At 39.5% G+C, this 72,089-nt stretch overlaps 2 protein-coding genes across 2 annotated transcripts; both read left to right on the forward strand.

Annotated features, from left to right (window-relative positions):
- The first annotated feature begins 30,735 nt into the window (after positions 1 to 30,735).
- LOC143628178 (zinc finger protein CONSTANS-LIKE 2-like) lies at positions 30,736 to 46,861 on the forward strand. The gene is made up of 3 exons (XM_077097827.1): positions 30,736 to 30,797; positions 33,020 to 33,980; positions 46,385 to 46,861. Exons 2-3 carry the CDS (start codon positions 33,252 to 33,254, stop codon positions 46,727 to 46,729), a joined length of 1,074 nt encoding a protein of 357 aa, XP_076953942.1. The 5' UTR covers positions 30,736 to 30,797; positions 33,020 to 33,251; the 3' UTR covers positions 46,730 to 46,861.
- Positions 31,514 to 32,129, forward strand: LOC143628156 (uncharacterized). The gene is made up of 2 exons (XM_077097813.1): positions 31,514 to 31,583; positions 31,663 to 32,129. The coding sequence occupies exons 1-2, from the start codon at positions 31,514 to 31,516 to the stop codon at positions 32,127 to 32,129; spliced, it is 537 nt and encodes a 178-aa protein (XP_076953928.1).
- Positions 46,862 to 72,089: the final 25,228 nt, after the last annotated feature.

Genomic DNA, 72,089 nt, shown 5'->3' on the forward strand with positions numbered 1-72,089 from the left:
CGTAATAAAGCTAAAGAAAGTGCGAAGGCAAACAAAAACGCGGCTCGTATAGGACGTACTGGTTATACAGGTTTGAAAAAGCTAATACTCTTTGGCAGCTACTTGTAGCAAAGTATCCTGATGATCTTAAAAATATACGAGTGAACACACTAAATCATATATAATGGCTAGAGCAAAAAAAATCAAAGGAACTGACTCATATGAACTTCCACCGTATGCTCATGAAACAATCAATGAAAGGGTAAATAAATATGCATATCTATTTAATTGAATAAATTTATATAATTATAGTTGATTGGTTTAACTCTTATTTTTGTATAGGCCTGTAATGAGAAGAAAATGATAGATAATGGCACTTATCATGAGGGAGAGGATTATCCTCTAGCTGAACACATGGGTCGAACAAGTACAGTTTCCAATGTCATGGGTAATGATATTAATATACATGAATTTTTTCAATATTTGTATTTATATTGATATAGTTTTGGATATTGAGTTTATAGGATCAACAAAAGTTCGTGGAGTGCTTGTTAACCAGGAGAGATTCTCGTTACCAAGGATGGACGCGAGCCCAGGTTTTTCTGGCTCTAGTTATTCGTCTGGTGGTTCATCTACCGACTATCCAGTTATCGAGGTAATTGACAAAATATATTTATTTTTATACGCGCACGTGCACACACACACACATATATATGCATAATTAAAAATGTTGTATGTTTTTGTAGGAATTGACAAGATGTAATCTGTTAATGCCATACGATGTTAGTTTGGATATGACAGTGGCTAAAGGGCAAGTATGGCCATCTTCAGCAACCTTATTGCACCTGTCACAATTAAACAAGGATTATGTCAAAGTCCAGGTAGATTGTCTGTGTGAAGAATTCGAAAAAATGTCAATCCTTCCTGTTTCACGAACTGTTAATATTGAAAAAGTTGGTGACATGTTTCATGAGTTCGTTATGTGGCCCAAATTTGCGTTAAAGGTATATATTTTTTAATATTATTATTATTTTTTTTTTATAACAACAGTTACTATACATTTTTTTTAAATGGTAGCTTGTTAGCAAAGAGCCACCTCGCAAGTCAGTGAGTGCGTCAGGAAAGACTCCGAGTTCTAATTCATCAAGTCACAGATGCATCTCGTGACAATTAAACACCAGTGATCTTGCAACGAGCTCAGTATATGTAGTGTAGTTTATATTTAGTTTAGTTTGATATGTTTATATTATAACAGATTATTTGTTATTGTAGTTTATTGAAGCCGATCCACGCAAAGATAGTGATCAGCCGAGTTTTACTAATACGGTAATTAATTAACACCTTGTTTTAATAATGATCCACGAGTGTGTTTGTTTATATATGTGTGTGTGTGTGTGTATGAGTACTAATGTGTTCATAATTGTTTGTTAGTTAATGAAGATGCAACAAGTAATGTCAACTACACATGCTCCTGAACCGAATCCAGATTGTTTTATTGATCCTGAAGTAGATAATTCTTGGAAAACAATAAAGATGATGAGTCCAGAAATTCAAGAATTGGCTGAAGCGTTACAAACGTGCATGGGTGAGCGTCATTTCATTGTGAGTTCTTTACCTGTTGGGATGTACCGCGAGACAATTGTTATGGCGATTCCATATGTGGAGATTTTACAAGTATTATGCAATGATTGGCTTGACATCACCATAGTAAATTGGTTTGTTATGTAAGTGTTGTTTTTTTTTGTTATGTAAGGCATTTTTATAAACCGGGCATGAATTCTAAGTGCGCTTTCTTTAATCCGGCCCGTATCAATGGTGAGGAGTGCATTACAAATCCTGATCGCGGTCAACAACACATCATAGACGTATACTTGCATCATTGTAGTTTTTTCTTGCACCATATGTAGCCAGGTAATTTATACTATTTCCGCATACATGCACCTATACACATACATGCTTAAATATTTTATATAATATTCTTTTTTTTTAGAAACCATTAGTCGCTATTTATCATTTGTCCTTTGAATAGAAAAGGATATATTCTTGATTCCATAAGTAGAGGATGGCATGAAGGTTCATACAAACTTTCATCTACAATTGAGAATGCTTTTGGGTTATCATTTGATTGGCAAATGGTAAAGGTATGTTTTCTACTTTTTATTAGTTTATTTTCTTGCATTTAAAATATATAGTTGTTATTTAAATGCAGTGCCAACGACAAAAAGAAGATTGGGAATGCGGGTTTATGGTGATAAAGCATATGCAAGAGTTTGTCAATTTTTATCAAACATATTTTTCCAGAGGCTGTAAGTGTTTAGTATATATATTTTATATACTAATAATGCACTAGCTATTATATGCATATATCAATTTTTTTATCTATTTGTTTTTAGATGTGGAATCGAAACGATTGGGTTTCAAAAGATGTAATGCTGCAATTTCTTAATAAGATGTTTCCTAACCGGATATGAACTAAGGTATGTGCAACAAATGTAAAATTGGTTACGGGTACAAGAGTAAACATATACATTGTGTTGAAAACAGTTTAAATGTGTTAGACCCTAAATGGGTCGGTCGGGTGAAACGCGTTCTTATTTTTTAATATGGGTTACAGCTTTTAAGAAAAATATAGGGTTGAGTTACGGGACAAATTGGGTTACAGGTTATGTTTAACGGGACAGAATGGGTTGCGTGCCCATGCTACAGGTTACGGGCTTCGAGTTTCATATTGTTTGCGCATGTGATACTTTTAAGTTCCATTCTATAATGTCAAACTATGTTACTTGTAGATGAATTCTCAATCAACGGCCGGGAGCAGGTGAATCAAGGCATTACTAGTTTAAAACAGTAGCTAGCTCGGTTTCGTTGATCAGTAGCTTTTGTAGTTTAGTATGTTTACTTCTCTTTCATGACATTTGATGTAAATTGTGAACGAGTAGTGTGACGTACTGGATATGGTTATTTGTTAAATTAAATTTGTTGGAAATTCCTGTTATTTATTAGTTATTATTTTTTTTAATGAAAAAGGTATTTATTAAATTAAATTTGTTGAAAATTGACGCTATTTATTATTATTTTTTAAATGAAAAAAGATTTAAGACGGTCTTTAAAAACGCCTCAAAGATGATGCGTTTTTATAAATAAAAGAGTCTGACTCCTTAATTAAATGAGAATAACGACCTTTCTTAATTAATAGAATTGAAAAGTTTCTAATATAAACTATAAGGCCGCGTGCTATGGTGGGGGGTTTCGAAGCCCTTTCACAGTGCCACGTCAGCGCCATGTGGGCACTGGGGGCATCGAAGCCTCTGGGCATAATGTCCTTCTATGGTGAGGGGGCTTCGAAGCCCAACCTTTTTTCTTTTTTTATCGATCATCAAAATAATAATAATAATAATAATAATATCTTCTGAAGCCGACAAACTCGCACCAACACCATTTTCACTTCCTCGCCTCCGTCAACAACATGGACAGCATCCAACACAGCAACATCCTGGTGAACGGAATAAGCATGCACGTAGCCCAAATCCCCAACCAAGGACCACCAGTCCTCTTCCTCCACGGCTTCCCTGAACTCTGGTACTCCTGGCGCCACCAGATGCTCCACCTCTCCGCCTTGGGCTACCGCACCATCGCCCCCGACCTCTGCGGCTACGGCGGCACCGACGCCCCTCCCTCCGCCGCCGAGTACACCATCTTCCACGTTGTCGGAGACCTCGTGTATCTCCTGGACGCCCTCGCTCTCACCCCTCTACGGCTAGAAATTTGACCGTTGGGGTGGGCCCCTCCCCTCACCTCCCTTCCGCGCCCATCGTCCCCTCCATCACTCTCCCCTCCGCACCCCATCTAACGGCGCCCTCCGACGGTGTTTGAAGCCCACGGCGCCCATCTTCCCCCTTTCCGCGCCCCATAGTGCATAGTGTAATAATAATAACAATAATAATAATATTTTGAGTAGGTGCTATTTAATTGCATTAGAAGTTATAAACTGCATATCCGATAATTAACGTTCAAATTTTAAACTTATAATCTGATCAAAGATCACCCTTTTAATACCCAAATTAAAATCTCACTTTCCTAAACCTTAAAATTGTCTTCCAAGTATCTTCAACCTTCGTCTTCAATTGCCTAACCAGGTTAGTTTACATCCATGAAATTTGTAAGTTACTTGATTGTTTGTGTGAGATGCCCAAAAAATCCAGTTCCTGGACATGACGACTCTAACCGAACTTTAGCGACAATTTGAATCATAAAATACGGTTTCGACCCGATTGAATGCGTAGATCTGGAACCGATTGCAGCCCGGTTAACTCGAACCGACCCGATAAAACAAACCCGACCTAAACCCGAATCAGTTTTGTCTTTCAGACCGGTTTTTCGTACGCGCGCGTGCATATAGTGTGTATATATATATATTGATGAATCTTAGATGAAAGCGAAAAGAAGTCGGACTCAATATATGTAAAAATTTTATAGACGGGGGAGCCCGGACCCGGGCTAAAGGAAGCATCGCCCATATACATACACACACCAAAAAAGTGGTTCCTGGACCCAACCCAACGACTCGACCCGAACTCGGTTCACAACTGGAAAAGCGGAGCCAACCTAATCAAACATATATATATAGGGAAGGTGAAGAAACACTAAGTGACCCGGTACAGATTATAGATAATCTGAGGGTTAAGTAATGTTTCCCACGAATGAGGTCTAGCTGAGAAGGCTGTTCTTCAGGAGACCTGCAAAACAAACACCGTAAGCTCGTCACTGAGAAGGGGGGGGTTCCTCCTTGTGACCACCCTCCGGCGTGAGAATCAGACTAGGTTGCTCTGAATATAAGTGTATATTAAGAGATTGCTAGATAACTGGATAGCAGATGATCTTACCATTCCAAGATGTTGGAGTATTTATAGCCGAAGGTAGGTTTTCTAGAAGGTACAGCCGGCTGAATAGTATTCCTGTTCAACCAACAGTAGATTACGTACAGGCCATACTGGTTGGTGGGTAGGTTACGGCCAACAGTAACAAAGTCGGCTGCACTATTCCACCAACTGTAGACTATGCACGTCCCACTTACGGTGGATTGTACGCAGGCCATGCTGGTTGGTGAATAGGTTACGGCCAACAGTAACACTATTCCACCAACTGTAGGCTGCGCATGCTCCATAGTAAGGGTTGGTGAGTAGGCAGCGGCTAATAGTGAAACAGTACTAGAGGGTGCTCCTCCTCGCACTGTTGTCTGTGAGCTGTCACCCTGTGATTGGCTCATGGGCTGTTCTGGTCAGATCGTCTGTCCTATCCATACCTTGGTAGGTATGGTACAAAAGATCTTTCAGACTCAGACTGGCTCATTTGGGCGGGATTGTTCCCGCCTTGCTCATTCCTTCACGTGACTGCTGAAGTAGCTAGTGTCTTGTGCGTGTAGCTCTGCTGTCTGCGGGTAGCCTTCCCTGATGGCTTGTATCCGCAACTGCGGGAACAGGCGGGGTACTTCACCATTGGGAGGCTTTCCCTGCGTGTACAGCTTGCGTACTGCGCGTAAGATTCTATGAGCATGGTGGGTCCTGCGGGAGCAGATGGCCTTTGCGCAGACGTACCTGTTCAAGGTGAGTCTTGCGGGACCAACTGGTCTGCTGGGACCTACCGCAAACCGGTAAACCGGAGATTGGACCCGGGATATCTTCGCGAACCATTCCGCCTCCTGGTAGCTGGAAGCGTGAAGGCTCGGAAGCGCTTGACCCTTCTTGAACTTCATAGCAATGGGGATGGCGCGGGCAGAGATGTAGAAGAACTCCCGCTTCCACGATCGGAGACTGCGCTCGGTCACGCAGATCTTTAAACCCTTAATACGGGTTGTCAGGGTGTACCACCCTTGGACGCACCTCCAAGTATAGAAGGTCATCAGGCGGTCCACGTACGGGTTTAAAGATCTGCGTGACCGAGCGCAGTCTCCGATCGTGGAAGCGGGAGTTCTTCTACATCTCTGCCCGCGCCATCCCCATTGCTATGAAGTTCAAGAAGGGTCAAGCGCTTCCGAGCCTTCACGCTTCCAGCTACCAGGAGGCGGAATGGTTCGCGAAGATATCCCGGGTCCAATCTCCGGTTTACCGGTTTGCGGTAGGTCCCAGCAGACCAGTTGGTCCCGCAAGACTCACCTTGAACAGGTACGTCTGCGCAAAGGCCATCTGCTCCCGCAGGACCCACCATGCTCATAGAATCTTACGCGCAGTACGCAAGCTGTACACGCAGGGAAAGCCTCCCAATGGTGAAGTACCCCGCCTGTTCCCGCAGTTGCGGATACAAGCCATCAGGGAAGGCTACCCGCAGACAGCAGAGCTACACGCACAAGACACTAGCTACTTCAGCAGTCACGTGAAGGAATGAGCAAGGCGGGAACAATCCCGCCCAAATGAGCCAGTCTGAGTCTGAAAGATCTTTTGTACCATACCTACCAAGGTATGGATAGGACAGACGATCTGACCAGAACAGCCCATGAGCCAATCACAGGGTGACAGCTCACAGACAACAGTGCGAGGAGGAGCACCCTCTAGTACTGTTTCACTATTAGCCGCTGCCTACTCACCAACCCTTACTATGGAGCATGCGCAGCCTACAGTTGGTGGAATAGTGTTACTGTTGGCCGTAACCTATTCACCAACCAGCATGGCCTGCGTACAATCCACCGTAAGTGGGACGTGCATAGTCTACAGTTGGTGGAATAGTGCAGCCGACTTTGTTACTGTTGGCCGTAACCTACCCACCAACCAGTATGGCCTGTACGTAATCTACTGTTGGTTGAACAGGAATACTATTCAGCCGGCTGTACCTTCTAGAAAACCTACCTTCGGCTATAAATACTCCAACATCTTGGAATGGTAAGATCATCTGCTATCCAGTTATCTAGCAATCTCTTAATATACACTTATATTCAGAGCAACCTAGTCTGATTCTCACGCCGGAGGGTGGTCACAAGGAGGAACCCCCCCTTCTCAGTGACGAGCTTACGGTGTTTGTTTTGCAGGTCTCCTGAAGAACAGCCTTCTCAGCTAGACCTCATTCGTGGGAAACATTACTTAACCCTCAGATTATCTATAATCTGTACCGGGTCACTTAGTGTTTCTTCATTGGCGCCATCCGGGGGTAAAAGCTAGAACTATTTTAGTTTTCACAATTTCTGAAGAAATGGTTAACGTTACTCCGGTCCAAAGGCCCGTAACTGATCAAGAAACCCCGGTAACCACCCCAGCAACTGGGGGGAACACCGGCGGTTATACAATCCTTACGAACACTACCCCGACTAACCAAGCCGGGGCAAGTGGAGTAAATATTCCATTGGGGTTCACCGATACCCAACTGGAAAAACGAACGAAGGTCCCTCGCCAAACACTAGATCAAGTGAAGGCGTGGGCCGAAGCACGGCAAAGAGAATTCCAAGCCGAATTGGATGAACGCTTGCGTTCAGCTCAACAGGCTGACGAATTCACCAGCACTCGCCAACACCTCAATATGAGCAGTGACTGCGAGTACTCAGAAGACGAGTTGGAGTCTGATACCGACGCGAACCCTCGCCATAAGGCGAAAGGGAAGCGTAAGGACACGGACGTCCAACTAAAAAGGAATTTTGGGGAAGCTTTTAAACCAATCGCGGAGAGAAACCCGCGTGACTTCTCCAAAACCTTTAGACCAACTGATACAAATGCAGGAAGGTCAAAATTCGCAAGAGACATTGCGGAGGCAATCGCCCCGAGAAGTGCCAAACAAATGTCAAACATTGGCACTTATGATGGTCTATCCGACCCAGACGACCATCTGAACAGGTTCATTGCGGGGGCTACCGTCAGCAACTGGACGGAACCCACGTGGTGCTACATGTTCCAGATGACTCTGGTCGGAGCAGCCAGGGCATGGTTCGATCGTTTACCGATCCACCACATATATGACTGGGCGGACTTTCAGAACAAGTTCAGCCAGCACTTCAGCCAACAGAGGAAGTACACTGAAGAGCAGTGGACGATCCTCAACTGCGTGAGAGAGGAAGATGAATCTTTACTAGACTTCATCACTCGCTTCAACTCCAAAAAGCTTAGTCTCGGCAACATAAGTGAGGATCTGGTTCGCGCCGCCTTCATCCAAGGCACCGAATACCCAGAACTTATCCGCACGTTGACGGGTAAGGATGGCATGCCATCCACATGGGATGCCATCATGACGGCAGCAAAGCGCTTTGCCGAGACGGAAAAGCAACTGGGAAGGGACCTTCCCCAGAGTACGCACCTCTACACGCAGAGGACAAGAGAGAACAATGTCCGGATCGCCCGGCAGAACAAAAAGAGGAGGCTAGGTATTTGGCAGTCAAGGGTAAACTTTGACACCTCATCCAGCTCTCGCCCTCTTGTTGGCGGAAGGGACAACACACACCCTTCAAATCGAAAACACCGGTGGACGCCACTCACAAAGAGCGTCACGGAGATATTTGCCACGGAAAAATTGCCATGGCCCAAAGCCCCATCGATCCGGCAGAAACCTAATGCGGATCAAAGCAAATCCTGTGATTTCCACGGGACAAAGGGTCATGGTACCGAAGAGTGCACATCCTTGAAGGATATTATTGAAACATTTGTTAAGGATGGAAGGCTTGCACATCTCGTGGCATCGATCAGGAAGGGAGGAAGGAATGACAACCGGTACAGAGGTAACGGACGAAAGCCCGTCGACATCAGCATCAACATGGTTCATGGCAAGGTCAGAAGAAAAAAAAGACGGGTGATAGAACCATGCGCGTGGAAGGAAGCTGAGGTGCGCTTCCCGCGAGTGCCAGGAGGCCCCAGCAAAGAAGGCCCCATCGTCATCAGAAGCCAGCTGGGGCACTACATCACCTCCCGCACTCTTGCTGACAACGGCGCTTCGTCGACAGTGATGTACAGGCAGTTCTTTGATAAGCTGGATGATGAAGACAAGGAACGCTTGGAAACGGTCTACGCTTCAATGGAAGGGTTTGATGGCAGTACAGAAACACCCCTGGGTATCCTATCTTTCCCCGTTACTCTTACTGATGGGAATCATTCACGCACAGAAGACGTGGATTTTGTCGTAATGAAAAAGCCACACCACACATACGACATCCTATTCGGAAGAGATGGGATGGCAAGATTCAACGCCGTGGTATCTTCAGTCCACGGCATGATGGGATGGCCAACAGCTGAGGGTGTAGCAATGATCTCTGGCATTCCCCAGGTATGCATTGCATCTGTCTCATCTAAACCCAAACCAAAGAAGGCTAAACCAACCGTCACTGAACCGGAAAAATGGGCCTTCAATGGCAAATACCCCGACCAGGCCGTTACCATTGGACCAACAATTGTTGATCCCACCCGCACCTTACTCAAGCGCTTACTGCAGAAAAACGCTGACATCTTTGCGTGGACACCAGCTGACATGACTGGTGTACCCCGAAGTAAGGCGGAGCATAAGCTCAAATGCGATCCGACTGTTACGCCAATCGTACAAAAGCGCAGGGTAATGGGGCCTGAACAAACTAACGCGTGTAGAACCCAAGTCAAGGAACTCCTTGACGCAGGCATCGTACGCGTTAGTAGATATCAAACATGGGTTGCAAATCCCGTAATGGTACCGAAGAATGACAAACAATGGCGCATGTGCATAGATTTCAAAGATTTGAACAAAGCATGCCCCAAAGATTGTTATCCGTTACCAGAAATTGATCTCAAAGTGGATTCGTTGGCGCCATTTCGCCTTAAATGCTTCTTGGATGCGTATAAGGGGTACCACCAAATCCACATGGCCATTGAAGACCAGGACAAAACCGCATTTCGGACGCCCGATGGTACATTTTGTTATAAAATGATGCCATTCGGACTTAAGAATGCAGGGTCCACGTACCAACGACTAATGGACAAAGAGTTTCATGCCCAAATCGGGAGAAACTTGGAAGTCTATATGGATGATTTGGTCATCAAAAGCCTCGAGCCTGAGGCGATGTTGAAAGACATTGAAGAAACTTTCAACACGCTCCGAAAGATAAACATGAAGCTCAACCCGAGCAAGTGTTCATTTGGGATGGAAGAAGGGAAGTTCTTGGGAGTCATTGTTACTAAATATGGCTTTAGAGCGAACCCTGAAAAGGTCGAAGCCATTGTTAAAATGGAATCACCTACCACCATCAAACAGGCTCAGACACTGAATGGGCGACTAGTCGCACTTAATCGCTTCTTGGCAAACCATGCGGATAAGTCGTTTCCTTTCGTGTCAACACTGAGAAACTGCTTGAAGAAAACGCACTTCCGCTGGACACCAGAAGCGGAAGCAGCTTTTCAGGAGATTCGGTCACGCCTGATCGAACTCCCAACGCTTACAGCACCACAAGCGGGAGAGGAGTTAATCCTATACCTTTCCGCAACAGATAGAGCAACCGGGGCAGTCTTACTAGTAGAACGAAAGGGCATCCAGATGCCAATCTATTATGTTAGCCGTATACTAACAGACGTAGAAACCCGGTACTCTACCCTCGAAAAATTGGTCTTAGCACTTATACACGCTTCACGCAGGTTAAGACGATATTTCCAGGGCCACCCGATCACCATTCTCACCAACTTCAAACTCTCAAATGTTCTAGGCAAACCCGAATTATCGGGACGTCTAGCCAAATGGGCAATTGAATTGGGAGAATATGCAATTAAGTACAAACCAAGACCAGCCATAAAAGGCCAGGTCTTGGCCGATTTTATTGCAGAAGTCCCCGTTTCGCGGGAAAAAGAGTGCCAGGAGGAGGCTCAACCCTCCACAGCACAGGACGTCAATGATGTCTGGCGACTCTACACTGATGGAGCAGCCAATAACGAGGGTTCAGGCGCAGGGTTAAAATTAACCAACCCAGCAGGCCAAGAATATACTTACGCTATTCGGCTGGACTTTCCAAGTACGAATAACGAAGCCGAATATGAAGCATTCTTGGCCGGTTTAAGAATTGCGCGTAAGATGGGAGTGAAAAACTTAGAAGCCCACGTGGATTCCATGTTGGTGGCCAACCAAATAAATGGAACATACACGGCTGTGAATGACACCATGGCCCTGTACCTCGCCCAGGCAAAAACCCTTATGCGTGATTTTAGTGATTGTAAAGTCATACACGTCAAGCGCAGCGAAAACAAATCTGCGGATGCGTTAAGCAAGCTTGCATCACTAGCCTTCACCCACTTGGGAAAGGACATCCGCATTGAACTCCTCGAAGCACCATCAGTCCCGCACAAGGAAATTTGTGTCATCCAAACCGGTACAGAAACGTGGATGACACCAATAATAAATTACCTTGCAGCAGGAACACTACCAGAGTCAAAAACACAGGCAAGAAAACTACGCTGTAAAGCACTGAATTATCAGCTCGTCAACGACATCCTTTACAGACGTAACTTTCTTGGCCCACTCTTGAGATGCGTGGACAACCAAGATGCCGACTACCTCCTAAGGGAAGTACACGAAGGCATCTGTGGGGTACACGCAGGCCCCCGCGCTGTTGTAGCCAAGCTAAACAACGCGGGATACTTTTGGCCGGGGATGCATACGGATGCACTGGCATACATCAGAAAATGCAGGTCTTGCCAGCTTTACGCACCTAACACGCATCGCCCAAAAAACGAACTGGTTCCAGTCACTTCTTCGTGGCCATTTCAGAAGTGGGCCATCGATGTGACAGGCCCATTTCCTACAGCAGCAGGAAATGTTCAGTTCCTAGTGGTAGCCATCGACTACTTCACCAAGTGGATAGAAGCAAAACCTTTAGCCCAAACAACCGCAACGCATATCAAAAAATTCATTTGGGAATTTATAATTTGTCGTTTTGGACTTCCACAGAATTTGGTGAGCGATAACGGCACCAACTTTGCTGACAAGAAGCTACAACAGTGGCTGAAAGAACTTCAAATCACCCACACCTTTACCTCAGTGGCACACCCGCAAGGTAATGGTGAGGTGGAGAGAGCAAACAAGAGCATCGTCGAAGGCATCAAGAAAAGACTTTTGAAACACAGATCCGGCTGGGTGGACGAGCTTCCGCACGTCCTTTGGGCAAACAGAACGCTGAAGAAGGCCAGTACGGGGGAAACCCCGTTCAGCCTCACTTATGGCACGGAAGCCATGGTCCCGGTCGAAATTGGTCTACCCTCACCAAGGGTCTTGAGTCAGCCAGAAGACAATGATGCGGAAAGACGGTTGGATCTTATGCTAACCGAGGAACGCAGAGACTTAGCCGCAGTGCGTGAAGAGAATTACAAACGACAAATGCAAAAGTACTACAACACGCGGGTAAAACTCTGCAACTTCAAGGAAGGAGACTACATACTGCGTAACAACGAGGCTTCGAACCAAGAGCGCCCAGGAAAGTTGGCCCCAGTCTGGGAAGGGCCATATGTTATCAAACAAGTTCTGGGAAAGGGCGCATACCGGCTCGAAAGGCTCGATGGCACTCCCATCCCAAGAACATGGAATGGAGCTCAATTACGCAAATGTTATATGTAGATCAATTCCAAAACTTGTAAAGAAAAGGCCAAGAGCCACTTCTAATGGAAATGATTCTCCTTTCATAATGTGTTTACCTTTATTCTTATGAACTCCCCACTGGTGCCGGTGTTTACCACATAAAGGGGGAGAAGTAAGTTGTTACGTGTGGAAGGCGGCAAAACCCGCATAAACACAACGTTAAAAATAAGGGAAACCTACACGCAGGTATGATGAAAGTAAAGTTTAGCCATCCTTATAAGTGCAAGTGACGGTCTTATCCGCACAATCACAAATAAGGAAGCAAAACTTTAAACTATCATTTACCACGTTCAAAGGTTATCCTAAAAAAAAAAAAAAAAAAAAAAAAAAAAAAAAAAAAAAAATCATCACAAGGAAAAAAGGAAACCCTACACGCAGGTCAGGTATGGGTAAAGTTTAGCCATCCTACCAAGTGCAAGTGACGGTTCTATCCGCACAATCACGAAGGAGGAAGCGAAACTTTAACCCACTATCAACCACGTTCAAAGGTTAACTTATCCTAAGTACTTAGAAATAAGTAAACCCGACACACAGGTCAGGTATGGGTAAAGTTTAGCCATCCTACCAAGTGCAAGTGACGGTTCTATCCGCACAATCACGAAGGAGGAAGCGAAACTTTAACCCACTATCAACCACGTTCAAAGGTTAACTTATTCTAGAACACTTGGAAAATTGCTAACTTAAACCAAGTATGCAAGTCATGAGTTTATAAAGCAAGGAATCCAAAGAAGGAAATAACAATCTTATACGCAAAAAAGATTTACATTTCAATAATATATTACAAGAATGATCGGGTTACTACCCGCCTAGAAGAGAATCTATACAAGTCTAAGCAATGGAAAGGGATCTTCGGGGTCAAGCTTCAGGGCCGCCTCCACTAGGACCCGCTCCGTCAGAAGAACGGGGTGGTTTGAGGAAAGCTTTGAGGACAGCTAACCCATCATCAGCAACAGCTACTTCATCCACCTTTTCCACCACTGGATGCGGGAAGGCGGCATATTGGTTCAATGCTTGGTCGTAAATGGCTTCGGTATCCACATCGAACAAAGGGAAGTTGGAAGGCGGGACGCCTTTCTCAACAAACCCTAGACCAAGCATGAAGCCGGCCTTTTCCCCATCATCATGAGAAGCGTTGAGGGCTGCGGTCATAGCATCATCGTAGGAGGTCTCTGAAAAGACCCGACGCACAACCTACAAAGAAAAAAAAATACATTAGAACCTTTTCTTACAAAAGAAATGCGTGAAGATAAATCTAAACATACCTGAGGCAACGCTTCTCGAAGAAGCCATTGGAGGGCAGCTTGAGCTTCGGTATGGGCGCGTTCGGCTTCGCTCTTGTTAAGGTTGGCAAGTAAAACTTCCTTAGCGGCAGCCTCTTCGACGCCCTTAAGCTTCCGCTCGGTTTGGTCAAGCACCCCCCTCTGGTCCAGGATTTCCTGGAGTTTCTTGGCATCTTCCATTGCCAAGGCATCATGAGCGCGTTGGAGAGCCTCTAATTTGCCTTTCAGCTCCTCATTCTCCAAACGCAGAGGCTCAACAACGGCTTCAGCCTGGGCAGCCCTCTCGGTTGCGTTTCGCGCAGTTTCTCTGGCCAGCCGAAGCTGTTCATTCACAGCTTGGGCAGCCTTGGAACGGGCCTCGAGTCGCGCCTGAACTTCAACCTCGAGGGCCTTGAAGGCCTTCTCCTTGGCGGCGGCAGCTGCCGCCAGCTGTTGGTTCTCCTCCCGAAGAGCACGCGCTTCAGATACGTCTTTGGCGCGAGCTGCTTTCAACTTGTCATTTTCACGACAAAGCAGCTCGATGCGCGGCTGCATCCGGGCCTGGAGAACCCGAAGCTCATTGGTTAGCCTACCCTCCTGGTAGCTAACCATGGCTTCCCCCAACGCACCATGAGGAGCAGCGTGGCGAGCCCAGTCCACGCACTCCACAGGGGTACGAAGGGTTGTTCCTCGGCGTATGTTCCATCGTGGAACATACACTTCATTGGAATCCGACACTGCAAAAGAAACAGACAGTAAGGAAAAGATGATAAAAAAGGGGAAAACCAAAGGAACCCTACGCACCTGTAGGGTCAATGACAGGCCGATATCCGCCAAACCCATCACCTGAACCTAAAGGAAATCCATCCAACAGGTCAGGCAGATGGGAAGGTGGCAAAGATCGGCGGGAAGCCCTGCGCATACCTGATGGTCCGGCTGTCGGTGCCGGTGGCGCGGGCATGGTGGCAGCCGCCGTGGTCTCCGCCGCGGTCGCCGCCTCCTTAAAAGCAGCAGTAACCGCCGGTTCCGTGAAGGATGCTGTAAAAATCGCACTCACGGCCGGCGGTGACGTCATCTCGGCCGGAACAGTTGGCTCGACGGAACGAGCAACTGGACCAGCGGATGAAGGCGCAGGCGACTGGGTCGACGCCTCAGGAAGGCTGACCGAGCCTACCGTCATTGGCAAGGAGGTACTCCCCTGCGTTTTACCCCGGATTGCGTCAACATCCACGCCTGCACAAAGAAAGTGTTAAAAGAAAATTATGAAGTGACAAATCTACAAAGGCATTATGATTGTACTTACGGGTTTTCTTGACCCTGAACGTACGGACGGGCGGGGAGGAACCCGATGGAGCCGGCCTCTTGGTACCGGTCACCGTCGTCTTCGTTGGTTCTCCGGAGGTAACGGTCGTAGCCTCCGGAGCAGCGGTCTTCTCACCAACGGGCTTCCCCGCCACCTCTTCACTATCTGACTCCGTGTCAGATAGAACCACTGGATCAGCTGTGGGGGCCTTCTCCTTCCCCTTCACGCCGGCAGCAGTCTTCTTCTTCCGCACAAGGGGAGGACCATCTGCGGATTCCTCAGAAGAAGATAGGATGTAAGGATTTCCAACAGCGGGTACAGCATTGAGGGGTTCGGGATAAAATATCTCCTTACCTGGCCGCCGGAGGCTCAGGATCTCTTGGCCCGGCGGATAGACCTCCACAAACCTATCTGCCGTTTGCTCCAGGATGGGCAACTCATTGTCGTCCAGAGCACGAGTGCCCACCCGCACGGGACTGTCAGCTTCCCGCGGGAACAGGAGCGACTCCAAATTATTCCCCTCTGAAAGAAAAGAGTTAGAAAATAAACTAATATCAGCAATAAAGACAAGACATACCATAAGGAATAGAGTTCAAACCGTATTCGAGAAGGACAGGAAACCGAGACGCATCCTTCCATACCCGGCTCATCCCCAGCAGCACCATCCCGGACTCCGCAAACCGGTAAACCGGAGATTGGACCCGGGATATCTTCGCGAACCATTCCGCCTCCTGGTAGCTGGAAGCGTGAAGGCTCGGAAGCGCTTGACCCTTCTTGAACTTCATAGCAATGGGGATGGCGCGGGCAGAGATGTAGAAGAACTCCCGCTTCCACGATCGGAGACTGCGCTCGGTCACGCAGATCTTTAAACCCTTAATACGGGTTGTCAGGGTGTACCACCCTTGGACGCACCTCCAAGTATAGAAGGTCATCAGGCGGTCCACGTAGGGTTCAATACCCAGAATCCGGCACACCCACTCGAAGTGCCGGACCTTGGCAATCGCCATCGGATGCACCTCGGTCAGGTGCACCCCGTGCCTCTCCAGGACACGGTACATAAACTTTGTCAATGGGAACCTAAGGTTTCCATACACAAAGAATGCAGCATATACCCCGATCTTGCCACTGGGGGCATCGTACACAGTCTGGTGAGATTCAGGAAACTCAGGCTCGAGGGACTCGAGCATGAACTTCCTGACGATGTACTGGTACTGATCGATAGGTAGAGCACACTGGAACTCGCCAGCAGTACTCCTATCGTCGGCTACAGCTTCAGCATCATGAGAAGACATTTTTGCAGAAAGAAGTGATTTCGGGAAAATGCTTGCCTGAAAAAGGGGAGTATTTGCCGGAAATCACTAAGAAGAAGAAGAGAGGTGAAAGTATGAATTGCAAATAACCCTCTTCCCCTTTATATAGTAATCGCAATTAATGCGGTGAATTTAATGCGGAGGAGAGAGAAATCGACAGTGCAATGAAACTATGACACGTGGCAAAAAGCAAGCTGGCAACAGCTGTTGAAAGGACGTGCCAGTAACTTCGCGGCCACGCGCCCGAAAAAACACGCCCACGCGCCTGAAAAAGCGACTGGAATGACCATGTTCTGTCACGTCACCATAACTTCCTGCACGTCCTGACACAGTCAGAAGAAACTGTCGCACGACGTTTCAAATGTGTGGATTGTTCTTATCCTTACCAACCTTTTGAATTTCAAAATTCAAAAAGATTCAAAAGTAAGCGGGAAAACACCCCTTACCTTGGCAACCAAGAAACCATAAGACGGACGCGGGTACAGTGTTAAGGCAAAACCCTTCACATACCTTGCACCCGCAGGGAATTGAAGCCAAGAATACCTCGGCAACAAAGTAACTATAAGACGGGTGCGGGTACAGTGTTAAGGCAAAACCCTTCACATACCTGACACCCGCAGGGAATTGATGCCAGAGGCACCTTGAAAGTAAAGTAACCGTAAGACAAGCGCGGGTACAGTGTTCAGTCAACCCTACACGTACCTAGCACTCCGCAGGGAATTGAAACCAAGAAGGATCTTCTGGGCAATGCTTGCGGAAACGGAAATAACATCCCCGCATAGCGGGAACGTCGAGAACTACATTGTTTGAGGCTCCAGGATGGAATTGGTGGTTTAACATAATTGATCACTATGTTCAAAACCACTAAAACCTCAAGGAGAATCCACACAAGTGAGACTCAACGCTCCTGACTTGCGAGAAGGTTACATACCTACCCGCATCATACCCAAAGATCAAGCAAAAAAATCGGGAATTTTTGCAAGTGACATTAGGAAACCCGCGGGAAGAATCCCCACGGAGAACCTTAAAAATAAACCCTTTTCAAAACCCCTTGCTTAAAGTCCAAAAGTTCACCTCACTTTATTAAACATTCGTGAGAAGAACATTGGACTGGGGGGACTTGAAGAGGTAGGTCCCAGCAGACCAGTTGGTCCCGCAAGACTCACCTTGAACAGGTACGTCTGCGCAAAGGCCATCTGCTCCCGCAGGACCCACCATGCTCATAGAATCTTACGCGCAGTACGCAAGCTGTACACGCAGGGAAAGCCTCCCAATGGTGAAGTACCCCGCCTGTTCCCGCAGTTGCGGATACAAGCCATCAGGGAAGGCTACCCGCAGACAGCAGAGCTACACGCACAAGACACTAGCTACTTCAGCAGTCACGTGAAGGAATGAGCAAGGCGGGAACAATCCCGCCCAAATGAGCCAGTCTGAGTCTGAAAGATCTTTTGTACCATACCTACCAAGGTATGGATAGGACAGACGATCTGACCAGAACAGCCCATGAGCCAATCACAGGGTGACAGCTCACAGACAACAGTGCGAGGAGGAGCACCCTCTAGTACTGTTTCACTATTAGCCGCTGCCTACTCACCAACCCTTACTATGGAGCATGCGCAGCCTACAGTTGGTGGAATAGTGTTACTGTTGGCCGTAACCTATTCACCAACCAGCATGGCCTGCGTACAATCCACCGTAAGTGGGACGTGCATAGTCTACAGTTGGTGGAATAGTGCAGCCGACTTTGTTACTGTTGGCCGTAACCTACCCACCAACCAGTATGGCCTGTACGTAATCTACTGTTGGTTGAACAGGAATACTATTCAGCCGGCTGTACCTTCTAGAAAACCTACCTTCGGCTATAAATACTCCAACATCTTGGAATGGTAAGATCATCTGCTATCCAGTTATCTAGCAATCTCTTAATATACACTTATATTCAGAGCAACCTAGTCTGATTCTCACGCCGGAGGGTGGTCACAAGGAGGAACCCCCCCCTTCTCAGTGACGAGCTTACGGTGTTTGTTTTGCAGGTCTCCTGAAGAACAGCCTTCTCAGCTAGACCTCATTCGTGGGAAACATTACTTAACCCTCAGATTATCTATAATCTGTACCGGGTCACTTAGTGTTTCTTCAGAAGGGATGTAATAAAAACTCTTCCCATTTATAAAAACTCTAGAAACTGTGTTTTGACCATTGATCATCTTCCATCAATGGTCAATAATTAAAGCCAATTAATTTATTTGAAACATATAATAAAATAATAAAGAAAGTACATGTGAGGGTAGTATGGTCATCTAGATATAGCCATCTTCTCTTTCTTATGTGCTTTGAATTTTGGTTCCTGATAAATACATCACTTCAACAAGTTCTTCCTTTTAATATTCAAAATAAATATTTTATTGTTATTCTTTTCTATATATTAACATATAATATATTTGTGACATATTAACTATCGTATAATATATTCCTAACATATGTTTTTTATTTTTTTATTTTTTTCTCTTATATCACAAGAAATGATGCTTTGAGACATTATGCAATATTGTTTTTATTTTTTTCTCTTTGTCACAGCAAACATCTTTTATAAATTTATAAAAATAAAATAAAACGTATAATAAGCTAACAAAAATCTAATTATGTTTCATTTCAAAGAAAACCATCTTTATATTAAACACAAAAATCCTTTCACCTAAAAAAATGTTACAAGTTTGTAACAACTCAAATTTATAACAAATTTTTTAATTTAGTTTATATTTAACATGTTTACATACTTATAAATAATTTAACATATTAAGAAATAAGTTAACATATTTTTCCAGTATGTTAAAATATTTAATTAAATCTTTACAAAATTTTCAATTAAGAGTACATATTTTTAATATGTTTATATATTTAAAAATAAATTAATATTTTTATTGTATGTAAATATATTTAAGGTTCATCTTTACAAATTTTTAAATTAAGATTACATATTTTTTTAATATGTTCACATAAATTATAAATAGTTTAACATTTTTATATATAATTAGAAATAATTTAACGTATTTAGCATTTCACCATGTTACATTATTTAACATAATTAACATATTTTATAATTGATATCTACATGTTTTAAAGTTAAAAAAACCGACAACTAGTCAATCATTAATTAAAAATAGCAAATTTGGAAGAACCAACAATAATAATAATCACAACTTAACTTATTGTTATCCCGCTATCACTTAAATATATATTTTATATGTTGGGAGAACACTCGAATTTGGATGGTTGATCCTGTCGTTGAAACAAAATTGTAGATATTACATAAATTAAAGAACAAAAACTAGAATATATTAACTGAAAAAAAATCAAAAAGAAAAAAAAATCAAGAGTTAAGACCTGTTAATATTTGCTTCAATACTACAAATAAGACAAAAAATACGCATCCTTCATTTCTTATATAATTACCAAAATAAACTCCACAAGCTTTGTTTAGTTCAATTTTCGTTATACATGAAAAAAGAATTGATAGTGACGATGAAATAAACTCTTCACCACCAGCATCGGAAGCCACCGGCGCCGGAGACCATCTTCTTCTCCACCATAGTTGGCTGCTACTACCATGAAAGCATGCGGGGGTTGGTTTTAGATTCCCACTTCCTCTTCTTTCTGAATCAAAAAATAATGAAGGTTGTAGATGAAGGAGTTGTTTGAAAACAATGAGAGAGAAGCTTGATTGATATTAGGATAAGACTTCTCACATAGAGTAAGAGAGATAATGGAAATTTTATGACTATTATAGCCTTCTTGTTTAAAATAAGGAATTTTGAAGAATGTAGATGTGGCAGCATTATAACCAAATGATGAGTTTTCAGAGTTTTCATAACTCACAAGGGTTATATATATATATATATATATATATATATAGGGATATTTTGAGAACCATGTTGAGTTTTAAGAACTTAAGAACTCAATTCTTAGCCACACATTTTATTAAATGGATTGGACTGTGTGGTTGAGATTAAATATGACTAAAAAGTCAAAGTAGGAAAGGGAATAAAGTTGTAAGTGATTACACTAATTTTTACGTCCGTTACACATGTGTAATAAGTCGACTCGACATGTAAAAAATTCTGTAATTTTTTTACGTGTATGTAACTTACATACGCATATGTAAAAAAAAATTCGAAAGAAAAAATCGTTACACTGAGTTCTTTCGATTTCTTAAAACTCAAAGGGGTTCTCATTTAAAATCTCCCATATATATATATTCACACACACTATATGATATGTTTAGTTATATGTTCACATTTAAGATAACCCTTTGTATTATGCCCGTCGAGAACTTATTTAATAGAGATAGATTTTAGATTGTCCCCTTATTGGGACTTTTTTGAATATTCTATCTCGTTCAGGATATGTATACATTGTGTTGGTTAATTAAGAAAAAAGTCGGTAGCTAATTCACTTACTCCTTTGAGTTTGCGGTTTACACGCATACTTGAGGAGTTAAAGGGAAAAGTTGCCGATTTTTTATTAAACACTCAATGTGTTAAAATGTATGCATGTGAGAGACTGTTCAAAAGTGGGTTATCCACCACCTTGTAGCACCGGGTTACATTAATATCGTATATTTGTTTGTTTATTTTTCAGATGGGATTGTAAACATTGGATGTACCTACCTGAACGCACATCCTTATCATATATGAAGGGCGTTCAAGATTTTCTTACGGCAACTGAAGCTAATCGAAAGAAAGAAGGAATTGAATCGATTTGTTGTCCTTGTTCAATTTGTAAAAACTTTAAGAGATTTAATAATATCAATGATATAGAAGTTCATTTGATGAAAAATGGCTTTAGGCCAAGATACACTTGTTGGTCAAGTCATGGAGAATCACTTATCGATCGTAACACGCCGCCGATCAATTTAGACAATGACCTAGATAATGACGACACCGAGAACAATGATTCATACATGCATGACGGTGATGACCATTTAGATGAGATGTTACATGATTTAGAGACTAATATTGGTGATGATCATTATGAAAAATTACAACACCTATTTGAAGATGCAGAAAAACCATTATATGCTGGTTGTGACAAATTTTCAAAACTTGGTGCTGTTTTGAGGTTAGTTAACTTAAAGTCAAATTACGGATGGTGTGACAAAGGTTTCACAAATTTGCTACAAAGTTTTGCATGAGATGCTTCCAAAAGATAATGAGTTACCAGTTTCGACATACCAAGCAAAAAAGTTGATGTGTCCGATGGGATTGGAAATCAAAAGAATCCATGCATGTCCAAATGATTGTATGCTGTATAGAAATGAGTTCGAAAATCTTCATAATTGTGTTACTTGTGGTGCATCGAGGTACAAACGTAAAAAAGAATCGGATGAAATTCACGATGATGTAACGAAAAATGGACCACCAACCAAAAAGTTGTGGTATTTCCCCATTATACCGAGACTGCAACGATTATTTTCAAACGAAAAAGAAGCAAAACTATTACGTTGGCATTCGGAAGAGCGCATAAATGATGGGAAATTAAGGCATGTGGTGGATTCACCACAGTGGAAAAAAATTGATAACACATATCCCGAATTTGGAAAAGAGATTAGAAATATACGGTTTGGCCTTAGTTCAGATGAAATTTCACCTTTTGGAACCATGAGTAGTCTTCATAGCATGTGGCCGGTTCTTTTGTGCATCTACAATCTTCCACCATGGTTATGCATGAAACGAAAATACATTATGATGTCGTTGTTGATTGAGGGTCCGAAACAACCTGGTAATGACATTGATGTTTATTTGTCGCCTTTAATTGATGACTTAAAAACTCTATGGAGTTCAGGTGTTAACGTGTATGATTCTTAAACCGAACAATACTTTAATTTGCGGGCCATGATTTTTTGCACCATAAGTGACTTTCCAGCATACGGGAACTTGTCAGGATACAGTACGAAAGGTTATAAAGCATGTCCGGTTTGTGAAAACGATACAAGTTCGTTTAGGTTAAAAAATTGCAAAAAAGTCGTATAAATGGGTCATCGAAGATTCCTTCCGGAAGATCACAGTTATCGAAAGAAAAAAGAGGAGTTTAACGGGTGCACTGAGCACGAAACGGCAAGGAAACATTTTAATCCTTATGATCAAGTTAAAAAGGTAATGACAGTGTTGGGAAAAAGAACTCGTGATGAGAATGGAGTTGGCAATTGGAAGAAAAAATCAATTTTTTGGGATTTACCATACTGGAAAGATTTAGAAGTTAGACACTGCCTAGATGTTATGCATATCGAAAAAAATGTACGCGAAAGCTTGTTGGGCTTATTGTTAAACATCCCGGGAAAAACCAAAGACGGGATTAAAGTCCGTGCAGATATGCAAGAAATGGGAATACGTGAAAAGCTTGCTCCTGTTGAAAAAGGCAATCGTATTTTTCTACCACCGTCGAGTCATACAATGTCAAACGCGGAAAAAAAGACGTTTTGTAAATGTTTACACGATATTAAAGTTCCAAGTAGATATTCTGCAAACATTAAAAGGCTGGTGTCAATGAAAGACTCGAAATTGATCGGTATGAAATCTCATGACTGTCATGTTTTGATGACACATATGATTCCTATTGCAATTCGGGGTTCATTACCGGAGAACGTTCGAAACACAATCACAAAGCTTTGTTGGTTTTTTAACACGATTCACTCAAAATCTATCGATCCCGATACGTTGGATGCATTGGAAAAAGACGTTTACATCACGCTCTGTGAACTTTAGATGTACTTCCCACCATCTTTTTTTGATGTGATGGTTCATCTGGTATCCCATATCGTAGGAGAAATCAAGTCTTGTGGTCCTGTATTTCTACGTTACATGTACCCTTTTGAAAGATATATGGGTTTCTTAAAATATTACGTAAGAAATCGTTATCGTCCTGAGGGTAGTATTGTTGAGGGGTATGCTTCAGAGGAGGCGATTGAATTCTGCACAAGTTATTTGGAAGGTGTCAAAAGTATTGGTGTTCCTCAATCTCGTCACACGGGTAAACTTGAAGGGGTCGGAGGTGTTGGTATGAGAACATTCTTCCCAAGTTACGATCGTTTACAACTTGAACATTTAGTAGTCCTAAAGCACATGACTTGTATTGACCCATTTGTTGAAGAACACATGAATGTATTATGGTCGACATATAATGATAAGGACGAAATGTGGCATGTACAACATTAATGGTTATAAGTTTTACACTAAAGATCAAGATGAAAAAAGTACAGTGCAGAATAGTGGAGTTACAGTAATAGCATCAATAGCCAAAATCGACAGGACGAATCATGATAGGCTGCTAAGAATCGCCAAAAACTCTTATTATGGTGTCATAGAAGAAATTTGGGAATTGAACTATTATTCTTTCACTATACCTCTGTTCAAATGTAAGTGGGTGAATAACCGTACAGGTGTACAAGTTATGGGTTAACAGATTACTGGTTACCTAGATGACGGGCTAGAGTTGACAAGACCGAACTGGCTGTGTTAAAGGGAAAGAATGGGTGTGTTAATGAGACATAATGGCTTTTGTTAATTAGACATATGGGCTGTGTTAACTGGACAGAAAGAGATGAGTTAACTGGACAGATTGGGTTACGGGTTATGTTTAATTGGGATATAACGGGTTACGGGTTACGTTTAATGGGAGAAAATGGGTTACGCCTGTGTTATAGGTTACAAGTTTCATATTGTTTGCTCGTGCAGTATCTTTTAAGTTCCATTTTATTAATGCCACATTATGTTATTTGCAGAGGAATTGTCCCGATCAACGACCGGGAGCGGGTGGATCAAGGCATTACTTGTTTAAAACAGAAGCTAGGTTTTGTTGATTAGTAGTTTTTGTAGTTTAGTATGTTTACTCCTTTTTTTATGACATTTAATGTAAACTGTGAACGAGTTGTATGTTTTGCTCATATGGTGTAATGGATATGGCTATTTATTTAATCAAATTTGTTGGAAATTTCTGTTATATTAATTATTATTATTAATTAAAAATTTTAAGGCGATTTTTAAAAATGCCTTAAAAGATTATGCATTTTTTTGAGGTGGTTCACAAACCGCCTTAAATAATAGTAGTGGCTCTCACTGGGGTGCTTTTTTGAGGCGGTGATTTTTATTTTTTGTAGTGGTTCATATAGACGCTTCAAAAGAAAGGGATTTTATAAGGCACTGTTTTATGAGGTGGTAACCACCTCATAAAATCTTTTTCACCACCTCAAAAAATCATATTTGTACTAGTGCTTTTGGCGGCGTACTATGAAAACTTTAGAGAGGATCATCAAATAAAATGACTCATTTTGATAGAAATAATATAATAGCCTAATGGGTTTGAGACTTGTTTGAAACAAAAGATTTTATTTAACATTGGAAAATATTATATATAATAATAATAATAATGATGATAATAATAATAATAGTAGTAGTAGTAGTGAGGATAATAATAATAACATTAATAATAGTAATGATATAATGATGATGATAATAATAATAATAAATAATAATAATAATAATAATAATAATAAACCATTTGATTTGACTTAGAGTCTTTTTGAAGAAAATCAACTTGATTAAATACTTGTTAATTAGCTATTTAAAATAATTTAGGATTTAAAGTTATAAGTGTAAGGTGTTCATAAAAAAAATGAATGCTGAGAAACATACATGGTTTACAAAAAAAATAGGTATGTTTGACGAATATGAAGGGACTAAGTATTGGTGCAAGGCTAAGAGTGAGCTTCAAGTGGCCAGGAAACACGGATTAGGGTATTTTATAGTAGAAACAAGTTAGACCTTCCCGAGCATAGTTGGTGTGTTTTGGTCACTACAATGGTACTAGGCTTGCAACATGAGCATATGTTAAAGCATAAAGTGTGGTAAATGGGTGAATAATGGGTCGTGGGAAGCATTTCGATATTGTGAGGCGATTGAGTTATTAAGTTTATAATGTTAAAGGCCCCTTATAGTTTATATGTTGTTCAAATCTTAAACTATGCATAAAAAGTTCGTTAAATGACCTAAATCCAAACTATAGGGACTAAAGTTGACAAAAACTGAAATTTCCATTTCTTTGGCCGGAGCACCACGTGGTGGGGTGGCTGTAACACACCGGATTTAAGTGGAATATGTCCGGGTGCAACGTACAGATCACTCATAAGCTCGTACCACTATTAATAGTGACAATATATTTATTTTATTCCATAATTTCGCAAGTACACAAATAGTTTGATAATGAGACAAACAACATTACATCTAAATGAAACAAATATTATTCATTGAAATAATCCTAAGGTATAACTAGTTTTCTTGTCCTGGCACTTCATCGTATCAACCTCCAGCACGTTTAAAATAATATATTTTGTCAACAACACATGTTGGTGAGTTTTCATAAGTTTTTGCGTATATAAATATATATAAAATGCGCGATTCAATGATCGTCATGCAATAAATATTCATACATAATGTAAATGAAATAAAATAGTGTCGTCCTCCCGTTCATTTAGCCGAAGCCGTAGAAGTCGGGGAAATGAGAACCACCTTACGTAAACAACCGAAGTCGTAACGTTAGACGGCGCAGGTACGTCCCGTCGGACCCTCCCACTATGTGTATGCGTTTGCGTAACTTCCACCATAAAAACAGTAAACACGTTGCACATAATTCACGTATAATCATAAACAATATGCAAGAATAATATTAACATGTACGATAAATGTGAATCGGTTTGTAAACATGCGCATAACTAACGAAATAAAAACTTGTGACATGCTACACCCCAAAAATATTAAAAGCGTTAAAAAGGGGTTATGAAAAACTCACTTGTTAAGTTAAGCGAGTAAAAGTGAACTATACGTTTAGGCGAGCTGAACCGGACGAGTTCGGTTTGATGAGTGACCTTAGAAAGTATTTCTAGGTTCAAAATTGGATTTAAGAAAAACAAAATAAAACACAAGATTTAGACAAATTTGGTTGTCGGTTTAGTATTTATGCTTTTGAAAGAAATATATATATATATATATTACCTTTATAATTGCTTATTTTTACTCTTTTCATCGAAAATATATAAGTGAGTTTATTTTAAATTATTTATAAAAATTTAGGTTATAATAATTATTAGTCGAGTTATTAAGTCGGGCTCGTTAAAAAAAATCCTAAATGGGTCCAAAATGAGTTTAAGCAATTAGTTTGTTTCCGTTCGGACCCGAACTCAACTTTTTGGTTGAGTTTGTGTCTAACATGACAAAAAAAATATTATTTTCAGATTATGTGAGAAAAGCATTTTGTTTCAAATGTTTAAGTAACATATATAACTAAACCGAACCAAGTAAGTGCAAAAACAAGATGGGTTCGTTTTTGATGAACAACCACTTATGAAAAGTTGTGTTCAACAAAGTATTTTATTTTAAACAAACCAAACACGTTGAAAAACAATATATGACATACCCGGATTAGATGACAAAAAGAAAGAAAGAAAAAGACAACTTGAGTTCTTCACGGTTTGACTTTCAAAGTCAAACTTGAGAATAAAAACAATTCTTGATAATGAATTTTGAAGATGGAGAATGGCAATTAAGTGAAATAAAAAAGAATGAGTAACTATTTATAGAAGACCATGATCAAGAAAAATGTAAAATAATTTGAATTTGGTCAAGCTAATTAACGGGTTTTAATTCTTTGAATTGATCATTGACTCAATTAATAGAATTGAAAACAAGGTTTGAATGTTTGAACATGTTTATTACATTATTAAAAGTTCTTGACTAAAATTTAAATGGTGTAGGAGGATATTTTTCATCTTTTAATAAAAACTAACTTTAGATAAAAAAAAAAAAGACGCGGCATAACTAAATTAAAAGGACGTACTTTGGTTACGCATCAATAAGGTTATTTATGTGATATTTGAATAAAGAAAAATCAAGAGTGTTATAATATATATATATATGTATGTATGTATATATGTGTTAGTAACGATTAATATTATTAAATAACTTTAGGAAAGAAAAACTATTACATACGAAATGTGTAACATATGGTTATATGTATAACTAAACAAATCATATTGAATAATAAAATGGGTCCGTTTCGGGTTTTAAAAAAATATAAAATTTAACAAATGTTACAGTGTCCTAGGCCCACCATGCGGCACTATGGGCTACCTGCACAGCTCGTTTCGTTTATTATTGATTCCTATTCGTTTTTGGCCCGAAATCGCTTATTTTAGGACATAATTGAGTGAATTAAGCCCCAAGAAATCCCCCAAAGCTTAGATACATGTCATTATTCATTAACCCTTGTCCAAGAACGAATTTTATAGATTTTAATATTGATTTGACCATTAAAACTCGATTCGGTTTCCTAAACGAGTGAATATACCAAATATGGTTCGTTATTGCTTTTCCTATATAAACAACCCCTAATCTCCTGCCATAACACTTTACACAAACCCTAGAGGAGCCTTCTCAGCCGTCCTATCCTCTGTGCATCATCATTCTTCTCGGTTTTTGCATATTTGGTTGAAGACATACTCTTAGACGTTTGACTTTGCATGCTTGTGGATCGTTGACTCATCATATCTCTTGATTCTTTCGCTTTCCGGGTAAGTTGTAAACTGTAGAATCATTCATATATATTCCCTAGTCAATAACCTTCAATCAATTTCGGTGGTTGAAGGATGTTGACCGGTCAGTTCGTTTAAAGGGCAAAACAGTCAACAAGTTTGACTATCCGTTTTCTTAAACTTCTGGTCGGATTCAACGTTCGGTCCAGAAAACTTTTATTCTCGTAATGTAATTTTAAGGCTACTGACGAAAACCCGACTTTTGAATCGCTGTTTGGATTCTGGTCAGTACCAGCTCGCTTAAATCTTAAAACAAACATAACTTGAATTCTAAACGTCCGTTTGGATTGATTCCAGTGGACACGAGTTTGTTTTTACTTGTATTATCATATCTCTAATATTCAGATTCTGATCATCTATAACATTTGACGTGCAGTGGACGACTCGCTTATTCGTTAGCTCATTTAATCGCATTTATTAATTGCTTGTCATTAATCTAAGGTGAGTTTGATCATTCCCCTTCTTATCTACTGTTTTCAAAAGTTTTGGAGACATATGCGTACTTACTCATATTTTCTATCATATATTATATACAAACTCGCAAACATAATCATTGTGTGAATATCAATTGAATGCTATCTGTTAATTGCTATTTGCTTATGTGTATATTCTATCACTGTCGGAGAGGTCCAACATATCCCCCCTGTATAGGGTTCTCATTAGTATGATCATACGACCGTCTTAGTAACCGGAGCCCGATTCGCTTGGCGAAGGTAAAACGACAACTTTAGTCATCGTAATCAATGCCTGATTCGCTTGGCAACGATTCATTGGCACACCAGCAAGTCTTGGGTTAGTCTTTGGTTGTGTTTATGGTTGATATATGTTTTGTTATGATTTGATTGATTGCTATCACATGGGTTTGTTTGCGTATTTAATATTTATCATTTATTATTTATTTATTATATAACTATTTGTTGTGTCAAAATTGGTGATCATCTCACTCAACATGTGTTGTTGACAAACTCCATTTTCTACGCGTATGCAGGATGCTTTGTATTGGAGATTGAAGTTGGACACTTAGACAAGACCTTAGGATATAAACAAGATAATCATTATTTGAGCTTACATTAATGTATTTAAATTGGTTGTTCTATTTGGATATTGTGTATATTTATTTTCAATAAAATAATTAATTAGATATTGTTACATTTTATGTATGATAGTATTTTCGAGCTATGAGCATTTGGATCACGCCCCGACATTTCCGCCTTAGGTTGAGGTGTGACAACGTCGTTGGAACAAATACAAACCAAACAGTCCCGAACACCCCGATTGGAAACCACCTTGTTTTCAAGTTATCACCGCACAAACAACCTACTTGCTGCCTGCCGCTATCCGATCGCCGGTTCGTAACTCCTTAGCCGACCCAGTTAACTCGATATCGACTTCTTGAACTTGGTTCTGATACCAATTCAAGTCCCGGATTAATAATCAAACACCAAGTAAATGAATAACTCTCGTTTATATTAATCAGAAAATCCCACTAAAAAAACTGATTACAAAGTCTCGAACCCTAACTCGGTTTTACTTTTGATGAACCCTAAATCGGCTGCACCAACTTCATAATCTCTAATGTCTAACCATAACTCGGCTTATATAGACTAACTGAACTTATTAGTCTAGACGTTATCAAATATATTAAACCCTAATAATTCTTAGGCTAGGCCTTACACTTGGGCCAAACAATAATTGAGCCAACAAACAACCATTAATATCACAATGTCCAAATAACAAGTTTAAAGTTTTCTCAAATAGTGGCCCTTCTAGTAATCCCCTAATCAAGATCAAATTCTTGCCGATATCAAGCCCTGAAATACATGCTCAGAATGTACATCAGCAATATAGCTAGCAACTTCGTAACATGACGAATAAGTCAACAATAGTTAAACATTATACTGATAACATTTGTGTCTACCAATCAAGCCACACTTGCGGCAGTGGCCAAAAATGTAAGTAAATACCTAAATGTTAACCAGGTGATTATTATTACACTTATGTAAACATTATTAGAATTATTATTATCACTTGTATTATTAAACTTATGTAACTTAGATTAGGATTATGTTAATGTCAAATAGCATGCTGCAAAAGCCGTTGAATATGAACCGTTGTGATCATTTGTTAAAAGGCGCAATATTAACGTGACCAAGATTATTGATAAGCAGTCACACGCCATTCTGCTTGTATATATACATTACCACTGCAATGTTTCTAATTACCAAGATTATATCGATCCATTTGATTCATGTATTCAATGTATATTTGTGCTTTCGTTCTTGATTATTAGTTTATTACAATCTCATTGTAATATAATGTATATATGTGTGAACCCTTGGGTGGGCAAAAGTAAAATTGCACTAATTTTGACGTTATTTTACTAATCACGTGAAAATAACGTTAAAAGTGGCGGAAGGTTAATCAGGCATCATGTGGTGGCGTTGATAGCCGAAAGACAAGGGCACATGCACCAATCAGCCGGTGTCCCGATGATTGAGTGTTATGTGTCTTATGTCCAAGGCTTGATTCAAAACTACTATCGAGCCGGGGGTCTCACCGGAAGCAGCCTCTCTATCCCTATGGGATAGAGGTAAGGCTGTCTACATCTTACCCTCCTCAGACCCTACCATAGCATTGCTATTGGTGGGATATACTGAGTACGATGATGATGATGATGATTGTAAATCCATCCTAATTAATCCCAAAGTATACATCAATCTCGAATACCATAGTTTCAAACAGTTACATGATATAAAACTGTGGTGTATTTGCCGAATGTCAACGAAGCTAACAACAGAAATCACATCCCTAAGACTATGCGCTATAGGCGCGGAAGGGAGGGGGAGATGGGCGCGGAAGGCTCCAAACACCGCCGAGGGGCGCCGATAGGTGGGGCGCAGAGGGGGGGAAGGTGGAGGGGAAGATGGGCGCGGAAGGGGGGGTGAGGTGGGGGGCCCACCACAAACGGTCATAAAGCCGTTTTAAAAAAAAATAAAATTAATATTTCTATATAAATTCAAACATTTTTCTCAATTTTACTCAAACAACTTTCATATTCACACCAAATTTAACCATCTTCACAACATTCATTTTCACACCAAATTTAACCATCTTCACAACATTCATCTTCACACCAAATCATGAACGCTAACTCGAACCCGAACCCGAACCCGAACACGGGCTCAAGCTCAACACCGAACCCAAACCCGAACCCGAATCAAAACCCATGGGATCCGAGTTGTATGTGGTGGGCTAGTTTGCTCGCAAATAACATCGACCTTAGCAACCCGTTCTATGCAAACCAACAACGACCGACGATTCCTCCACCCATGCCACCGTTTACCCCCGATATGTTCTTTCGGGCGCCAATGCCGTATACGTCCTCGCAAGTACCACAAACCCAAATACCTGAAACGCAAAGAAGTCATAAAAAAAGAACCCGGGTGACGTTCGAACAACCGAAAAGGGCGAACGACAAATGTGGGAAGTGGACGAGGTAATGGCGTTAGCCTTAGCGTGGATCTACTCTTCCGAAGACTCGATTCAAGGTATATTATAAAAATATTTATATGTTTTCCATGTTATATTTTTTTGTTTACTAATATTAAGCTTTTATATGTATCGAAGGTGACGGCAAACCTTCACCGGAGTTTTGGGTACAAATACGTACAAAGTTCTTTGCTTTAATGGGTCGAGGAGAGTATCACGGGAATGATTCTGTCTACAACAAATGGAAGTCGTTACGCACAATAATAACCAACTTCACAGCCGTTCACACCCGCGTGCAGAACAACAGAAAAAACGGCATGAGCGATGCCGATGTGTTGGAGGCCTGCTTAAAACAATACAGAGCCCTTTATAATAAAGATTTTAGCATGTTGGATGTTTGGAGACAATGCATAAGCTCGCCAAAGTGGCATACGGTCCCGACATCATCACCACCGCGACCGTCGAAACGGTCAAAGACAACGTCTACTTCGGCCGATCAATCGCCGTCGCAGCTCATGTCCGATGGTCGTTGTCAAATTAATCTAAACGAGTTGGATCCGGAATTAATTTTTGACGAACCGGATGAGTTGCCACGGCCATTATGAAGAGATAAAGCCAAGGCGGCGGCTAGAGGTGGAGGATCTTTGTCGAGAAGCACATCCTCTAAGAGTTCCGACACAAGCTCGCATCTAGAAAACTTGGAGCGGAGGCTAGCCGAGATTGCCAACATTAAAAAACAAAGACAGGATGGCCTCATGAAGGTGCACGAAGAAAGAAAGGCGATGCTTGCGGAATACAAAGCGATCCACAAGGAGCGAACGAAACAAAAGGAACTCGAGCTCATCACAAAAGATCTATTGCATCTAGATCCTGTGTCGCGGGCGGTGATGGAAAAAAGAAGAGCAAAGATATTGGCCAAATATGCAAACGAGGACGAGGACGACGACGACGAGTATTAGTTATATTTTTATTTGTAGGGTTTTTATTTTTATTTGTATTGTTTTTTTTATTTATATGTTTTTTATTTTTATTTGTATTGGTTTTTTGTTTTATAAAAAAAATAAAATAAAAAAGGTTGGGCTTCGAAGCCCCCTCACCATAGAGGGGCATTATGCCCCGGGGCTTCGATGCCCCAAGTGCCTACGTGGCGCTAACGTGGCACTGTGGAGGGGTTTCGAAGCCCCCCACCGTAGCACGCATCTAGTATTCCTCTGTCCAAATGTGAATGAGCATATATACCCATTCAAAATTTCAACAATATGATTATACAAACTGTAAAAGTGTCAACCACATTGGAGGTTGGTCTGATAAACCATATAGAATATAAAATGTTTAAAAATTACATCGAAACAGAAGATAAGCGGGCAACAAACCGCGCTTCTATCCCTTTTTGAAAGAAAGCGTGAGAGAAAGAAGTATCTCGCTTTTTAACACCCGACCATCTATAACCCACGAATAAAGCGTAAAGCGCGAACCACCCTAGACCATCTAACAGCTTGATTTGAACTTCAAATGGTATATACACCAAATTCCATAAATCCTTTCAAAAACACAACCTTTCAATTGATTCCAAGACCCCACAACCACAGCACTTCAAATAGAACATTGTCACCATTAATTCATTGCCACGTGTCACCCTCTGGATTCTTCAACCCCATCATGAGCACTGCTTACTGCACCACTGTCTTAAGTTCTTTACTGTATAACAAAAGGAAAACACAACAAATATGTTAAAGGAAGACATGGGTACCTTAACCTTAAAAAGCAATAACACAAGAGCGCGTGCATGTGATGCATGCCGTTTGAATCCGAGCACCATATTCTGCGAGGCTGACCTGGCTTATCTCTGCACCGGCTGCGACTCACAGGTTCATGATGGAAACAAGCTGTCATTGAGGCACAAACGTGTCGGGGTGTGTGAAGCGTGTGAACAAGCACCGGCTGCTTTTATATGCAAGGCGGATGCAGCCTCACGTTGCACAACTTGTGATGGGATTATCCACTCTGCAAACCCTCTTTCGCAACGCCATCACCGTGTCCCAGTCATGCCCTTTTTGGGTTCGGTCTATGGATGTGGAGCGACTGAACAATGGTCTTCAATAGGCCAAGAGTTTGAACCTCAAGACTCTGAGGGAAAGCTAGATAATGAGGATGAAGATGAGGCAGCATCATGGCTAATATTTGATTCTCCTGTTAAGAACAGTCAAGGTGGCACTAATGAGTCTATGTTTGATGGAGATGAGTACTTGGATCTTGTTGACTTCAACTCTTGTCAAGATACTGATCAGGAGCAGCTGAGTTATGGAGGTTGTGATGGTGACGGTGTGGTGCCGGTTCAGAGTTTAGATCAGCATCAATTTCATCACCATGATTTGCCGAAGCAGAAATTTCAACTTGGTATGGAATATGAGAGATCCAATGGTGACTATGGATTCCATGCTTCATATGTTCAAAGTGTAAGTTTTTCTTTAATATTTTCATTAGTTGTTAGAGCTTAGAAAATGCTACTTTTTTGGGTAGGGTGGTGGTGTTAAATTAGGGCAGGCTATTCTTGACATGATACAAACATGAATCAGATTTAAATTGGGTTTGCTAATACCATTCTTTATCAAACAAGTCAAATATTTGAGCACGATCCTTTTAGTTAATGGGTTAATATTCTATTTGGATCAAGTTATTTAGGAAGTGTTCAAAAATTTTAAGTTTGATATTTGATTTTCAAAATTCCTTCTAACCATTAGTGAAGAGGTAGGTCCCAGCAGAGCCCAGTTGGACCCGCAAGACTCACCTTGAAGTGGGACGTCTGCGCAGAAACCAACTGGATCCGCATGACCCACCATGCTCAGAGACGTGACGTCCTTACGCGCAGTACGCAAGCTGTTCCCGCAGGAAATGCCTCCCAATGGTGAAGGACTCCGCCTGTTCCCGCAGCTTCGGATACAAGCCATCAGGGAAGGCCACCCGCGCAGCAAGGCTACACGCACAAGGCACTTAGCTCTCAATCATTCAGTGTCACCTGAAGGAATGAGCAAAGCCGGGAACAATCCCGCACAAGGGCGGGAGGGGGAATACTCCCGCCCAAATAAGTCAGTCCGTACGATACGGGAAGATCTTCTGTACTGTACCTGACGAGGTATGGGCAAAAGATCTGACTAAAGATACGATAGCTTATTGACAACAGTATGGCGAGCAGCATGCTCCTGTACTGTATGTCACTATTAGCCGCTGCCTACTCACCAACTACTGCCATACCACGTGCATAGCCGGCAGTTGGTGGAAAAGGAATAGTACACAGCAGGCTTGGTCACTATCAGCCGCTGCCTACCCACCTACTACCAGCAGGGCACGTGCGTAGGCCACTGTTGGTGGAACAGGAATACTGTTGCAGCCGGCCACACCTCCTTGGAAACCTACCTTCGGCTATAAATACCACAAATGGTATGATCATCTTATCTTAACATATCTTATCATATTATACCTGATATCTGCTCTAGCAATCTCTTAATATACATTTATATTTAAAGAGCAATCTAGTCTGATTCTCACGCCGGAGGGTGGTCACAAGGAGGAACCCCCCCTTCTCAGTGACAAGCTCACGGTGTCTGTTTTGCAGGTTATCAGAAGAACCATCTTCCCTGGGTCTAACCCTTCGTGGGAAACAGCTATCTAACCCCCAGGTTACCAGTAATCTGCCCGGGGTCCGGTTAGTGATTCTTCATTGGCGCCATCCGTGGGACAGCTAGAACTTCATTTTTCTCCAGTTTTTTCAAACTTCTGGAAAGATGGTTAAAGAAACTCCGGTTACCACAACCCCAGCTACTGGGGGAAATACCGGCCACACAGTTTTTACAAACACTACCCCGGTTACCCAAGCCGGGGCAAGTGAAGTATATTTTACGAACACTACCCCAGTTACCCAAGCTGGGGCAAGTGCAGTAAATAATCGCTCACTGGGAATCACCGATACCCAGTTAGAGAAACGAACAAGACTCCCCCACCAAACACTCGATGAAGTTAAGGCATGGGCGGAGGCACGTCAAAAGGAATTCCAAGCTGAGTTGGACGAACGCTTGCGTTCCGTCCAACAGGCTGACGAATTCGAAGAATACTGGGACGATGACTCGGAGGAGTCCGACTCCGACGCGAACCCTCGCCATAGGGCAAAAGGGAAGCGTAAGGAAACGGACTCCCAACCGAGAAGGCATTTTGGAGAAGCCTTCAAACCAAAAAACACAGGTGGAAGTCCACGTGACTTCTCCAAAACATTCAGACCAAACGTTGCAAATGCAGGAACGTCCAAATTTGCAAGGGACATTGCAGAAGCAATTGCCCCAAAAAGTGCCAAACAAATGTCCCGCATAGGCACATATGATGGTATATCCGACCCAGATGATCATTTGAACAGATTCATAGCGGGGGCAACCGTCAGTAGTTGGACGGAACCCACGTGGTGTTACATGTTCCAAATGACGCTTGTCGGGGCTGCTAGAGCGTGGTTCGATCGTCTACCGGTCAACCACATCTACGACTGGGCTGACTTCCAACAGAAGTTTAGCCAACACTTCAGCCAGCAAAGAAAGTATACCGAGGAGCAATGGACAATCCTCAAGTGCATTCGAGAAAAAGATGAATCTTTGCTAGACTTCATCACTCGCTTCAATTCGAAGAAGCTAAGTCTGGGTAACATTAGCGAAGATCTTGTTCGCGCTGCCTTTATCCAGGGCGCGAACGACCCAGAGCTCATCCGCACCTTAACGGGTAAAGATGGCATGCCATCCACATGGGATGCCATCATGACAGCAGCTAAACGCTTTGCGGAAACGGAGAAGCAACTGGGTAGAGATCTCCCTCAGAGCACAAACCTCTACACCCAGAAAACAAGAGAAGACAACGTCCTTACCGCCCGATTAAACAAAAAGCGGAAGCTAGGCATTTGGCAGTCAAGGGTAAACTTTGACACCTCATCCGGCTTGCAACATCGGTTAGGCGGAAGGGGTAACGTACAGTCGAACCAGAACTCCAGATGGACGGCGCTCACCAAAAGCGTCACCGAGATATTCGCCACTGAGGAGCTCCCATGACCAAAGCCTCAAATAATCCGACATCGTCACAATGCTGATCGGAGCAAATACTGTGACTTTCACAGGACAAAAGGCCACAACACCGAAGAATGCATAGACGTAAAGGACATGGTCGAAGCATTTGTCAGAGATGGGACGCTCGCGCACCTCGTGGCGCAATGAACGCTGAGCAGGCTGATAAGTGTAGAACCCCAGCTGGGGAAAACACGAATAAAATTCCAGCTTCAATGTGGAGACTACATGCTGCGTAAAGAACGAGATCCCGAACCAGGTGCGTATCGGCTCGATGGCACTCCCATCCCAACATGGAAGGGAGCTCAATTACACAGTTTGCATGTAAATCAATTCCAAATTTGTAAAGAAAAGGCCAAGAGCCACTTCTAATGGAAATGATTCTCCTTAAAACATCGACGCTGATGATTTTACATTTATACTTTATGAACTATCAACACTGATGCCGGTTTTCACCGCATAAATACGTGGAAAGTCGTTGCGTGGAGAAGGCGGCAAAACCCACATAAACCCAAAAAACGACAAACCTTCACGCGGGTCAGTTGAAGGGGAAAAGTTCAGTCATCCTACTAAATGAAAGTGCCGGTCTATCCGCATGAATCATGATAGAGGAAACTGAACACTAACCTATTAACAACCGCGCGTCGAACGGTTAATTTATTCAACACGGATATGCCGGTTTTCACCGCATAAATACGTGGAAAGTCGTTGCGTGGGGAAGGCGGCAAAACCCGCATAAACCCAAAAAACGACAAACCTTCACGCAGGTCAGTTGAAGGGGAAAAGTTCAGTCATCCTACTAAATGAAAGTGCCGGTCTATCCGCATGAATCATGATAGAGGAAACTGAACACTAACCTATTAACAACCGCGCGTCGAACGGTTAATTTATTCAACACGGATATGCCGGTTTTCACCGCATAAATACGTGGAAAGTCGTTGCGTGGGGAAGGCGGCAAAACCCGCATAAACCCAAAAAACGACAAACCTTCACGCAGGTCAGTTGAAGGGGAAAAGTTCAGATCCTACTAAATGAAAGTGCCGGTCTATCCGCATGAATCATGAGAGGAAACTGAACACTAACCTATTAACAACCGCGCGTCGAACGGTTATTCAAATCAGAGAATTTCTAACAAAAGGATGAGGAAAACCTACACGCAGGTCGGATATAGGTTAAAGTTTAGCCATCCTACTAAGTGCAAGTGACGGTCCTACCCGCACAATCACGAAAGAGGAAGCAAAACTTCAACCTATTATCTACCACGTTCAAAGGTTAACTTATCCTAAACTTAGAAATTTCGAAAAAGGATGAGGAAAACCTACACGCAGGTCAGATATAGGTAAAGTTTGGCCATCCTACTAAGTGCAAGTGACGGTCATACCCGCACAATCACGAAAGAGGAAGCAAAACTTCACACCTATTATCTACCACGTTCAAAGGTTAACTTATCCTCAGAAAAGGATGAGGAAAACCTACACGCAGGTCAGACGTAGGTAAAGTTTAGCCATCCTACTAAGTGCAAGTGACGGTCCTACCCGCACAATCACGAAAGAGGAAGCAAAACTTCACACCTATTATCTACCACGTTCAAAGGTTAACTTATCCTCATAAAAGATGAGGAAAACCTACACGCAGGTCAGACGTAGGTAAAGTTTAGCCATCCTACTAAGTGCAAGTGACGGTCCTACCCGCACAATCACGAAAGAGGAAGAAAAACTTCAACCTATTATCTACCACGTTCAAAGGTTAACTTATTCTACACTTGGAAAATTGCTAATTTAAACTAAAGTATGCAAGTCATAACGTTTATAAAGCAAGGAATCCAGAGAAATTAGCGGTCTTACCCGCACAAAGATTTATATTTCACAATGATTCATTACAAGAATGGCCGGGTAACTACCCGCCTACAAGAAAATAAATCTATACAGGCTAAATCTATCCTAGCACTGGGAAGGGATCTTCAGGATCAGGCTTCAGGGCCACTTCCACTTGGACCAGCACCGTCAGTAGAGCGTGGCAGTTCAAGGAAAGCTTTAAGGATAGCTAGCCCATCATCAGCAGCAGCAACTTCATTCACCTTCTCCACCACCGGATGCGGGAAGGCGGCGTACTGATTCACTGCTTGGTCGTAAACAGCTTCAGTATCAACATTATACAAAGGGAAGTTGGAAGGCGGGATGCCTTTCTCAACGAACCCTAGACCAAGCAGGAAGCCGACCTTTTCCCCATCCTCGTGAGAAGCGTTGAGGGCTGCGCTCATAGCATCATCATAAGAGGTCTCAGCAAAGACTCGATGCACAACCTACAAAAGAAAATATACAAGTGTCAAAACCTTTTCTATTTACAAAGAAAAGCGTAAAGACAAGAAAAGCTTACCTGAGACAACGCTTCTCGAAGAAGCCATTCCTTGGCAACCAGAGCTTCTTGGAGGGCAGCTTGAGCTTCGTTACGGGCGCGTTCGGCTTCACTCTTGTTGAGGTTGGCAAGCAACACTTCTTTAGCCGCAGCCTCTTCGACGCCCTTTAGCTTACGCTCAGCATGGTCAAGCACCCCCCTCTGGTCCAAGATTTCTTGGAGCTTTTTGGCGTCTTCCATCGCCAAGGCATCATGAGCCTGCTGGAGAGCCTCTAATTTGGCTTTAAGCTCTTCATTCTCCACGCGTAGAGGCTCAGCAACAGCTTCAGCCTTGGTGGCCCTCTCGGTTGCGTTCCTTGCAGTTTCCTTAGCCAGCCGAAGCTGTTCATTAACAGCTTGGGCAGCCTTGGAACGGGCCTCGAGACGAGCCTGAACTTCAACCTCGAGGGCCTTGAAGGCCTTCTCCTTTTCCGCAGCAGCTGCGGAAAGCCTTTGGTTCTCCTCCCGGACAACCCGCGCCTGAGCTACTTCTTTAACGCGAGCTGCTTTTAACTTATCGTTTTCACGACAAAGCAGCTCGACGCGCGGCTGCATCCGGGCCAGGAGAACCCGAAGCTCATTGGTTAGCCTACCCTCCTGGTAGCTAGCCATGGCTTCCCCCAACGCACCACTAGGAGCAGCGTGACGAGCCCACTCCACGCACTCCACAGGGGTACGAAGGGTTGTTCCTCGGCGAATGTTCCATCGTGGAACATACACTTCATTGGAATCCGACACTGCAAAAAACATAAAGCAGTTAGGAAAAGATGATAAAAAAAAAATATATGAAAAGGGCCAAAAGAACCCTACGCACCTGTAGGGTCAATAACAGGCCGATAGCCGCCGAACCCATCACCTGAGCCCAAGGGAAATCCATCCAAGAGGTCAGGCAGATGGAAAGGTGGCAGAGATTGGCGAGAAGCCCCATGCGTACCTGATGGATCGGCCGTCGTTGCCGATGACGGGGGCATGGTAGCAGCCGCCGGGGTCGCCGCCGCGGAATCCGCAGCAAAAGTAACCGCCGGCTCGGTGAAAGATGCAGTAAAAATAGCACTCACAGCCGGCGGTGACGTCATCACAGCTGGAACAGTCGGCTCAAAGGAGTGAGCAACTGAACCAGTGGGAGCAGGCGCAGGCGCCTGGGTCGACGCCTCAGGTAGGCTGACCAAGCCTACCGTCATTGGCGGAGAGGTACTCCTCTGCGCTCCACCCTGGAATGCGTCAACATCCACGCCTGCGTAAAGAAGATAAGTGTCAAACGATATTAAACTATGAAGCTAAAGAAAAAGGAAATTTGTACTTACGGGTTTTCTTGAGCCTGAAAGTACGGACGGGCGGGGATGAACCCGATGGAGCCGGCCTCTTCACGCCGGTCACCGTTGTCATCCTGGGCTCTTCGGTGACAGTTGTCACAGCCTCCGGAATGGTGATCTTATCACCACCGGGATTCCCCGCCACCTCTTCGCTCTCGGTCTCCGAGTCAGACCGAGGCACCGGATCGGCAGTGGAGGCCACCTTCTCCTTCCCCTTCCCGCCGGCAGCCTTCTTCTTCCGCACCAACGGAGGACCATCTGCGGATTTCTCATCAGAACATACGATTAAAGGAATTCCAGCAGAGGTTTCAACATTGAGGGGTCGAGGGTCGAACAGCGCCTTACCTGGCCGCCTGACGCTAAGGATCTCGTGGCCTAGCGGATAGACCTCCACGAACCGATCCGCCGTTTGTTCTAGGATGGGCAACTCGTTCTCGTCTAGAGTGCGAGTACCCATCCGAGCGGGACCGTCAGCCTCCCGCGGGTTTAGGAGCGACTGCAAGTCGTTCCCCTCTGAAATAAACAGGAAAGAAGTTAGAAGAAATTCAAAATCAACAAAAAGAAACAAAGCATACCGTAAGGAACAGAGGTCGAACCGTATTCGAGGACGATTAGGATCTTATGCGCATCCGCAGCCTTCCACACCCGGCTCATCCCCAGCATCACCATCCCGGACTCCGCAAACCGGTAAACCGGAGATTGGACTCGGGATATCTTCGCAAACCATTCCGCCTCCTGGTAGTTGGAGGCGTGAAGGCTGGGAAGTGCTTGCCCATTCTTGAATTTCATGGCAAGGGGGATGGCGCGAGCGGAGATGTAGAAGAACTCCCGCTTCCACGAGCGAAGACTGCGCTCGGTTGCGCAGATCTTCAAACCCTTAATCCGGGTTATCAATGTATACCACCCCTGGATGCACCTCCAAGTGTAGAAGGTCATCAGGCGGTCAACATAGGGCTCAATGCCCAGTATCCGGCACACCCACTCGAAGTGGCGAACCTTGGCAATCGCCATCGGATGCACCTCGGTCAGGTGCACACCGTGCCTCTCCAGGACACGGAAAACAAACTTTGTCAATGGGAACCTAAGATTCCCATAAACAAAGAATGCAGCATAAACCCCGATCTTGCCTCTGGGGGCATCGTACACCGTCCGGTGGGGTTCAGGAAACTCAGGCTCGAGAGACTCGAGCATGAACTTCCTGACGACGTACTGATACAGATCGCCAGGCAGAGCACACTGGCACTCGCCAGCAGTACTCTTGTCATCGGCTGTAGACTCGAGATCACGTGAAGACATCTTGAAGATGAAAGAAAACGATTTCAAGAGAATGCTTGCCTGAAAAGGTGAGTATTCGCCGGAAATCGTTTAGAAGATGAAGATAAAAGTGAAAAGTGTGGATTACAAAGAACCCTCTCCCCCTTTATATACTAATCGCAATTAATGCGATGAATTTAATGCGGAAGAGAGAGAAATCGAAGGTGCAATGAAACTATGACACGTGGCAAAAAGCAAGCTGGCAACAGCTGTTGACAGGACGCGTACCATTAATTTCGCGGCCACGCGCCCGAAAAATCGCGCCCACGCGCCTGAAAAAGCGTCTGGAATGACCATGTACTGTCACGTCACCATAACTTCCTGCACGTCCTGACACAGTCAGAAGAAACCGTCGCACGACGTTTCAGAGGTTTGGACTGTTCTTATCCTTTCACCAACTCTTCGAATTTCAAAATTCAAAAAGATTCAAAAGCGGGAAAATACCCCTTACCTTGGCAACCAAGTAACCGTAAGACGGATGCGGGTACAGTGTTAAGGCAAAATCCTTCACATACCTAGCACCCGCAGGGAATTGAAGCCAAGAATAACTTGGCAACCAAGTAACCGTAAGACGGATGCGGGTACAGTGTTAAGGCAAAACCCTTCACATACCTAGCACCCGCAGGGAATTGAAGCCAAGAATAATTTGGCAACCAAGTAACCGTAAGACGGATGCGGGTACAGTGTTAAGGCAAAACCCTTCACATACCTAGCACCCGCAGGGAATTGAAGCCAAGAATAACTTGGCAACCAAGTAACCGTAAGACGGATGCTGGTACAGTATTAAGGCAAAACCCTTCACATACCTAGCACCCGCAGGGAATTGAAGCCAAGAATAATTTGGCAACCAAGTAACCGTAAGACGGATGCGGGTACAGTGTTAAGGCAAAACCCTTCACATACCTAGCACCCGCAGGGAATTGAAGCCAAGAATAACTTGGCAACCAAGTAACCGTAAGACGGATGCGGGTACAGTGTTAAGGCAAAACCCTTCACATACCTAGCACCCGCAGGGAATTGAAGCCAAGAATAACTTGGCAACCAAGTAACCGTAAGACGGATGCGGGTACAGTGTTAAGGCAAAACCCTTCACATACCTAGCACCCGCAGGGAATTGAAGCCAAGAATAACTTGGCAACCAAGTAACCGTAAGACGGATGCGGGTACAGTGTTAAGGCAAAACCCTTCACATACCTAGCACCCGCAGGGAATTGAAGCCAAGAATACCCCGGCAACAAAGTAACTATAAGACGGGTGCGGGTACAGTGTTAAGGCAAAACCCTACACATACCTAGCACCCGCAGGGAATTGACGCCAGGGGTACCTTGGAAGTAAAGTAACCATAAGACGAGCGCGGGTACAGTGTTAAGGCAAAACCCTTCACATACCTAGCGCTCCGCAGGGAATTGAAACCAAGAAGGATCTTCTGGGCAATGCTTGCGGAAACGGAAATAACATCCCCGCATAGCGGGAACGTCGAGAACTACATTGTTTGAGGCTCCAGGATGGAATTGGTGGTTTTAACATAATTGATCACTATGTTCAAAACTACCAAAACCTCAGGGAGAATCCACACAAGTGGGACTCAACGCTCCTGACTTGCGAGGAGGTTACAGCCTACCCGCATCATACCCAAAGATCAAGCAGGAAACTCGGGAATTTCTGCAAGTGACAAGGACTTCCGCGGGAAGAATCCCCATGGAAAACCTTAAAAAACCCTTTTCAAAACCCTTTGCTTAAGTCTAAAAGTTCACCTCACTTTATTAAACACGCATGAGAAGAACATTGGACTGGGGGGACTTGAAGAGGTAGGTCCCAGCAGAGCCCAGTTGGACCCGCAAGACTCACCTTGAAGTGGGACGTCTGCGCAGAAACCAACTGGATCCGCAGGACCCACCATGCTCAGAGACGTGACGTCCTTACGCGCAGTACGCAAGCTGTTCCCGCAGGAAATGCCTCCCAATGGTGAAGGACTCCGCCTGTTCCCGCAGCTTCGGATACAAGCCATCAGGGAAGGCCACCCGCGCAGCAAGGCTACACGCACAAGGCACTTAGCTCTCAATCATTCAGTGTCACCTGATGGAATGAGCAAAGCCGGGAACAATCCCGCACAAGGGCGGGAGGGGGAATACTCCCGCCCAAATAAGCGAGTCCGTACGATACGGGAAGATCTTCTGTACTGTACCTGACGAGGTATGGGCAAAAGATCTGACTAAAGATACGACAGCTTATTGACAACAGTATGGCGAGCAGCATGCTCCTGTACTGTATGTCACTATTAGCCGCTGCCTACTCACCAACTACTGCCATACCACGTGCATAGCCGGCAGTTGGTGGAAAAGGAATAGTACACAGCAGGCTTGGTCACTATCAGCCGCTGCCTACCCACCTACTACCAGCAGGGCACGTGCGTAGGCCACTGTTGGTGGAACAGGAATACTGTTGCAGCCGGCCACACCTCCTTGGAAACCTACATTCGGCTATAAATACCACAAATGGTATGATCATCTTATATTAACATATTTTATCATATTATACCTGATATCTGCTCTAGCAATCTCTTAATATACATTTATATTTAAAGAGCAATCTAGTCTGATTCTCACGCCGGAGGGTGGTCACAAGGAGGAACCCCCCCCCCCTTCTCAGTGACAAGCTCACGGTGTCTGTTTTGCAGGTTATCAGAAGAACCATCTTCCCTGGGTCTAACCCTTCGTGGGAAACAACTATCTAACCCCCAGGTTACCAGTAATCTGCCCGGGGTCCGGTTAGTGATTCTTCAATTAGTTTTCAAAAATAAAATAATTTTAGCATTGAAATCTTTATCTCCTCGTAGTTTTCAACATTTTTTTCATTTTATCCATCTATACATTCCTCATTCATTTTCTTACGTTTATTTAGTCTCCAAGTAAATATATAAAACCAAATTTGTAATTAGTTGGAGAACGAGAGAGAAGGAAACAAAGGATATCAATTTCAAGAAGGTTTTATTTGAATCAAGATAAATGATTATTTAAATTGTTACGGGGCCGGCTAATAAGTATTACTAACATAGTAACATCAAAATGGTTGGCTAAAACACTACCTAAACATGAAACGATTTAGGTGTGTCCGACACGAAGTGACACAGATATATATACAAGTCATCTTCTGGAAGAATAATTCAATCGATCTACTAATCCGAAGTACATTGGCCCATTAGTCCAACACAATTAACACCCTTTACCCAAAAATATACATATCCACCTACTAAAATATTATATATTTTGTGACAAAGACATACTAGTTACGCAACATATCTAGTTTAAGTTGAAATGTATAATTTTGTAGTATAGATTAGGCTTGGTCGAGTCATTAGCAAACAATGACACACACATAACCCTTACTCGGCGGGGTTCGGCTGAAACTCATCACTAGAGAAATTAATATGCAATATATAGGAACGAAGTCGTAGTGAAACCTTAGATTTCTTTGATAACGACAACCATAGACGAGCTAACAAATAACAAAATCAAAAAATGATATACTCTGAAGTGGTTAATGTAACTTTTTTAAACATTCACCCTAAGAGGTTAATAGTTCAACTATTACTTTTATGTTTTTTTATCATTGGAAATATTATTTTAAATTATTTAAAATTTATTCTATATACAATCAATTTTTTTAGTTTAAAATTATTTAATATCATTCCTACTTTTGTGGAGAGATGACGGGTGAGAGTAAGAGCATTCTCATCCTACTCTTTATTTCTAAATCAAAAATTACATTAAAACTCACTACATTTTCTCTCTCTATTTCAATTAAATAATACTTTTTATACCTTTTATCATTATTTTTTCTCTTTCCTTCACTCACAACCACTCTCAAAATATATTAAAAAATTATAGAGGATGAACAGTAACTTTTCTAATATATAGAAAAATCCCTACTTTTTCTAAAATATAAAAACTCTCCACTCACAACACCCTGAATCACTTTTTAAATTATAAAAACACCTCTCACACAAAATAAGGGGTTGGATAAGAATGCTCTAAGGTTTAATAAAAGCATTTAATTATTTAATATTTTATTTAAACTCCATAAATTTAAAACTAAATTAACTTTTTTTTGCTACATGCTCTTTTTTTAAATTAAATATCCAGATTATTGCGCATTTTTGTTATAAAATTTGAAATTTCAAATTATTTCATGATTTCTCACGTTTGTTAATATTATTTATATAAGTTTTTACAAATTCATATTAATATTGCTCTACTTCTCGTACTTTCAAATTGGCATGTTCTTAACAAAAAAAAAAGAAAACGAAAAAGACAAAAAACAAAAAAACAAAAACAAAAAAACAAAACTAATAAAAAAGTTATTCTAACATTTACGTAGCTGAATTTAGGGAACCATTAGCTAAGATCTTAAATTTGAATAACGCAAAGTTTTTAGTTTTCAAAAAAAATGACCCAACTTGAGCTAACCAATTCAGACTTAATAAGTAATCAAGCTGATAGACTTCTGCGCAATGAAAATTAGCGCAACTATGACAAAATTTTTGGGTGTGTTACTGCTTTCAAATAGTTTTGTCCGTCCTTAATATTTTGGTATAAGTTAATGAGTTATCTATGAAGACTTTACGCGAACAAAGAAAACTCTATTTAGGAATGTTCTTTTTAATTTGAGATGTAAAACATACTCTACTTTTTTATGTTTTTAACTTTGTGGTGTCAATGCAAGGGCGGTGACCAATTTCGTATTCAGGTTTCCATTTCAAGTGTACCAGACTCTTCAATAACTGAGGTATCAATCTCAAATGTAATAACTCAAAAAGGAACATCAGATCTATTCTCAAGTCCATCGACTCAAGTGCCAACACAACTTACACCAATGGACAGAGAGGCCCGAGTCCTAAGGTACCAAGAGAAGAAGAAAACAAGAAAATTTGAGAAAACTATTAGGTACGCATCTCAGAAAGCATATGCAGAAACAAGACCTAAGATCAAAGGCCGATTTGCGAAAGGAACAAATGTTGATATCAAAGTGGACCAAATGTTTTCAACAACACTTAACACAGAAGATGGATGCTTCGTTGACCCTACATTTTAAAATTTGCTTTGGAGCAAAAGCTGCCAATCCATTAACTAGAAGATCCACAATTTCCTTATTGCTACTAGCTAGTTTCTTCTACATGTCATGAGGGTAATAATGTATTATACTAAATCTTGTGAGTTGTGTGTTCTAGGCTTAACCTTTATATAATTGCATGGTCTATGGATGTTGTATCAAGTTCATCTTTTGAAAGATGAACCTGAGACATACATTTGCCGTGGACCTTCTAAACAGAGTTCAAAAAGTCATGCATAGCAATTTATCGGCTCATAAGAATCAAAACTTTATTTTTAGTAGGATTGGGTTTGCTATCCAAAAGGGGGTTGTGGCGCAGTTTGTTTCCCGCTTACCTGCCACTTCATTGTAAATCGTTTGGTTGGTTTTATCAGATGAGATCTACTCAAATGTTTAGCTAAATCTGCCAATTTATGTGCCATTTGCATACCCTACAAGATCAACATTGGACAGTCACTTATTAAGTATGTTTATCTATTGTTATATAGTCGCTTATCTATATTAAAAAACTAGTGCAATAGTAAACAATTCATAACATTTAAAGATGATTATTTATTTCTCAAAAGTTTGTCATAAATCTTAATTGTTTATATAGCATTCTATGAGTCATGATCTTGCTGCATTTACAAGCATTTGTGACAAATGCTGCTAATTTACGGTAAGCGTGTAGCCACTTTTCACTTTTGCAAAGGAAAAGCGTAAAAGAGCAAGAATATACTGTTGTAACATTCTCTTGGAAGCACAACATTTGTGGATGTGTGTTATCTTGGCCTTTCTGCTTTTATGTCCTTTAAGATATTTGAAGAATCAATTTCTACAATGTCATTTGCCAAAAGATAAAAGAATCTCAACTCTCAATTCCACTCACTGAGATCGAAATTCTTGTGTCACAGCCTTTGATGTTATACATGGATTAATTTCACCGCTAAAAACTTGTTGGCACTATCAACAGATGGCATACATATCAATAAACTATTCTCGCACCCGTAACAACAAACCAACTTGCCACACCACTTAATTTAGTTTTTAAGTTGTTTCTGTTGTTAAGATCACATTAATATTCTTGTATATATACTGCACATTGTAATAACCTACAGCTGTAGCTCAAAAGAATTTAAATTAACAATAGAAAAATGCATGTGGCCGGATCATTGTCCGTACAAGAAAAAGAAAGATTCATATAGATCTTTATCTCCGTAGTTTCCACCTAGTCATCAGGAGGAAAAGGGAAAGGGGGGTTGAACTTTTGACTTTTATAACTCCAATAGTGGGCAGGAATGTTTGCACTTTTCACCCTTTAAGCCCCACATTAGAATAAAGAGCTACAAAGCTTTCCGGTGGGTTCATTTCTTTAAGGCGGTAGAGCAAAATCATCTCTTACCCCAATGAAACTACTTTCAATAAAAATATTTAATCAATACAAATACCGAAAGTTTGGCTAAAATTGTTCCTCTATTGTTCCTCTCTTCTCATTGTTCTCGTTTATTTGAGTATCTACTGAAGTATTTAAAGTAATAATTATTTTTATAAATAATATGTTTTTTATAATTTCTTTTTAATAAAATAACTTAAAATTATATTAAATTACATTCAACTTAATTTCATTTAACATATTCTAATCAACTATACTAAAAATAATGAGAATGCACGTTTTCCTTAAGTAGTTTGGGTTTTTCTTTTCAAAGTTTCTTATTTTTTATTGTGGTTTCATTTCGGTTTTTGTTCAGTTTTACTTTTTATAAACTTGTTTCGTTTCAGTTTCGTTTCAGTTCGATTTTGTTTTGTTTTTTTATTTTCGTTTTAGGCGGTGAGTTGAACTTTATACAGCTTTTCATTTTGGTTTTACAGTTTTTGTTTTTGGCTCATTTTGAGATTTATCGGTTTTAGTTTTTCAGTTTCATTTTGGTTTTTGTTTAGTTTTATTGGTATTTGGTTCTATTTAGGTTTTCGGTTTTGATTTTGTTTTAGTTTTTTTCAATTTGGTTTCGTTTCAATTTGTATTTAGTTTGTTTGGTGTTTGGTTTTAGTGCCTATTGAAAAATGAAAGAATATGAAAGGTTCACAAATTAAGTAAAAGGTTCAAATGAGTTTCAACTTTTAAATAGTTGAAGTCATTGAGGCTTTATATATATATATATATATGTATGTATTATCTTCATAACCAGTATTAATCAATTCACATTTGGTAGAAAGGATTTAAAAGGCTAAGAACGTTACATGTAGTACCCTTCTTTTTTTTCTTAGTCTTAAAGTGTGTTATTTAAATTTTTATTTAAGAAAATGGGTCATTTTATAAATGTTTCGATTTGCTTTGGCCCGGGTCAAAATGAGTCATTTTAAAAGTGTATCACGTTTTGGTCAACGAGTCAATATAAAAAGGTATCGATTTTATTCGGGTTTCAACGGGTCTTTTTAAAATTGTATCGATTTGGTTCAAGTCATAACGGGTCAATTTTAGAAGATATCAATTTGGTTTGGGTTAAAATGGGTCATTCTTAAAACGTAACGATTTGATTCTAGTCAAAACATATCATTTTTTTAAAAAAAAGTTTCAATTTGGTTATGTTCTTAAATGCGCTTTGGACGTGCTTCAGTTTATTAGGGTGCAAGACTTTTCACATGAAATGTAAAACAGTTTTCGTAGTCAGTTAGTCACTATGCTTGTTAGATTGGTGCATGAATATTTATGTCATCAACTGTGTTCCCAGTCCAGAAAGAAAAGTAGCCCGAATTATTCTTGGATGCTTATCGAAAATCTTTTCTAGATGCTTATTTTCTGATTTATTTGTTTTCCAGACTAATGTTATTGAAGGTTGTTTGTTTTATGTTAATATTATTTTTAAAGTTTATGACGTTTATATATATTAAAGTTTTAATTTTTTTACATAAACATTCTACTAGAAAAGTTATTCTTTGTTAGTTTATATATTTTAATACTTTGTTTGCGTTATATATAAATTGCAATTAGAAATCATGTTGCTCTTTGAAAAACATATTAAAAAATAACTTGTCGTTTGAAATTATATATATATTTGTGTTACGATTTTTATATTTTCGCCCGTATCGTATACGGGTTAATAATCTAGTGTGTGTATATAGGGTTATGTTAAAATAAAAACTCACTTGAGTTGTGAAAACTCTAGAAACTCATTCTCAACCACATGTTTTTAATTAAATATTAAATCTTGTGGTCCACAATTAAAGTTAAAAAAAATGTTAACATAAATATAACTTTTTCTCTCTCCTAAAAACATAAAAAAATTAGTAAAAAAATGTTAAAAAATAGCAAAACAATTTTTTTAATGTTTCGATGTTTTGTATTAATTGTTACAACATATATTACATGTAAAAAAAAACGATGTTACATATGGTTTTCATAGGTTTTCTCAACTCAAAAGGGTTTTCAAACTATACTTCTCCTATGTGTGTGTGTATATATATATATAATACAAATAGTACCTGACAGTTTTAGAGATTAATAAAAGGAAAAATTCTCAAAGTGTTCATTTTAATCGATCATGTCAAGCCTTTTTTCCATGTCCTTCAAATATTACTGTAATGTCCGACTTTTAGAAGTAATAGATAAAGTAATATTCAAATAAACTTTGTTATTTAATTTTCGTAGAATAAATAATAAATTAATATGAGAGATGGTAGGCTTAAATAGGTATGGACCTAATAATAACCATGGACTTAGTAACTAATGGGCCTAAGGTCCATGAGCTAAGAGTATAAATAACCCGTAAACCTTTCCTAAAACCCGAGATCTCATAATTCCATACCTTTCCATTTTTACCAACACACACCCTCCTTACTTTGAAACCTGAGAACGAGATCCAAGTCGTTTTAGTGATTCTCGCATCCAAACGACAAGGAGAATCAAGATCTAGCTCGTGTCAAGACCAAATTCTAAACCGTATTTCGCTAGAGGTACGTTTGTAGTGTAAAGGTGGGTCATTTGATGTCGGTTCTCCATGAAAGTTGGTAAAACCATAGATCAGGGCCTAAAGGTTTATAAAAATATAAACTTGACGTTAAAATATGAACTTTAGGGGTCGCTTATATTTCTAGATCTAGCGAAAATAGATCTTAAGAATCGATAACGGTTCAAACTTTATTGAGTATAATAATAATAATAATAATAATAATAATAATAATAGCTCTTATGAGAAAGAAAAAGAAAGAAAGGAGAAAAGAAGAAAGAAGAAAGAAAGGAAAAGAAAAAGGAAAGAAGAGGGAAAAGGAAATGAAGCCGATTTAATGAGCATATAATTAATATGGAATGATATTTAAACATCTAGTCATAGTTGGTGGAGTGGTTAAAGCATTAATATGGGAGTGAGAGGTTGCAGGTTTGAATCCAACCCAGAGCAGATTAATTTTTAATTTGCCATGCGACTGGATTGGCCATTTGATGCGAACTGGTTCATGCAATGCAATATAGGCCCATGCGAATGAAATTGGCCCAGATGCTAATATAAATCTGTTGGGCCTGATCTAGCCAAGCCCAAGAGCTAAATAGGCATATTCTCTAGCTAATCCAAGATGAACCAACAAATAAACCAACCAACCTCGTCACCTCCGTATAACCCAATATATTTTTAAGATAAGATGATCCGGTAAAGAAAAGAAATAAATTATATACATAATAATATATTAAAGGAAAGGAACATATTATTATAAAGAGGAGAAATATATATATATATATATATATATATATATATATATATATATATATATATATATATATATAATAATTGGAGAATGTGAACGGGAAATAAAGACCGTCGTTAAACGAAGTAATCCCGTTTGATTCGTTAGCTCAAACAAACGAGACTAGCTTATCAAGTACGCTGGATTTATAAAATAAAAATTTAAATAATTTTGTTAGTTAGTAAACGGTTAATTAATGAATATATATGTTAAACAGTTAGTCGCGCTCAACTCAGTGAGGGAATTACTATAAACGATGAACGTAACAGGATCCAGGTGAGTTCTAGCCCCTTTATGTGCTATGTTTTTGGGGCTGTGTGCATACTACGATGTGTTTAGATTTATACACTTAACTTAAATGGTAAGTGTATATTAGATATATGTTTGAGTATGAATGTGAATGATGTGGATTGTTTAACTAGTATGCACGTAGTTGTTATATTAGTTATGATTGAAGGAAATAGAAAGAGAATGTAACGAAGGTAGAATGGTAGGGTATGTTAGAGGGCATCGGGCCCTAATAATAACCGAGGTATGTAGGGCACTGGACCCTTATAAAATCCAAGGTAAGTACGGACTGGACTCTGAGGATATCCAAGGTATGTAGGACACCGGATCCTATATTAATCCCGAGGTATGTAGGGTCTGGACCCTTATAATATCCAAGGTATGTGAGGACCGGAACTTATAGTATCCAAGGTATGTAGTTAGTAAAAAGTATAAATGTATGAATGTATGTTTGAATAATAGATGAACATGTGAGTATTAATACGTATCTTCGGACGAGTATTAGTAAGTAAGTGAATGTTATGTATGTTAATTAACTAGAACTCACTCAGCGTAGCTGACTTTTAGTATGCACGCAGGCAAGTAGAATGAGACAAGTTGCTTGATGAGGACACGTGGCAATAAGAGAAAGACTGACATCGCTATGAAGAAGACACCGTGTCATTTATGTTTTATGTTTAAGTCTTATGTTATGTTATTTTAAGACAAGATGTTCATGTTATGTATGAATGAATGACTTTTATTTTCGCAAAATGTTTTAATTAACTCTGATTTTACGAATTGTGTGAATGAGTAAATCCAACCAGCATGAAAGCAGGGCACTCGGGTCGGGGGCCTTACAGGTTGGTATCAGAGCATAAGTTCAAGAGAATAAGCATCCTACATGCTTAGACTCGAACAGAGAATGGGACGAAGAGAAGAAAGAAAGAAGATGCCAGTCATAGAATGCCATGTGTCACTCAAGCAAGCTTAATATGTGAATTTCCTTACATATAACGTAAGGATAAGTAAGAGGTTTATATGAATTGTTAGAGATAGAATCGCTTGCTTATATTTGAAATGTTTGACTGTTTAACTTCCTTAAGTAGAACCAAGCACAAGTAGACTCACGAAAGGAAGTGTATAGGACACGTGGGTAACGTGAGCAGCTAATCCAGCTGGCCACTGTTATTACATGCAGCCTTACTATCCTTGTACTGAATAGTTCCTCACGTGACGATGTTTGTGTTTTACCTTTAGAATTCAAATAGCTGGTACTAAGACTGCTGGACAAGGAAGACACAAGGGACGCCGTGGGAGGTAACGTGTTAATCGAGTACCCTCCAAAGAACCGACTACTGAGCCTAGCATAGAAAGAAGCATGACTGTGAGAGATGAAGAGTATCAGCTAGATCCTAATATTCAAGCCGCGATTACTCAAGCTGTTGCTGCTGCAGTGAAAAATCTTCAATCAGACAAGTCTACTGGAAGCCGTGCTGAGACTGTTGAAAATACTTGGGAGAGTAGTAAGAAGGATGCCGAGACTGAGGATGAGGCATCAAGTGAAGCTCCTCCTATGCAAGTTAATGGTGGTAAGCGAGGCCGAGGTGGTTGCAACTATAGAACCTTCAAAGGTTGTGACCCACCTAAGCTAACCGATACTGGTGACGCAATCGCTACTCTTCAGTGGATAACCGCAATGGATAAGGTTATCCGCATTAGCGAATGCCGTCCCAACCAAGCTATGGGCTTCGCTACCTGACGTGTGCGAATATATATATAAAATTTGAATAAAAGTTTCACACAAATCGGGTTTTAAAAATGGTTTTCACCAACAACCAAACCACACACGAAAGGCAAGTGTACCTATTGTTTGTAGCAAAGTATCGGTAAGAACCGAGTGTCAATCCATGGACACGGCTAACTTTTGATACTAAATCTTTGTAATTAATTTAACCAAACAAACAATCCAAATAATTTTTCAAGTAACTAAACTAGCATACAACAATAACAAAGCAAATAAAATACAACTAACAATCAATCCAAACACGGCTACTTAGACTATGCATCCACTCAACTTAGTGACAAAATAGCAATGATAATGACAAACATCATGTATTAAGCACCAACATCAAATTCCAATCAAAGCAACCTAATACTAGCAATAAAACAACATGATGGGTTTTCAATAAGTTAATAACCATAGATTAGTAAGTTTGTCAAAACTACCTAATCTCATAATCAAAGGAAAGCTAGAATGAAAACAATAAACTAACCACCTAAAATCATGTAAAATAGACAAGTTCAAGAGTACTAATTAAACACATGAAACTTTTAATTAGCAAAATATGAACCAAGGATTATGGCGTTAATCCCTAGCAAATATTAACCAACTCAAAGAATCATATTATCACCATACAATTTTCCAATATCAAGTGATAGGTTTCATGCTTGTTAAAATTCATAACCAAGTTAATTTCCACTAGTCATTCCTAACTTAATGATATAAACAAAGTATGCATACACAAACTAAGTTCATAAACAAATGCTCAACACATAGTTTTCCAACATATTATGGTTAAACATTTATCAAACTAACAAGACTAGGAATTAAAACAAGCATTCAACCATCAAACTTTATTCAAGAACATGTCATAAACTTGAAGAACACCAACTTGCCAAAATCATGCATAGATAAAATATCATATAAGTAGAAGTTTCAACATAATCTAAGTAGTAAAAGTATTAGCCCATAAGGCTTGATACAACAAACAAAATCAAAGTAGTATTACAAAGCATTGTTAAGAACAAGAAATTGCAAACTAAGATGAATGATGAATGCTACTTGCAAGGATGATCATACAAGATGGAAGCCTTGAATTCTCTCTAACGAACACACAATAATTTTCCAGCAATTTAGATAATTCCCCTAAGGCTCCACACTTGAAATGAGAGTAGTGGAGGTGTATTTAAGCTTTCTGGACGTCTGGCACGGGCCCATGCACGGTCGTGCATATAAGTGGAAAGTCAACACCCTGTTTAGTCTGACTAAAGGGCAGACTTCTCTGTTCTGGCACGGTCACCAGCACGGGCCCGCACGGCCGTGCAGGTCATGCACGGTCATCCGCACGACCATACATGGTCGTGCACTTTTGAATTTTTGCCGGCAATGGCTTGCATCTCCAGGAAGCACGGTCGTGCAAGATCTTGCACGGTTGTGCGGGGTCGGCAGATTGCTGATTTTGTCCACGAAACGCCCTCTTTTCTTGTTTTCTTTGTCGGGCGGGCGCCCGAACCTGCAAATTCACAAATAACTCAAATAAGTACCAAAAACAATGAATTTGCATGGAGTTCGGCTAAAATATGAGGAAAATTTGGTGTAATAAGATGTACACTTTGTGTTACATCACTACCAATCGTTTGCTGATGAGGCTATGTTTTGGTAGGAAACTGTTGAACAAAGAAAGTCTGCTGCTGAGATTAAGGCTATGAGGTGGGATGATCTGAGAGAGATGGTAATGAAGAAGTTTTGTGCTGATGCTGAGGTCGAGAGAGCAGAGATGAAGTTTCTGAACTTGAAGGCGGGGAAAATGACACACCGCGAGTACACTACTGAGTTTAACCGTATGTCGATACTGGTGCCCGAGATGTTGAATACTGAGGCTAAGAGAATCCAGTGTTATATCAGAGGATTTCCACATAATGTCCGCACACTGGTCAAGGAAAATAAACCTACTACTTTTGATTCTGCAGTCGAACTAGCGGAAATGGTTTATGATGACTTGGCGGTGAACGACGTTGTGGTGGAAGTGAAGAAATATAAGAAGTGAGATAATCATGGAAAGAGGCACGGTACTCAGTTGTGGAACCCGAGAGACAAGGAACAGAAGGTATGGGAGAGAAGACCGTGCAAGACTTGTGGGAAAATTCATGGTGGTGAATGTAAAAGTGGAGTGCTGGTACTGATGTGTGTCATAAATGCGGGAAGCCTCATGGAGGAGAGTGCAGACTTGGGTCAAATGTCTGCTTTAAGTGCGGGAAGGTGGGGCATTATGCTCATGAATGTAACGCGAAACCCACCTGTTGAACAAATGTGGGAAGACAGGGCATATGGCTCGAGAATGCATTGAGGTGAAGCTGGAGGAAGTGGGAAGGGAGATGCTGAGAAGAATAGGCTGAAAACCAGGGCTTACATGCTGACTCAAGAACAAGCCTAGCAGATTCCCGATGAAGTGAAAGGTATGTTCCGAGTAAATGGTATTTCCGCTTCTGTTTTATTCGATTTAGGTGCTAATAGAAGTTTCATAGATGTAGCATTATGTAAGTTAGCTAAACTGATGTGTTGTCGTGTGCCTGAAACTTTTATGGTAGAAACGGCTAATGATACCTCTGTTAGGATAATGAGAATGGTTAAGGACGGTAAGGTAGAATTAGAGGGACGTGAGTTCCCTGTTACCCTTTTTGTAATGACCTTAGGAGGATTCGATGAGGAAACGGGAAAACATCACCATAGGTTTCATAACTAAGCTACCTCGTACAGCTAAAAGTCATGAGCCCATCTGGGTGACTGTGGACCGTTTAACTAAGAGTGCTCACTTTCTGCCAATACGATAGGCTATCTCGTCAGAAACGTTAGCGAATGTGTTCATTAAAGAAGTTGTAACGAAGCATGGAGTGCCAGTGTCGATCTTATCCGATAGAGACACCCGCTTTACTTCCCGATTCTGAAAGAGGTTTCATGAAGTAATGGGAACAAGATTGAACATCAGCACGGTGTATCATCCTCAAACAGATGGACAGTCTGAGCGGACTATCCAAACCCTTGAGGATATGCTACGTGCTTGTGTGTTAGATTTTGGAGGAAGTTGGGATGATCATCTTCACTTAGCAGAATTCTCTTACAACAACAACTATCATTCGAGCATGGGTATGCCTCCTTTTGAGATGTTGTATGGCAGACGTTGTAGAACTCCGGTATGTTGGGGAGAGATTAGTCAGAAGCAGATCGGTAGCCTGGAAGTTGTGCAAGAAACCTCCTTGAGATTTGATTAAATCAAGGCAAGGATGAAAGCTGCTCAAGACCGTCAAAAGTCTTATGCCGATAAACGACGACGACCGATCGAGTTTAACGTTGGTGACAACGTGATGCTTAAGGACTCACCGTGGAATGGTATCATCAATTTTAGAAACCGAGGAAAGTTGAGTCCAAGGTATATTGGACCGTTTAAGATCATAGCTCGCGTAGGAGAAGGGCTTATAAGCTCGATCTACCTACAGAATTGGAAGGGATTCACTCTACCTTTAACGTTTCTCACATAAGGAAATGTATCGTCGATGACACGTCTCACGTGCCGTTAATGGACATAGGGGTGGATGAGCGATTGAATTATATCGGGCAGCCAGTTGAGATCGTTGAGCGAAAGGACAAGCAACTTCGTCACAAGGTTATTCCATTAGTAAAAGTGATTTGGAAACATCGCAAAGGATTTGATGCAACATGGGAAGCGGAGGAAGAAATGCATAAGTTCTACCCGCAGTTGTTTATGTAATAGCAAGGTTTCGGGGACGAAACCTTTTTAAGGGGGAGAGACTTGTAACTTCCGACTTTTAGAAGTAATAGATAAAGTAATATTCAAATAAACTTTGTTATTTAGTTTTCGTAGAATAAATAATAATTAATATGAGAGATGGTAGGCTTAAATGGGTATGGACCTAACAATAACCATGGACTTAGTAACTAATGGGCCTAAAGTCCATGAGCTAAGGGTATGAATACCCCTTAAACCTTTCCTAAAACCATAGATCTCATAATCCAATACCTTTTCATTTTTACCAACACAGACCCTCCTTACTTTGAAACCCGAGAACGAGATCCAAGTTGTTTTAGTGATTCTCGCATCCAAACGACAAGGAGAATCAAGATCTAGCTCGTGTCAAGACCAAACTCTAAACCGGATTTCGCTAGAGGTACGTTTGTAGTGTAAATGTGGGTCATTTGATGTCGGTTCTCCATGAAAATTGGTAGAACCTTAGATTGGGGCCTAAAGGTTTATAAAAATATAAACTTGACGTTAAAATATGAATTTTAGGGGTCGTTTATATTTCTAGATCAAGCGAAAATGGATCTTAAGAATCGATAAAGGTTCAAACTTTATTGAGTATAATACTAGAAATAATAATAATAATAATAATAATAATAACAGCTCTTATGAGAAAGAAAAATAAAGAAAGGAGAAAAGAATAAAGAAGAAAGAAAGGAAAAGGAAAAAAGAGGGAAAAGGAAATGAAACAGATTTAATGTGCAGATAATTAATATGGAATGATATTTAAACATTCAGTCATAGTTGGTGGAGTGGTTAAGGCATTAATGTGGGAGTGAGAGGTTGCAGGTTCGAATCCCACCCACAGCAGGTTAATTTTTAAAATGCCATGCGATGCGAACTAGACATGCGATGCGAACTAGTTCATGCGATGCAATATGGGCCCATACGAATGGAATTGGCCCAGAAGCTAATATAATTCTGTTGGGCCTGATCTAGCCAAGACCAAGAGCTAAATAGGCCTATTCTCTAATGACGGGTGGATCATGGAACACCCTTAAATGTAGTAATTTCAGTTAAATCATGTGCGTTTATGTTTAATGTTAAGGACTTGGATTACTACACTATATCATATGATTGTAAGTTTAAAGAAGAAAAGGACGAAACAACAAGATCATAGGCGAAAACGGTGAAGGAAACGGAGCTAGAACGAGGAAATTATGAAGAAAACAAGAAACTTGAACTAGCTCCACCGCGGCCCACGGTGCAGACCGTGGACCACGGTCCACCTGGAGAAATTCTGGCAGATTACACCGTATCGTGGCCTGGACCGTGGCCCACGGTCCGCTCGTAACAGCTGATTGATTTGGCTTTAATTGGCCGTTTTGGCTGACCTTTTTCATAACTTTTGATCAAGAAACTTGAGAGAACGATTGGGGGGGGGGGGGAGTGAAGAACAATATTTGGTAATTGGAATCATTGTTTTGTGCATTTTACTTCATTGGATGTTGCATACAATTGATATGATGATGATTTCTCAAACCATGAGTGGCTAATCCCTCTTGGTGATCATCTTGGATGTAGGGTTTAATTGATACACTATGTTATGCTTTGATTTCTAGAATAATGACTTTGCAATGTTTGTGATTTGTTATGGTGTTTGATTAATTGTTTGTAAATTGTTGCTTGTGTTTGATCATGATTTAAGCCATACGTTCTTGGTGTCATTGGCAATTGAGATATAATGGGAAGAATTAGGGCTAAACATTAGTCAATTGATTATCAGGTAACAACCTTGCATTTTGTTAATCCAGGTACTTAGTTCCCTTTTATCACAAACAAGTAAACAAACATGAACTATGTCTAGGTGGTTCTTTCTAGTAAGCATGAACATTAGTGTTGATTTAAACCTGAAATCTAAGATGATCGCTTTCATTTAATTTGTTTACAAATCTCAATAGTTGTTTTATTTTATTTTAGTTAATTTAAAAATCAAACAATCAAATCTAAATTTACTTTTATACAATTTTAATTTAATTCTATTTTCTGTTAAAGCTACTTGTTAACACATTTTCCACAAACTCCTCGTGTTCGATACCCATTTATCGTTATCTATTTAGTTGTAATTGGTTTACTTTTGAGTGAGTCTTCAACCTCACGTCATCTAGCTTATCCAAGATGAACCAACAAAATAAACCAACATCGTCACCTCCATATAACCCAATATATTTTTAAGATAAGATGATCTAGTAAACAAAAGAAATATATAATATTAAATTAAAAGAGAGGTATCTATATATATATATATATATAGGGGAGGGATATTTTGAGAAACTTGTTGAGTTGTAAGAACTTAAGAACTTGATTCTGGACCACACATTTAATTAAATGGATTGGAATATGTGGTTGAGATTAAATCTGACAAAAAGTCAAAGCAGGAGAGAGAATAACTATATACAGTGATTACACAACTTTAAACGTTCGTTACACATATGTAATAAGTCGACTCGGTGCGTAAAAAATTCTATAATTTTTTTACGTATATGTAACCTACACATATTACGTATGTGTAAAAAAAATTTGTTACACTGAGTTCTTTCGAGTTCTTAAAACTCAAAGGGGTTCTTATTTGAAATCTTCCCAATATATATATATATATATATATATATATATATATATATATATATATATATATATAGGGTTAGGTTAAAATAAAAATCCACTTGAGTTGTGAAAACTATAGAAACTCATTTTCAACCACATGTTTTTAATTAAAGATTAAATCTTGTGGTGCTTAATAAAAAATGCTAACATAAATATAAGTTTTTCTCTCTCCTAAAAACATATAAAAAAATTAGTAAAAAAATGTTAAAAAATTGCAAAACAATTTTTTTTAATGTTTCGATGTTTTGTATTAAATGTTACAACATATATTACATGTAACAAAAAAACCGATGTTACATAGGGTTTTCGCGGGTTTTCACAACTCAAGTGAGTTTTCATTCTATACTTTGCCTATATATATATATAGAGAGAGGATAAAGAGAAAACTCACCTTTAGAAAGAAAATTTAAAAACTCCTAAAGAATTATTTTTATTTAAAAATAAAAAAATATTTTCAAAATTCTGTTTTAGCCATTATTCTTATATTTTCTTATATTTCACTCGAAAAAAATAAAAAAAAACCCGCTGTAATGCACATACGTATTACTGTGCGATACCGTTGTATTACACATGTGTATTACTATGTATTTTTGAGTTTAATAGTGTTTTATCGCATATATTCAATATTTGTGTATTGTATATGTGTAGTAGTGTTGTATTATATGAAAAAAAAATAATAATAAAATAAAAGTCGATGTAGTGCACATGTGTGTTAATGTTGTATTACACATACGTACTAATGTTTATTCGATGTGTGTATTAGTCTTATTTTGCATATATACAATAGTGTGTATCAAATATGTGCAATAGTGTTGTATCTATGCAATACAAACACTTTTGCATATATGCAATGCACACTATTACAAATGCACACTATACCGACGAGTTTACCGACAAGTTGTTTTTTTTAACCAATAACAACATATAAGAATAATGGAAAAAAAGAAACTTCAAAAAAAAATTTAAAAAAAAGTTAAAAATAGTTTTTTAGGAGTTTTTAAGTTTTCTCTTTAAAAGGAGTTTTCACTAGATCCCACCCATATATATATATATATATATATATATAATAATTGGAGAATGTGAACGGGAAATAAAGACTGTCATTAAACGAAGTAATCCCGTTTGATTCGTTAGCCCAAACAAACGAGCCTAGCTTATCAAGTACGCTAGATTTATAAAAATACAAATTTAAATAATTATGTTAGTTAGTAAATGGTTAATTAAGGAATATATATGTTAAATAGTTAGCCGCACACAACTCAGGAAGGAAATTATTATAAACGGTGAACGTAACATGATCCAGGTGAGTTCTAGCCCCTTTATGTGCTATGTTTTTTGGGCTGTGTTCATACTACGATGTGCTTAGATTTATACACTTAACTTAAATGGTAAGTGTATATTAGATATATGTTTGAGTATGAATGTGAATGATATGGACTGTTTAACTAGTATGCACGTAGTTGTTATACTAGTTATGATTGAAGGAAATAGAAAGAGAATGTAACAAAGGTAGAATGGTATGGTATGTTAGAGGGCACTGGGCCCTAATAATAACCGAGGTATGTAGGGCACTGGACCCTTATAAAATCCAAGGTAAGTAGGGACTGGACTCTGAGGATATCCAAGGTATGTAGGACACCAGATCCTTATTAATCCCGGGTATGTAGGGTCTGGAACCTTATAATATCTAAGGTATGTGAGGACCGGAACTTATAGTATCCGAGGTATGTAGTCAGTAAGAAGTATAAATGTATGAATGTATGTTTGAATAATAGATGAACAGGTAAGTATTAATACGTATCTTCGGACACGGATTAGTAATTAAGTGAATGTCATGTATGTACGCAGCATAGCTAACTTTTAGTATGCACGTAGGCAAGTATAATGTGACAAGTTGTTTGATGAGGACACGTGACAATAAGAGGAAGACTGCAATCGCTATGAAGAAGACACCGTGTCATTTATGTTTTATGTTTAAGTCTTATGTTATTTTAAGACAAGATGTTCATGTTATGCATGAATGAATGACTTTTATTTTCGCGAAATGTTTTAATTAACTCTGATTTTACGAATTATGTGAATGAGTAAATCCAACCTGCATGAAAGTAGGGCACCCGGGTCAAGGGCCTTACAATTCCCTAAATGTCCCATTAAATACACCCCGAAACCACACCAAAAAAATAAAATAGTATCATGGCATGTGTGTGACCCGTGGCCTGTTTTTATTTATATCATTTGTTGGGTCTTATTACGTTAAATAATTTGTTATATGTTTGGTTTACCTTTGGCCCATTAGAGTTTATACTTTATATGCGGACCAAAAGGTTGTTGGTTTGTTTGGGCCGTAGGCCGACAACCGAACATGGACTTTTGTGTTTAGATGATGAGATCGAATCCCATGAAACAAGGGACGGTTGTTGCCGGTGCATATTCAGTACATGATTCTTCAATATCATTCTCATCGTATTCATCTTCTTCGGATTATTCATTCGTCTGCAGTGGATCATTTGAAACCTTTCAAGTACTAAGATTGACGATTCCACTTTGACAATAATTGATCCCTCGTACGCACAGTTGGAAAAACCATTTCCTCGTCAAATCTATCCTTAACATGATCTTAAAAATCAAGGCCAGGTTCTTGAACACTTGAATCTTTAGACCTAACGTGTACCAAAGCAAGGGCCAATATGTACTCATCGTCTTCCATCCAACGTCCATTAGACCGGGAATGAAGAGTTTTTGATTTTTGTAGTAAAAAAGAAAAATTTATTGATGTAACAAATGGATGATTTTGAGTTATTATAGTGAATTTACTCCCAACATCGACGTTATAGCCGTTTTGCATTTATATACAAAAAGAAAACAATTTCTAATTTAAAATTTAACAAATACTAACTTAATAATCAAGCACTTTATTACACAACCAACAATGACAGACATTTTATTCTACAATTACAAACATTATTATAAAAAAAAAAAGTAAAATGACAACACACATTACAGATTATAATGTTGCATCTTCATGTTCCTCAACAAATAGTAATTACTCTATGATGTAATTACATAATTACTTTGTATATATAATTACTCTACTTGATTCTCACAATTAGCACGTTAATTTCATTAAACCCTACATATATATACTATGTTTATTATATTATTATTACTATTTGTGTGTGTGGTGGGTTTGGGGGGGGGGGGGGGGGGGAGTTGTACCGGTTTCAAATGGTAAAAAATGACTATGTTACAGTTAGAAAACATTTCTACGCATTTACTGATAAAAAAAACCGCTTGTACTTGGTTTTCGGGTACGAACCATATCCGAGCTGACTTGGGCCGGTTATGCATGCCGAGCATCCATCTATAACCCAGGAAACTAGGTTCGGTTCTTGGGAAGAGCCAGTTGCAGTTTTAGGCAATCGGGTCTTACCTAGAGGTGCACAAATCGGTTAACCGTTTTTTTTTTTTTTTTTGCGGGAAATAATCGGTTAGACCGGTTAATCGGGTCGGGTACTAACCGGTTTTGATAAATTAATAAAAAAAATCGGTTGACCGGTCGGGTAAAAACCGGTTTTTAATAAAATATTGATTAAAAAATCGGTTAACCGGTTGGCTTTGAGATCAATAATATAAACCGGTTACTAAGCGGCGGTTAGGATCGGTTAGTAACCGGTTAGGATCTGACCGGTTAGTAACCGGTTAGCTTTCCGGTTAGAAACCAGTTAACCGGTTTCCGTGCGTATCTCTAGTCTTACCCGGTTCTAGTTCTGGCCAAATACCCAGCTGCGCATCTCTAAATCAACTCGGCTACAGGCCCAAACAGCCCTTCACTTATTCAATCAGCAACAAGCTAAGCCATCACCTCTTAGCAAGCCAAGTCCAACCCAACTCAAACCAAACTTCACCAAATAATATGCCAAACAAACAACAAATATTAGATCACTAATCAAACACATATATATTTAAATAATAATTAGAATTGTAGAGATGCAAAATATATCATATGCTTGACACATACATTCATGCATATATAAACAAGAAAACATTCATAAATAGCCTCTTGTATGGGTCCTCGCTTCACCACTAAAGTTCTCAATAACATAATATTACTAAAGGTTGAACTTGAAAACAGAAATGTTGTCTTTTTGAAAACGGACTAGAATCAATCTTAGAGCTCATGAATTCCATTTTTGAGAGTATAATTATCACAAACATGAAACATGGAATTCTAGAGTTTTAATTAAGATTGATTCTTGAGCATTGATTGAGCAATGCAATGATTGAGTTCTATCACTAAAACCACAATAGATCTTTCACAAATGTATTTCTTTTAGTTTCTTGCATCTTATTACGGCATGCTAAAAAACAAAGTCTAATTTTTATCTTTAGCATATAGTTATATGTCTCTATCTAATTTTTATCTTTAGCATATAGTTATATGTCTCTAAAAATTCTAAGTTTGTTTTTGAATTCTTAAAAACCGTACAGACTAATTCTCTAAAATTTAAGTGAAGTGTTTTATAACACATAAATTTCAATACTTTTTATGTATGGTTTGAGATTAATGTGCAGCATTTACATTTTGATATTAAAATCTCAGGGAAACTTCATTTACTTTTCTAAGTAATTATAATACTAAAAAGCTTTTAAAAACCATTAGTACTCTTAAGATATAAGTTGTTAAATAATATTGTTCAAGACAAACAAAAAAAATAATTTTTCAAATATAAAAAGATGGTAAGTTATTAAAATTTCAAAATATTAAAAAGTTTTTAAAAGCCATTAGTACTCTTAAGAATGTTTTACAACGATTGAAAGTAGTGTTGTTTATTGAAAACTAGCATTGTTTAAAATCCCACCACTGAATACCGTTGCAAATAAGAAGAAAACTAGCGTTGTTTATTGAACTTTATTGATAAGTAACGTTGTTTATAGAAAACAAGCATTGTTTAAAGTTTTGATGTTCCCTCCCGCCATTGTATACCGTTGCAAATAAGAAGAAAACTAGCGTTGTTTATTGACCTTATTGTAAAGTAATATTGTTTAAACTCCCACCATTGTATACCGTTGTAAATAAGAAGAAAACTAGCGTTGTTTATTGAACTTATTAAAAAATAGTGTTGTTTGTTGAAAATGGTGTTATTTAAAGTTTTGAGGTCCCCCCCCCCCAACCATGATATACTGTTATAAATAAATAAATAAATAAATAAAACTAGCGTTGTTTATTGAATTTATTGTAAAGTAACGTTATTTATTGAAAACTAACATGCTTTAAGATTTTGAGGTTTCCTCTCACCACTGTAACTTTCATTTCTCTCCTTTGAAAAATTCCATAAATTTATCTTTCCTCTTTAACCTCTAAATATAACTTTCTCAAATAGGGTTGTTCACGAACCGAGCCGAACCGAACACAGCTTTGCTCATACTTGGTTTGGTTTGAAAGCGAGCCGAAACGAGCGGATTGAATTTAAAGAAACAAGCGATATTTTTATGCTTGAACGTGGTTTGATTTGAAATTGTGCGGCTTGGTTCGGCTTGATTTCATAGAAAGTTTTCAATTTTAAATTTCTAAAACTCTAAAATATCATTAATTCAAGACTTTCAACTTTAAAATGTATAAATTTCCAACTCTAAAATGTCTAAATCTTAAAGTTAACAAGAAAACATATATAAAAGGAGTGGCTAGGGTTTAAATTTGAACTTTAAAGTTTAAAAACTTTAAAAAATAGTATATTTTTATATATGTACATAAAAAATATATAAAATTGATAAACAAAAAACCAATTCGAGCAAAATGAACCGAACCAACTGAGAAGAACAACTCATTTTCCAAACAGAGCTGAAATCGAACGAGCATTTTTCGAGCGAGCGGCGAGCATTTTGAACAACCATATTCTCAAATACTCTCTCTCTCTCTCTCTCTCTCCACTCTTCAAATTGCATATGCGTTCATTGAATTTTGTTTAAAATGAGTTATACTTCGTTGATTGTGTTCATAATTTCAGTTAAGGTTTATGAGGCTTGATTTTGTTATGTTAAGCCATATATCTCAATTTACTTTATGTAATCTTAGTAAGGGTTTTTGTACTGTGCTTATGTTTATTGACTGGAATATTGTATCTACTTAGGGTCATCGTTGTGGTGAGATTGTTGATTGTTTGATGTCTTTGATTTAGTTATGTAGTTACAGATTCATTATGTGATTGTCTTCATTCACTAAACATAATTTTATTGATTAATGAAAGAAGCTTTTTATGCAATACTTCACTATACGTATGTCTCTAGTTACTTCACTTTTTGAAGTTTTATTCGTTTGGATAATTAATATTTAGAAAAAGGGAGTAATATATTGTTTTTAGAGTTTTTTGAAAATGAAAGAAGCATAAATTTAAAGGAAAGCATAATGCACACCAAGTGTTTGATAAATAGCTTAAATGAGGATCATATATTGTTACACCATATAATGGCCGGAGATGTTAGTAATAAACATTGTTTGTTTTGAATAGCGTTGAAACAAAACAGTTCCTTTTTTTAATAAGTTATTAAGACACAAAATAGCTTTCACATTAATTGAATTGTGTTATAGGCAAACTGAATTTATTATGTGTTGTAGATTTCATATATTATGGTCCTGCTTAATCTACCCTAAAACTCGTTTAATGTTTGTTTCATATATAACTTATAATGCACAACAATTGTTTGATGGAATTCTTGAACAAAAACCTACTTTAATAAAGTTGTAGTCTCATGTAAATGGTTAAATGACTCATTTTTACATATAAAATAGAGTTGGTTTCCTTATGTTGATGGAAATTTTAATCTTGTTAAGTTTTGTGGAATTGATATGTGGTGTTGTTATCTTTAGCTGGACCGAAGATGAACATTGTGTTACCAGAAGAAGGGAAGGAAATAGTGATTCTTGCTCAAACTGTTGAAGAATATGCATATGCGATTTTCAAAGTTTTAAGGATGTTATCTGAGGAAACATTTTAAACGGATGCGAGGAAGTAGAAATAACATTGTATATATTTGTTTGGTTTTTATTTATAGCTTAGATAATTTTTCTATAAATGTAAGATGATTTATATACATAAAATTGGATTTGTGCCTTTTGGTTGCTGCAATGTCTTTGCTACTACACATATAGCTTTTATCTGAAAAAAACCAAATATGTAGAAGCGTTATTTTTGGGATAATCAAAGAGCATTTTGTTTTGATATTATTTACGATGGTTTTTTCAATATTTGTTTTCATACAAAGAAGCGTTGTTTTTGGTGTCATTTCACACCGGTTTTTGAAGCATTGTTTTCTGCACCATTTTACACCGGTTTTTAGCGTTGTTTTAGGGTACCATTTTACACCGATTTGGGAACCGTTTTAAATATGTTTTGCAACACGTGGTTTAAAACGGTTTTGAAACTGTCGTCTATATATGCTATTTAACCGTTTTAATATAGATATTTTCTATGCTAGTGTATATATAAAATAGCATTTGGTATGCAGGAAAGAAAGAGTGAATAGAATGAGTCATTGTGATGAAATGAAAAAAAATGGGTTTTTTGTTGGCAAATGAAATGGAATCAACCATTACACAAGGAATTCCACTTCTTTAAAGCCATTCATTCCCACCCCTTCTTTGTTTTCATTCTATTCATTTTTCACCCTACGTACTCTTTAGACAACACCACCTGGTAACCAACACCATCACCTGACCACCGCCGCCACCACCACCATCATTGCCACCCCACCATTGCCAATACTATCGCTACCACCACCACCTTGTCGTCGACGCCGCCACCAGTACCTGACCACCACTTGACCACCGGTGCCTCAACGACCATTGTCACCTTCGCCACCACCATTGTCACCATCGATGCCACCATCACCACCTGACCACCAGCGTTACCACCTCATTGTCACCGCCGCCAGACCACCACTGTTGCTACTTGACCACCGTCATCGTCTCCACCTACATCACCATTACCGTTGACGCCGCCACCACCACCGTCTCAATTGCCTTTTTTTTATTTCAGTATTTTGTTTTAATATTATGAGATATGGGTATATATGTCATTTCTATTTCATTCATGTAGTATTTTGTGACTACTAAATAATATAACGTAATAATTTATTTCATTATCATAGATTAACCAAAAAAGAAAAATGATTGGTAATGTTTCAAAGCAACCTTGCCTTGTTGCCAAAACAGACACTTTATTGTTCGAGGAAAAAAAGATTTTAAATTTAAAAAGATGGTAAGCTTCTAAGTTTAAAAAATAAAAAAAACCCGAATATTAATAAGTGTAAATTACTTGGCATTTTATACCTTTTATGAAATTATGTTAAAAAGCTTTAGTATGAAGTAGGGGTGTGTTTTTTAACCATATCCGAATAACAAACCTGAACCGAAGCGACCCGAGACCTAAATAACCTAACCCGAATTCACCCGAACCCGAGATAAAATATTCGGGTCGGTATTTGGGTTGAAATACCCAGATTCGGGTTGAACCGAATAACCCGAAGTATAATATATCGATGCATGTATCCCTAATTTTATAGGGTAGTTTAGCGACGAAGTAGCACAGTGACCTTATGTAATCTTGTTCGGTTGTTCTCAAGGCTCCAATTAATATTAGATCTATCACACCCCAATGTATTAATGAACATAAAGCATGCGGAGAATGTATCTTCAATTCAAAAACTTAAATAATATAGTATTTAAATCAATATTTATTGAGCATGTTTCTTCAATTTATACAAGTATTAATCCACAGGCTACAACACCCCTTCATCTCGTCTAATGCATTCTTGTATGATAAATTTCATGTTTTGTTAAATAATATATGATATTGTTGAATATGGCTGTATATTATGGTTTATAACGGCTTGGAATATGGTTTTTTAATTTATGATATTGTTAAAGGTGGATTTTTTTTTTAATTTGTTAAACCCGAATTTACCCGAACCGTATAACCCGAAACCCGAACAAACCAAACTTATTTGGGTCGGTTCTTGGGTCAATTTGTTTTGAGCTCAAACCCGAACAACCCGACCCCCAAACAACCCGAAACCCGAATAACACCCCTAGTTAGGGGCGCAGCTTTAGAGGGACCCGGAGTGGCCCCGGTCACTGCCGTTTCTCCGTTAATAGGGTAAATTTCATGATTTTTCCCGAAAATTTTTATAGTTATTAAGCGCGGTCACTGCTAAATTATTTTTCCAAAGAGCTACCGGTCACCACCATTTTTTTTAAATATAATACCCTATCGTTTGATTTTTTTTATAAAACATCACGGTTTTTTATAAACAAATGTTATAAAAATTGTAAAAAAACTTAGTTTTTAATAGCACTCAAATTTGGAGGGAGCTTGTTGTAAATTATTGGATAACATAACTTTAAATAAAAAACAAAAAACAAATGGGAATTAAAAAAAAAGGATCGGCCTCAGTCTCACGCACACCCTCACCTACTTCCCTTTCCCTTTTACCTTCTGTTTGCCAATCGCCACCGCCACCGACCCACAGCCCCACCATCGGCCACACTCATTCACCGCCGCCGCTCATCCACCACCGCAAGGTAATACTTTATCTGCTCTTCCTTTGTGTTATTGTGTTGTTAAATCAATGATTATAAAATTAGGGTTTGTAGTTGTGAATTGGGGATTTAAGAAAATTAACCAATTAAGCTTGTAATAGGTATTGTAATAGCTTGGTGGTTTACATAGAAAAAGACATTGCTGAAACATTTGATTCGGAATCCATAATTGAAGAATTCAAAAATCTTAAAGGTCGTCGAGTTGCTTTGTAATTCTTCTTCTAATGTACTCACCCTCCTCTCGGCTCTCGTATTATTATCATATTATGGATATTTTAGGTCTAGTTTTTTTTAATTGTAAGAACAATCGTTTTGAATGAATGAAAAAAAATTATATATATGGATGTCATATTGTTTGATCCGACTTGAACCGAACCACCGACACGACCCGAACCACCGACACGAACCGAATCGCCGACCTGAAAATTTTTGGGTCCGTGACTTCGGTCACCGCCATGACGAAGCCCAAGCTTCGCAACGGCCCTAGTATGAAGTGTAAATAGGACGGTTGGATGGTGACGTGTGAGTTGGTTTGGGGGATTGCGGGCAACCGAAGGGTACTTGCGGAAGCTAGACGTTATTGTGGGGCCTTTAGTTACAAAATCGCACTAGGTCTTTTGCTTATTTCCATTTGCTAACTATATTTGGTAGAATTCATCCACATCCATAATCATTGCATGATTGCATCTTTTGCTTATGATTGTTCAACTTAGTTATGTTTTTGTTACTTTGTACGTTTTTAATATTTATTTGTTATACTATGAGACTGAAAATGAAATGGTACATGGATATGAATGGATAAGTATTGGAGTAAACAAGTACAACGATACTTTAGATTAGATCGCTAAAATCTCAAAGCAATGATATTAAATATTGAGCCAGAACTAGCATTCTGGTAATACAACTTTATTTAATGTACTAAATATATAATATTATTATTATCATAGGTAAACTTATAAAAATTAACTAAGTAACATATCATATTATATATAAAACTTCTAGTTATAATTTAATAAAATCATTATAAGTGTATATATGTAAAATAAATAAAAAAGACTGATTGAGTTGAGCGCAAGTTGAGGTCGAACTAACAAACCACGAGCCAAACTCGAACGTTATAAATAAAGCCAAGGCGAGTTCGTAGATTTCAGAGGTAATGTGCGACTAGTAAAAATAGATCATTAAAATAGAAACTTATATGTATATAACAAAATATATTAGTATGCCAATAATTGTTATAACAAGTTAAAAATTGGCTTATTTATAAGCCAACTCACATCTTGTTTTGTCTCAAGTAGTACAATTTAAACTTGTTTAACCTTTTCAATTCGAATTCAATTAGTATTTAAGTGAGATACTCAGGTCTCAACTTATAGAAATGAGCTATCTATTTGGGTGATGTGTGGCATGGATAGGCACAACTGTCTTTGAAAATCATGAAAGAATTTTAAGTCGAAGGCGAAAAGGAATTTAGGTTTTAAATTAGTTAATTAATTTGATTTAAATATTGAAGGGGTGTTTGGGATTGTTTATTTTCATTAACTTATATCTTATTAACTTTTTGAAAAATAATAAAGTGTTTAGAATTACTTATATCACGAGAGAAATAGTTCCATAAGTTACACTTTTGTAACTTATTAGTTTAATAAAAGTAATGAGGAGATAAAATACGGACCAAACACCTCTTGAGAATACATATTCTTTTTTCAAGAAAACTATATATAATTTTTAAAAAAATATTAGGCCTATTGGGGTGCCTGGCTGGGTCGATCGACTACCCAGCCCTCGATCGACTACCCAGCCCTGCCTCATAGCCTGCCTTGTGGATAGGGAGAAAAGAAAGTGAAACTTTCTTATTTAATTGATGTGATCAATCAAGATGGGCAAATCACAAATATAACAAAGAGATAGACAAGGGAGCCAAAAACATAGCAAGTGGTCATGTTTCAAAGCAACCTTGCCCTGTTGCCCGTAGTATGAAGAGAGTCGTATGAGCCCTTAAAAACTATTTTTGTGTTTAAATCATGCATATAATAATTTATATAAGTAAAATAAGAGAAAAAAAAAACTTTGTGGCCAAAATTTTTGGGTGATACAAGTCTCACAAATATATGAATAAATAAGCGTACAAAATAGTGTTTTTTCTTTCCAAGTAAAGAAACCGCAAAGCAAAAGAAATAGAAAGCAAAACCAAATCCTTGTTCCATGCAGCAGGGGTAGTTAAGTCATTTGGAACTTGATCCAATCCATGCACTGTGACAAAACTGGTTTGCATATATAATATAGCAAGCACTACTTCCACTTTATAAATACACTCATAATTGAACCTTTCCATTTCACTCCAAACACAACTTTAAAACCAAAAAACTAAAATGACATCACCAACACAAAATATCACCGCCGTCTCCGCCACCGGATTCCGGTGGAGCTCTCCGATGTCCTACTTGTTCGGAGGCTTTGCTTTGATGCTTACTCTAATAGCATGTGCATTAATCATCTTAATATGCTCTTACAAGAAACCCTATTCTTCTTCAGCTTCAAACGGTGCTCGTGATCATCAAGA

Source organism: Bidens hawaiensis, unplaced genomic scaffold, assembly GCF_021521415.1.
Source record: "Bidens hawaiensis isolate Kalapana, Puna unplaced genomic scaffold, B.hawaiensis_p1.1 tig00004838_1, whole genome shotgun sequence".
NCBI lineage: Eukaryota > Viridiplantae > Streptophyta > Magnoliopsida > Asterales > Asteraceae > Bidens > Bidens hawaiensis.

What these genes read in the sequence shown, in the direction of transcription:
- LOC143628178 (XM_077097827.1), top strand. Translation starts at nt 33,252, where the DNA reads ATGTTAAAGGAAGACATGGGTACCTTAACCTTAAAAAGCAATAACACA. An exon ending in ATGCTTCATATGTTCAAAGT is followed by an intron (nt 33,981 to 46,384) that starts GTAAGTTTTTCT and finishes TTTCGTATTCAG; the next exon opens with GTTTCCATTTCAAGTGTACC.
- LOC143628156 (XM_077097813.1), top strand. Translation starts at nt 31,514, where the DNA reads ATGTGGGAAGTGGACGAGGTAATGGCGTTAGCCTTAGCGTGGATCTAC. An exon ending in TTCCGAAGACTCGATTCAAG is followed by an intron (nt 31,584 to 31,662) that starts GTATATTATAAA and finishes TATGTATCGAAG; the next exon opens with GTGACGGCAAACCTTCACCG.